The sequence below is a fragment of the Misgurnus anguillicaudatus genome, chromosome 19, assembly GCF_027580225.2.
Source record: "Misgurnus anguillicaudatus chromosome 19, ASM2758022v2, whole genome shotgun sequence".
Classification (NCBI taxonomy): domain Eukaryota; kingdom Metazoa; phylum Chordata; class Actinopteri; order Cypriniformes; family Cobitidae; genus Misgurnus; species Misgurnus anguillicaudatus.
The window spans coordinates 11068714-11140802 of record NC_073355.2 but is presented as its reverse complement, the minus strand read 5'-3'; the positions used below and the strand labels follow the sequence as shown (position 1 = coordinate 11140802).

The window sequence follows — 72089 nt, the reverse complement described above, 5'->3', positions numbered from 1 at the left end:
GTGCCTGGCGCTGCTGAAGTTCCAGTAAAACACGACGTGGTGGCGCTTAAGCACAAAATGGTCTTGCGGAGCACGTTGAACAGGTAAACACACAAAGAAGATGCATCGAGGCTGTGGAGGTTTATGAAGGTGTCGGAGTTCCTCACATCATCGACTGAATTTCGAAGGTAACGTGATATACATTAGAACATTACAATACATAGCTGTGTGGGCTATATGATTAGATTCAACTTTATTGTCATTACACAAGAACAAGGCAACGAAATGCAGTTTAGGTGCCAATTGCAGTATAAAAAGTGCAGGATATCAATAATAATTGCATAGGTGCAGGATCATGTTATACGATGTAAACACTATGTGTGGTACTATGAACATAATATACAGAAATGTACAAATGGATATGTACATAATAAACTAAACAGAACAGTAGTGAAATTAATATTTAAGTAGTGCATAAATGCATTTGGATTGTAGTCAGTTAAGAGTGCAGTGGCTTAAGTTATTGTGAATAGTTATTCTAATATTCAGTACACAGGGGTGCAAACGATGCAATTCAAGTAGTCCAGCAGTGCAAATGAACAGGGAGTATGAAATAGACAGTCCAGTAGTGTATTGAACAGACCAAAAATTATTATTGGTGCATTACATTACGATATGTAATGCACTGACATTGAACATTTCATACCATGGCATGTTCCCTGTACACTGTCTGAAATCACATGTTTTGTTGTTTGCACCATAGTACTTCGTTGTGTGTAACTGGAACCTGTTGTACACAAACGTGGACAATTACACTGCTTCATGTTCAAAGAAATATATTTGGTTATTATATTCATTGCTTCTTCCTAACCCCAAATAGCTTGGAGAAATCTAAAATGCAAGCCAGGTCGGTTTTTAGGAGGTTAATTTGTGTTCTGTGTGTAGGTAACATCTGCTGCATTTGTTCAGCCAGATAAAATACCATGAATCTAAATTACATTTGTAATCAAATATTGACCTCATGGATATTGTGGCCCTCAGTGTGAAAGATTGTTTCTGATGAAAACTAAATTTATCTTTACAGTGTTCACAGCAATATTTCTGCTAAAAATGATGTGAGCAAAAGTGAGGAGGCCCCAGCAAGCACGTCTTCAGGATCATCCAGCACCAGCCGTGACAAGGTCAAATCTAAACAAAAGAAAACAGTCCGAGACGAACCTCTGGAGATGTAGCTCTTATCAAAAGATGCTAAAGGGAAAAAATTGAAAGCGAAGCACAGAAGAGAGAAAGTGGAGCACAGAAGGAGCGCTCTGCCAGTTTCTGGTCACACCTATAGATGTTTATTATATACCATTTTATTTAGTTTTTTTTATGTTTATACATTCAAGAAATACAGTTGAACATGTACATTTCATAGATATGTTTATTTGCACTACAGTTCACTTAGACTTCTATCATTGTGACTTATTTGCTCTACAGCTCTGACAGTTCTTGTTCACACAAATTAATGTTTATTATATACCATTTTACTTATGTATTTTAAGTGTTTATACATTTAATTCAATTCAATTCAATTTTATTTATATAGCGCTTTTCACAAGTGTTAATTGTTGCAAAGCAGCTTTACATGAGATGATGTAGAGGAGAACACAGAAAATCAATAGATAATATAAGAAGTAGAGAAAGCGGTTAAACCGTACAAGCGAGCATATTAATAATGTAACGTATACAGTAAAGTGCTAAGTTAAGCCAAAGTTGGCTGACTCTCCCTGGGACTAAAAACCCTCTAGGAAAAAAAACCCAATGGGAAAAAGTCCTAGAAGGACAAAAACCCTTGGGAGGAATTAATATATATTTATATATACTGTATATAGAAACGGTAGGGATAGGAGGCGGGTAAGCGAATTAAACTGGTTTAGCCGGTGGTCGTTGGCCGGGCATCGGCTGGTCATCACGTTGAAGGACAGCCAGTGGATCAGTGATGCAATGATCTTCACAGCAACCGGAACTGGGTCTGTTTGTCTCATGGTCCTCGTGGTCGAGGACGAGACAGGGAGAAAAACAGAATTCTATTAGCGTAGGGGCCGTTCACATGCAATGCAAGTGTCAAACATTATAGTGGTTCAAGTCAGCTCGGTTCCAGACAGGCTAACTATTGCGGCAATAGTATATTACCCATATGAGGTATGTGAGTGCTTTGTTCTAGACAAACTAACTACTGCGGGAAATGTACATTTACTGGACATGTTATGTGAATGCTTTGTTAAAGAAGAATGTCTTAAGTTTAGATTTAAATTGATCGACTGTGTCTGATACTCGAACATTATTTGGTAAATCATTCCAGAGCTTAGGGGCTAAGTAGGAAAAGGATCTACCACCTTTAGACACTTTTGATATTCTAGGGATAATTAAGTGACCAGAATTTTGTGAGCGCAGTTTACGTAATGGATTGTATTCTGATAGTACTTCTTTAATATACGAGGCTTTGTAGGTGATTAGTAATAGTTTAAATTGTATGCGATATTTAACTGGTAGCCAGTGTAAAGATGCCAGAATTGGACTGATGTGGTCATACTTTTTAGATCGAGTAAGCACTCTTGCGGCGGCGTTTTGAACCAGCTGTAGCTTGTTTACCTGATTTGCATGGCATCCCCCGAGTAACGAGTTACAATAGTCTATTCTAGAGGTCATAAAAGCATGTATAAGCTTTTCTGCGTCTGATGCAGACAGCATATGGCGTATTTTTTAGATATTTCTAAGATGGAAGAATGCTGTGCGGCAGATGTTGGCGATATGACTATCGAAAGATAGATTGCTGTCAAACATTACGCCTAAATTCTTAACCGTGGAAGATGGCACCACCGTGCAGCCATCTATGGGCAACTTGTAATCTGACATATTATGTTTGTAGCGATTCGGTTCAATAATAAGTATCTCTGTCTTATTGGAGTTTAGCATAAGAAAGTTTTGTGCCATCCAGTCCCTAATATCACTAATGCAGTCTGTTAGCTTAGAAAACTGGTGGGTTTCTCTAGGATGTGACGAGATGTAAAGCTGGGTATCATCCGCATAGCAGTGAAAACTTATGTTATGTTTCCTGATAATGTCTCCTAGAGGTAACATATATAACGAGAATAGGATAGGGCCTAGAACTGATCCCTGCGGTATGCCGTATTTAACGGGGGAGTGATATGACTCTTCCTCATTTACATAAACAAAGTGATATCGATTGGTTAGATACGATCTGAACCAGGCTAACGCCTGACCACTGATGCCAACATAGTTTTCTAGTCTATTGAGTAAGATTGTGTGATCTATTGTGTCAAAGGCTGCACTAAGGTCTAGTAATATAAGGATTGAGATTTCACCACGATCGGATGTTAATAGGAGGTCATTTGTAACTCTAAGCAGCGCTGTCTCTGTGCTATGGTGGGGCCTGAATCCTGATTGGAACTTTTCATATGTATTATTATTTTCTACGAATGTGCGTAGCTGGCTTGCCACTACTTTTTCTAATATTTTAGAAAGAAAAGGTAGATTTGAGATTGGTCTAAAGTTATTAAGATCTCCCTGGTCAAGGTTTTGCTTTTTAATGAGCGGTCTAATAACTGCTAGTTTGAAAGCTGTTGGAACGTATCCTAATTCTAGAGATGAGTTAAAGATATTAAGTACCGTGTCTGACACTACATGAAATACCTCTTTTAGTAATTTTGTGGGAACGGGGTCTAGTATACAGGACGATGATTTGGATCACGTTACTAGTTTAGAGAGCTCTTCTATTGTAGTAGGATTAAATGACTCAAGATGTTCGTTTGGTAATCTAGTGGAAAATGTACTATTGGGTAGAGTGGTGGCTGCTTGCGTGGTTTCTATGTTTTCCCTAATAAACATAATTTTGTTAGTAAAGAAGTTCATGAAGTCATCACTATTGTGTTGGAGTTTACTATTGGTTTCTGTTTGTTTAAGAAATACATTTGAAAATGTTTCATTTATAAATGTTGATTTGCACTACCGTTCAGTTGCACTACATTCATTGTGACTTTTCTGGAGTGGACCAACATTTCTGAATCCTGTTTTATTTGATTTAACTGTCATGTCTCTGATTGTTATTGCAAACTGCAGTTCATTCACAAAAATAAATGTTTGATTAAAAAAACGAATTGTAAATAACGTGACATTTTGGCACTATGCATATATTTGTACATCAGTATTGTTGACCTCTTATTGTAATAACTACATACCTAATTATTGCATCATTATATTTATAGGCAACACTTACCAATTTGGAGGAGTAATAACATTTTTGGGCACAACAAAAATGGTGGTTCCTTGTTCTACCCACCCACCCTCTATAAAACGAGTATATTGGTTAAAATGATCTTAAATCTTTAGCCAAATCACAAAATACAATACATTTGGCTGGAAATTTGAGAAAATTGTTAATAGAGAAAGTGCTTGTAAAAGATTTGTTAAAAGTACACACATCGGATCACCCATTACCTTATATTTTGTGAAAGAGTTTTAATTTTGATATAACGTGTTCTGTCAAAAATAGTTAATTTTATGTGGAGATGCTGATATATTAACTGATGATAAAAGAATCGAATCAAATAGATTTCATTTAAAAATGTATTCAAGTTCACGGAGATATTGTTTGTACAAAGATTATATATATATTCAAGAGCCATGTTTGTTTGTTTGCCCGTTAACTCGTATATTTATGAATGGTGACTACACGCGACTGTAAATACCGTCTCTCTTCTTCTGTATGACAAGTGAGTGTCAGAACAGACGCATAACATCTCGCAGCGCCCCCCTGTGAACCGGCATATATCTGTTTTGTATAAGGCGCCATCTAATGTCCAGGGAGTGAATTTGCACCTCACTCGGCTCAGCGCCAGTAAAAATCGTTTGGGTGTGAAAGCAGAAAAACGTCATGTTAAACGTTGACGATAAACGCGCACGAAAAACGTCCCGTGTGTAAAGACCTTTAATGTCGAGCCCTGCTCAAAAAATAATCCTTTTTTTAGCTTATTGTATGCCAGAGTTATTCTAATTCAACTGAAGGGTGGGGAAATACTTTTTTTGTTTGAATATCATAAAAGTACTTTGTTGCGTTTTGCACATACAATAAATAGCAAGGGATTATTCATGCACACAACCAAAGAAAAACGCTATAAATGGGCTAATTTTGTAGAGGACAACCTAAGGTAAAAGATGATGTAGCATTTGTGGCTATCTGCGCTATCTGAGGCAGCTCATGGTCAAGTTTTACTCATAAGTTTACCAAAAAAACATTTCTTACCTCATTATTCATTCAACGATTGTTGAATGATAATAGAACAAAAATAACAATATTAATCTTATATAACCTTATTCCTGGGAATGAGAGCTTTCATTTGATATAAGACTTCCCAAGTTTGATAAAATAATATCATTTTTTTGGGGGGGGGTAGTTTAAATTACATGTAAATAATTTTCTCACAGTAAAATATATGTCCAAGTGATGCATATCTGCAGAAATTAGAGATTCTAAGCTTTCAAACAGTATCACATATGGGGTACTGGGTCCATGACAGACCATTAAAAATTAAAGGAATATTTTATATTAAGCATAATAAGTAATTTTGGACCCGGTACAGGGTCCACCGTGTTGAGGAGGTTAACAGTACAGTGCAATATAATGTAGTATATTATACAACAGTTCTTTCTGGTTCTCGAATCTGATTGGCTAGCTATGCGATATTCTACTGATAACGGCACAGTAACCGCTTCACCTTTTGTATCATTCCGCCACCCACTGGTCATTTTAGTATTAGTGAATGGATGTCCTTTAACACTCTGGGGTCTAGCTCTTTATTTTTCATTCACTCTGCAAAGAGACTTAGATAACTCTGCTGATTTTGGACATACAGATATGATTTATACATAATTTAAAACGTTAAAGTGTCTAGTTCCCTTTCAATACGGTTCACTTCGCATTGCGTCAGTTAGCTGACGCTATGGGGGAAACTCCTGTTTACTCCGTGACTGAAGCCTATTGGTTAACGTCTGTAGAAAATACAGACCAATGACGTTTGAGCCCGCGCGGGGCGTGGCAAACACGTCCCTATATAAGACGGGGAAATACGTCAGGAGCTCATTACTTTTCTCCTTCAGCGCGAACCTTCTCGCTGCTCCGAAGAAGCCCTTACTCGCCGTCGATCTGAGCACTGCAGCGGATTACAACACGCCAGCGTGTTCCCCTGCCGCTTTCCGGCTGAGCATAAAGAGCGAATTTCATCTAAAAGAGCGAATTTCATCTAAAAGAGCAGAAGCGCGTTGTTATAATGTCGCTTCGGCATTGCGGCTCATGCCGAGCCCCTTTGCCTGTGGAGGATTTCCACAAAGAGTGCGTCATCTGTCTGGGTCCTGCCCACGCCGAGGCCGTACTCACCGAGGCGGGCTGCGCCCACTGCGAACGGCTTCCCATCGCGGTGCTGCGCTCCCGCCTCGATGTCTTCAAAAGGAAGGCTTCCCGTGCTCTCCCGCCTAAACAGCAGCGGAGCCGTGAAGCTGAAAAACGCCCCGAGACCGAGTCTACGCCGGCTCATCCCCCGCGTGCTCTGTCTCCCCGCCGTCATCCTGTCACCTTCGTCCATGAGGACCAACGCCCCATGCCGAGTGCTAGCGGCATGGTCTCCTTTGGGTCCGGTGACAACGTGGATATGATGTCATCCTCTGAGGAGCTGGAGGATTGGGAGGCTTCGGATGACGACGCCCACGCCGCCGCCGCTGAAGAACCAACCGAGTCGCGTCCTCACGACTCTGAGCTCATCCGCATTCTGACGAAAGCTACAGCGGAGCTCGACATTCAGTGGTCGCCGCCGTCAGAGCCTCAACTCAGCCTGCTGGATGAGTGGTATCTGCAGCCCGGGCGCCGTCAATCATCCCGCCAACGGCAGGCGCCGTTCTTTCCTGAGGTTCACCAGGAGCTCACTAAAGCATGGCGTGCTCCTCACTCCACCCGAGCGCAGAGCGCCGTCTCCCATGTCCTCTCCGTAGTGGACGGCGCCGACGAACACGGCTTCACGAAGATGCCGCCGCTCGAGGAATCTGTCGCCGCCCACCTCTGCCCGTCTTCGGCCGGCAGATGGAGGGCGAAGATGAGCCATCCGTCAAAGCCCTGCCGTCTGACATCAACTCTGGCGTCGAAGTCGTACACCGCCGACGGCAACGCCGCATCCGCTCTCCATACGATGGCGGTGCTGCAGGTTTACCAGGCAAAACTCCTCCGTGATATGGACGAGACAGGCCCGGACCCGGCAACCTTTAAAGATCTGCGCAGCGCGACTGCCTTGGCCCTCCGCGCTACTAAAGTCGCCACTCAAGCTGTAGGAAGAGCCATAGCCAGCCTGGTTGTTTTGGAGAGACATCTGTGGCTGAATCTGACGGAGATCAAGGACTCGGATCGGGTTGCCCTTCTTGACTCGCCCGTGTCACCGTCGGGGCTTTTCGGCTCTGCTGTGGAGGGGTTCACCCAGCGCTTCACTGAGGCACAGAAATCGTCGCAGGCTATGCGTCATTTCCTTCCGAAACGATCCGCCTCAGCGTCTGAGACCGGCCGCCCAAAACCGCCGCCAACTCAACGCCCTAAGCCAGCGCCAGCTCAACCCCAGCAGAGAGCTGAACCGGAGGTCAAGCGCCAGCGTCCTGCACGATCGGCTGGCCCGCCTCGACGCCGCGGTCCCCGCCCTCGGATCACGCTGGACCCGGCGCCGCCGCCGCCTCCCTGAAGAGAGTCTGAGGAGGAAAAGAGGCTCTGGTCCCGCTTCGGCCGGCCCGCCCTCAAAAGTTCTGCGTGTCTCAGTCCCCTCGGGCGCTGGACACACCCCCGCTGTAACAGCGAAAAACAAATTTTTACTTTTTCACAAAAAGAGCAAATTTCCTCCTCTGTACACACACACACACACGGCTTACCATCCATAAGCATATCGACGCTCGCCGTCAAACTTCACGTTTGGCAATCCACCCCCGGTATGCCGGGTTGGATTCTAAACGTGATCCAACACGGTTATTCACTTCAATTCGCTCGGAGACCACCCCGGTTTCGCGGCGTTCTCTACACCGCTGTCCCAGACGATCGCATGCAGATCCTCAGGGAAGAGGTGCGTTCTTTATTACAAAAAGACGCGATAGAGACGGTCCCGGCGGATCAAAGCGAATCAGGCTTTTACAGTCGTTATTTTCTCGTTCCAAAGAAAGACGGCGGCCTCAGACCGATATTGGATCTACGCGTTTTGAATCGCGCTCTTGCCAAACGGCCATTCAAAATGCTTACAGCCAGACGAATCATGGCGTTAATTCGACCGGGCGATTGGTTCATATCAGTGGATCTGAAAGACGCTTACTTTCACATTCGGATAGCACCACGTCACAGGCCGTTTCTAAGATTCGCGTTCGACGGGACAGCATACCAGTACAAAGTTCTGCCCTTCGGATTATCTCTGGCACCACGCACATTTACCAAATGTGCGGATGCGGCTCTCGCCCCTCTCAGACAGAGCGGCATCCGCATATTGAATTACCTCGACGATTGGCTTATTCTAGCCCAGTCAGAGAGGGAAATTATTGCGCACAAGACCGTTGTGCTCCAGCATTTGGAGAATTTAGGGTTCAAAATCAACCTCCAGAAGAGTTTGCTTACCCCCACCCAGCGAATCGCGTTCTTAGGCATGACGCTCGACTCGTTAAAGATGCGGGCATGGCTTACACAGGAACGCGCGCTCACGGTCAGACGCGAGGCGGCATCGTTCAAAGCGGGTTCACATCTCCCTCTCAAACGATACCAAAAAATGCTGGGTCTGATGGCAGCAGCATCCCCACTAATACCGTTGGGAATGCTGTTCATGAGACCGCTTCAGTTTTGGTTGAAAGCGAAAGTTCCGCCCCGTGCTTGGTTGTCGGGCCGCTTATTAATCAAAATCACGTACAGCTGCGTGAAAGCGCTTTCGATATGGACATCCCCTCACCTTTTCCTCTCGGGCACGGAGCTCGGCTCCGTGAGCAGGAGGAAAGTGGTGACTACGGATGCGTCTGCGACGGGTTGGGGCGCGCACTGCGACGGCGAACCCGCCTTCGGTGCGTGGAACAACCAGTTGTCTCAGCTACATATCAACCACCTCGAGATGTGGGCGGTTATCTTAGCGCTACGGCACTTTCGACCGAAACTCCAACATCAACACGTTCTAGTGCGGTCGGACAGTATGACGGTGGTCTCATTCATAAACCACCAAGGAGGGCTGAGATCTCGCTCCCTATCCAGGCTGGCGAAACGGCTTTTATTATGGGCTCACGCGAATGTACGCTCGTTAAAGGCGACTCACGTACCGGGTGTAGCCAATACGGGTGCAGACATTCTCTCACGCAGCGGTCCGCCGCCGGAGAATGGAGACTGCATCCTCAGACGGTCGAGAAAATATGGACCGTCTTCGGCCGAGCGGAGATCGATCTGTTTGCATCCGACAAGAACGCGCATTGCCCGATCTTCTTCTCGAAACACCACAATGCCCTGTCGCAAGCATGGCCGGCGTGTCTTCTATATGCTTTTCCTCCGGTGGCTCTGTTACCGCAGATCCTGCGGAGGATAAGAGAGACGAAATGCGCGATAATTCTGATCGCCCCGCTTTGGCACAATCAACCGTGGCTCCCCGACCTATGGCAGCTGAAAACATCAGCACCATGGCCAATACCGCTGAGGAAAGACCTCCTATCTCAGGCGAGAGGGACGATATGGCATCCACAGCCGGAGCTATGGAATCTACACGCTTGGTTTCTGAACGGCAACCGTCACGCCTTTCAGGACGAGTGCTAAATACTCTATCAGAAGCTAGGGCCCCATCTACCAGGCGCCTTTACGCTCAAAAGTGGTCTATTTTTTCTGATTGGTGCACGACGAAAAATTTAAACCCAAACACCTGTGAAGTGGAGCATATTCTCTCCTTTCTACAAGAAATGCTGGACAGCGGTCGCGCGCCCTCAATGCTTAAAGTGTATGTGGCGGCAATAACGGCGGATCACGCCCTTATCGCCGGTCACACCGTGGGAAAACATGACCTTGTCATTAAATTTCTTAGAGGCGCTCGCAGACTAAACCCACCGCAACCTAACACGGTCCCGTCCTGGGATCTGTCCACGGTTCTGAAAGCGCTGCGCGGTCCCCCTTTCGAGCCCCTCGAGAAGGCTGACCTGCGCGATCTCTCGTTTAGAACCGCTCTCCTCCTGGCGTTGGCATCGGTTAAACGAGTGGGCGATTTACACGCGTTTTCAATTGACCCGTCGTGTCTGGAATTCGGTCCTAACGATAGAAAAGTGAGCCTTAGAGAGCGGGATACATTCCTAAAGTTTTGACCACGCCATATAGAGTTCAGGTGGTTTCACTTCTCGCCCTCCCGCCGGCGGACGGCGAACAAACCCCGAACACGCTCTGCCCCGTCAGAGCGCTAAGAATATACGCGGACCGTTCTGCCTCATACCGCAAGTCAGATCAGCTGTTCGTAAGCTTCGCGCAACACTCTTTAGGTATGGCGCTCACCAGTGATGCCGGTAACGCGTTACTTAGTAACGCGTTACTCTAATTTTACCACTTTTTTTAGTAACGAGTAATCTAACGCGTTAATATTTCCAAACCAGTAATCAGATTAAAGTTACTTATCCAAGTCACTGTGCGTTACTATTTTTGAAATTTTCCTTAGTAAAATATATATTTTCTTGTATATTTCTTCTTGCGTCTCGGGAAGTGAAGTCAGGTGTGCGACAAGTCACGTTTTCAGCACGAGGACAATTCAGGTCACGTGTAAGCGACACAAACGTAAACAACGTACAATGAAGAGAGAAGAGAGTTGCAGCTACAAAAACACTACGTCAAATTAAAAAAAAAAAAAACATTTGGAGTCGCAGCACGGCGCAGACAGTCAAACTAAGAGCAAGTCCCACATAGTCCCACCCGGTGATGCGAAGCAGTGAGCAGGAGTTCATCCACTACCCAAACAACAAAAGCTGGACTTCAGTGCAAAACCAGTAAGTGTGGGAGAGTTGAAGAACGAAAGTAAAAAAGCGATTTTCTCCGAGCCCTGATAACATCTTAATCTCACTATGACAGCATATTAGCACATAACCTCTGAAAGAGTTGACAAATATCGCGTTATTTACTCACCGATTTCCACGTGTAGATCCAGAACTGTGTTTTCAACCATCATAAGTAAATTCCAAAAGCGGTCTTTTTTTCTTACAACGCGTTGTGTTTCTCGTTTCATGTGTTACAATACTGATAAATCTACAAGGTATTTAGTATATAACATCCTGAAGACTTCTCCGTTTTTCAAAATAAAAGTAAGTCGAGTTTATAGAGTAAGTAGATCCTGTCGGGTCAAAAGTAACACTTGTTAGTTTTGTCCAGCTGCTAATACTGTGTATAATATGGTAAAAAATTGATATTATTCTAATTTTATTTAATTTTATTTTCATAGTGTTTAAACTATTGATTTTTTTTTAGTCTCAGCAATTTAAGTTTGTACTGTTGGTTGCTTTTGAAACATTTGATAAAACTGAAATTTAAAATAAAAATGTAATTTAATTATTTTTTACAAAGATAAATGACAAAATAAGTTTGCAGTTACATATTAAAGAGGTCATAGTAATATATATTTAATAAAAACAAGTGTAACACAAAAATCTATCATGTTTTGTTGTGTTACTTTTGACCCACATGTGTGTTACTTTCGTTCCTGCTGTCAAGGTCAAAAGTAACAATTCAGTACTCTTGTTTAAAGTGAAATTATACAGAAGTCATTTTACATTTGTTCAAAATTCCATCTGGTTTTGATAGACCACACTTGTGAGTTATTGACCACAACAAAAATATATCTCTGTCTAAAACATTAACTTTTAAAATTAAGTTTTTCTGAAAATGGCCCCTGCTCACCCCTATTTATGTTAAGTGAAGTCAAGAAAGACTCATATATATATATTTTAGTTTTTTAAAACACAACAGTTCAACTTAAAATGTCAGGAGATACATTGTTGACGTTACTGTTAAAAATGCACTTCCAATAAAGTGAGTGTTGGCAAAACCGGTTGTCATTTTTAATGTTGAGGCAGTGGGGGTGTTGGCAGCTACTGGAATGTAACTAACAAAGTAACTTGTAATCTAACTTAGTTACTTTTAAAATCAAGTAATCTGTAAAGTAACTTAGTTACTTTTTAAAGGAGTAATCAGTAATCAGTAATCAGATTACTTTTTCAAAGTAACTGTGGCATCACTGCCGCTCACTAAACAGAGGCTATCTAAATGGATCGTCGAAGCCATTGCTTTAGCTTACGCCTCCCTGAATGAACATTGTCCCGTCGGTTTGAAAGCGCACTCCACGCGTGGGATTGCATCATCGTGGGCTTGATCTACGGGGATTTCTATTTTTGACATTTGTAATGCGGCCGGCTGGTCCTCGCCGTCTACGTTTGTCAGATTTTATAGCCTGGATGTCCCTGCCTTACAAGCACAGGTCTTATCGGCTTAATGTTCACGCGACTGCGTTTCTGTATGCCTTCACGGTGCGCTGCGAGCTCACCGTCATGGCTACCTATTAATAAATCATGCACAAGCTCGCGGCGCGCTCGGGGAACCCGCCGCCTCGTGCTTTATTATATATGCATCATGGTGCGTTTAGAAACTTCACTGTATGCGTATTAACTGTCTCATATATGGTGCTTTCACTTACGCTCGCTAGAGCTATGTACACGCTGGGTATAGGGCCACATGCAGTGTCTCTCCGGTAAGGGCACCTCAGCCCGTTGTGTATGCACGGCGGGATGGGATTACGTTCCCCCATAGCGTCAGCTAACTGACGCAATGCGAAGTGAACCGTATTGAAAGGGAACGCTTAGGTTACTCACATAACCCCGGTTCCCTGAAATAACGGGAACGAAGCATTGCGTCGCTGGCCGTGCTACAAACGTCTACGCAGCGAGTGTTATTCGGCTGCGCGCTTCAGTCGAATAATAATGAGCTCCTGACGTATTTCCCCGTCTTATATAGGGACGTGTTTGCCACGCCCCGCGCGGGCTCAAACGTCATTGGTCTGTATTTTCTACAGACGTTAACCAATAGGCTTCAGTCACGGAGTAAACAGGAGTTTCCCCCATAGCGTCAGCTAACTGACGCAATGCTTCGTTCCCGTTATTTCAGGGAACCGGGGTTACGTGAGTAACCTAAGCGTTTTTTTCTGTCCACTCCCAATAAAAACAGAATGTTGTGCTTTTCGCAAAATAAGAAAATAAACATGATGCGCGTTTTGTTCTCTCTCCCTCAGTGAAGTTCTTTCAGAAACCCGTCAGAAAACTTAACTGTAACTTAACGAATACTTGTCATAGAAACAAAAGATAAATGTCTACATAATGCTTGGAATGTCAGCTTTTAAATTATGTAAGTGAGATCGAAAACATATATTGTCATTCGGTGTAAACTGTATGAGAAGGAGGAGAAGTACCCTCTCTCTCTTGTTACATGATTATCTGTAATGAGATGAGATCGCCACACCCCCGCGCCATTGAAGTGAACGAGCAGAAACATCCATATGCATAACTCGTGCCTCCTGCAGTCAATAAATACGCAATTCACAATCCAGTCTCTCCATTCCTTGTTGTTTCATCCAAATGCACCAAACACGACATCTAAATCCTTATTTAATTGCGTATGTGTGTCAGTATCTCCAGACGCGAGTGTTTTCGTTGTTCTTCCGTCAAACATTTCACGTGATGGGAACACACATACACAAACACACGAGTCAGGAAACTCAACGCACTTTTTGGTATTTTTATAAAATACGCGATTGCAAACAATACAATCCTTATTTAGTTGCGTCTAAGCGCATATCTCCGCACAGCAAGTTTATTAAACACAGGATCACTCGCATGTGCACATACTGCTTTCATGATCAACACGTGAGGTAATGGCGGCGGCTGTAAACAAACATTTATAAGTTTTTACACGATTGTCCCTTGTTGTGTTTCTACTATAATGATTACAAAAACACAAATAAGAGTCCAGACAACGATAGGCAGTTGTTCTTTTGAGCTTTTTACTGCACAAAAGTAAACCTCTCGCTGGCCAACCAAACACTGCCCTGTGTTCATTTTTACGATGGCCAAAACTGTACCTTTACTATGATTACTATGGTTTTTAAAGGTATACTTGTGAAATTAATAGAAAATATTTCTATATATATACACATATTATATATATAATTTTTTGTTATAAATTCCCAAGTAAACCTTATCATGGTTTTACTACAGAGAAAGTTACATTCCTGTTGAACATCCCCACATGGCTCATTATGTGGCTCATTATTCAACTCTTTTGTTCCTCAGCTGTCAATCACTGATTATTCAGGAGCTTTCCCGCCTCAACGCATACGACCTTTCCCAAGCAAATGTGTCTTAGAAATTGTAAATCAATATATTGGTTTATGTGAATGAGCAGGCCGGATGATTTTCACATCATTTTAAAGAAAAAACTCTAGACTACTAGATCATATTTTGAAAAGTCTTGGGAAAACATGTTTAGAATGAGTTTTGTGGACTTGTATCAGCAGGGGCGTCATGCACCCATTTTTTTTAAGGGGGCACAGTGTGCAAAGCTCATAGAAATTTGTGCATACACATACATCAAACGAATTATATTATAGAGCTTTCAGTCTTTTCCATGGCACTTACATTTCTAACATTCTAAATGCCCCTGCCATAGTGCAAAAACCTCCAAAATAAAAGTGTTGACTAACTTTCATATTAAATACTATTCGATCGGATTAATGACATATTGGCATCATATTTACATCTGAAACGGCATGTGTTCTATTTACGTTTTGTTTAATGACTTGTTTAATTCTGTCATTAATGCATTTTGCACAACAACTGGCAAAAATTATTCGTACAAGAAGGCCATTCTCAAATAACGAATCTATAACCACATATGTGTACATTCTCCACCAATCTGTACAAATTCATACTACGATTGCATGGATGTACACTTACTGACAACAATACGGAAGCAATGCAAATGAAAAACAACAACAATAGAACAATAGAAATCATGGTTATTTAAAATGCTTTTCAAATAATTCTTAAAGGTAGATTTCCGTTTTCCGGGTGGATCATCAAGACTATTGGTCATCCCAGATGTCAATCATTCTGATTATATGTTGTTGATGTATAACCGTCGTACGTGCTCGCCTCTAGGTTCGCTTGCTGCACATGCGCACTTTCACGTGTATGTGTGTTGTGCTACGGTTTCAACCATTCATTGAAGCTCGCGTTCTCGCTGTGTTTTTTTTCAAAATGTCTGAGGGTCGCAATCGAAAAAGTGTCTATGAATTGTATGACAAGAAGAAAAAGGACTATAAAGAAAGAAACAAGACCAGAATGTTTATAGGAGACTATTTCACACGCTGGCGTGAGCTAAAAGGACAGGTTGAGCTTCCCACGCGAAGTTTCTACTGGAAAGGTACATTTTGTCATGCTATTTGGAGAATCCATTTAAAATCACTGCTAGTAAAAGTTGATGTAACCTATGATTAGCGATGCTAGCCCTGGCACAAGTCACGAACCGCACAGACACGGTAAACATGCCACAGAAACTTGTAAACATAGCGAAGAGAAGAACTGAGCTCCTGCATGCTCTCTCTCTCTCTGTCTCTGTCTCGTGCACGCGTTTAACAGGCGTTCCCTCTCGGGAGGAGGGAGGGAGAGTGTTGCGTGTATAAAGGGGGCGGTTCTTTTAAATAATTCGGGAAAATCTTCCGCTATACCTTTAACTAAGTACAACTCCAGCAACACATAAACTAAAACAAGATAATATCAAAACAAAACATACTATGACATCCCTTCACAAATCTTGTCACGACAAACGCCAAAACCACTAAACACACAATAAATACTTTTAAATGATGTGATAGAGCACACATATCCAACTAAAACACTAAATAAAACTCAGTATAACAGAGCTAAATGCAAAAACAAGTCTTACCTTTTGTCGTCGTGCAGTTTTTATTCCACAAGTGGACATATTCAAAAATGCGCGCAACAATTCCCAGTGGAAAATAACATGTTTATTTATCCACAGAGCAAATCATATTACTTCTGGAATAATGTATGCAAAGCGCGAGTGTGGGGGAGAACCATGAGTCTGTTTAAATGTTAAAACAAAAACAAAAAGGATTTTACTTGCGAAAATAAAGATTATAAAAGCAGCGGTCATCAAGAGACCTCCTGCAGCGCGAACCCCACTATAGATTGTGTTCGACTTCAAGCTGCGCTGCAAAAACGACGGGCTGATGACGTCAAAGTACCGCGAGGGCGAGTCGAGGAATCATCGGAAGAGTTTGACTTCAAACCGCTCTCGCGGCACGTTGACGCCATCCGCTTGTCGGTTCCAGTGTTATAGCATGAAGTCGAACACACGTGTGAATGATCCTTATTAGTGATGTACCAATGTTTAGATATGTTCTACTGAAAATATTTTAAATTATCTTTAATGAGAATCATTATAGCCTGTTGATTTCTGGTGTTTTGTCTGAATGCTAGGGTATGGCAACTGCTAAGCTCGTGAGCGCGCGCAGATGCTGGCGGCTGCGCCGACTGCAGCGCCTGCCGCCAGAATAAAGTAATGTACACGATCAAAACACTATCAAAACTCTGAAAAGTGACACGGATGCAGCACAAAGTTGACAATTTGGGCATTTTAAACAGATTAAAAGATTAATGGACGCTTTTTTTTATTAAAAATCAGTTTCAATGGGCATGGCGCCTCTGTGTATCAGTGACTTAAAAATGTAGCTTTTTCAAAAACCACGCATAAACATTTTTCTCTCAAAAATACAAACATGTACATACATGTTGATCATGTAATATTGTAGCCCAGTTTGTGCTGAATGCAGTGTTATGAGAATTTTGCCATTTATATGTTTTTAAGCAACTGAAAAAAGCACAAATGTCAGTGCATGTCAAAACTTCCCCAGGGCCCTAAAAACCCCTTAGACCCCAGAGGATTAAACAGGCTCCTGTCTGACTGGAAAAACTGCACGCACACACGGATACACACACGCACAGACGCGATGTTTTTAAACACTCTCCGTGTGTCTCATTAGTTCACTAGCTCGTGAATCAGTCTGTGAAGTGATTATCCCGTCGAAGATCAGCGCTCTTGGATGTAACGTTAAACTTAAGTGGAGTAATGTCACATCATGTGGACTATTAACAACTGGAAAAAGGAATGAAAACAATCATTCTTTGGAGCGATCTCTCTCCTCAGAACGCGAAAACACTGCAAGGTAAGCACTGCAGCTTTTAAATTGGACAATTGATAATTTATTTTATTGTGACTAGGGCCGGGACTCGATTAAAAATTAATCTAATTAATTAGAGGCTTTGTAATTAATTAATCTAAATTAATCGCATTTTAATCTCATATAAATATTTGACCTGAGAACATTAAGAAGTATTTTTACATGGATTTTTATGAATAATGACTGAATACATAAGCTTAACAAAATATTGTTTATTTTTGTTCAACCAAGTCGTTGTACCCGGAGTCGGGCTAATGTCCACGCTAGCTGCTGTATGTTTTGCATTGAGATTATACGTGAGGCTCGATGTGCTGATATGTGAATTCCTTGTTGCATATCTTACACACAACCATGCTCTTATCGACGCTTACCAGTGATGCGCGGGTCAATGTATAAACAACCCGCCCGAAACTCGGACCGCAAAGAAAAAAAATATATATATTATACCCGACCCGCTTCCTGGCCCGCATTTCTTAAAGTAGTTTGTTTAATACTGCAGGGTTCGGGACTTCTCAGGTTTTGACTGTCTGTGTTCTGGTACCTATGTGCGCGGATGCCCCACCTCGCGTATAAAAACAACAAAACATAATATACTATATAGCCTATATTAAAATTAAAATATATAAAAATGTGCATAATATATTTTTTAAGTTGCACATCGTTTATAGGTTTCTTAAGTGGGATTCGGATGTGAAAGCGCTGCATAATGTACGCGCCTTTAGTGTTACCATTGAAACTCAACTAAATTAAAAAAAAATAAGAGGTGATATATAGCTTTAGCCTACATAAATGCTTATTGCTTTAATGTTGCGAGTTCCTCTTCAGCTTTTCTTGCTGTTATGTTTATAATAGTTCATTGTTCAGAGTTCATATTGATGATCTTATAGTCAATTTAAAAATGTTCTTACAAACTGACTCTATTCGTTTAACTTTTTTCCTTTACCTGCCGTCGCTGTTCTCTGTGCGTGTCCTCCGTCAAAGTAGCCTATTAAAATTAATATGAAGTTGATTTTTAAAAGTCTTAAGCACACCGCGAATCAAACGTGCTGCTACAGTATGCTCTAAATGCGCGTGTAAATTTAACTTCTGGGCACTGCCAGGCTGATTTTTTGAAAAGTAAGTGATATAGGCTACTCACTGCATGTTTCGGCATTCGGTAGCATATGCATCAATGAGATGCACGGTGTTGCTTTTAATGTTCTTTTTAATTTATATTCACAAAACCTAACAACAAAACATTGTTTATAATTACGAGACAAATTATTTGAAACGAAATTCGTTTTAAAGTAGCAAACAAAACTTAAATTAAACTCGTAATAAACTAATTAAATTGAAACGAAACAACATTACAACAATATTTAAACCCAACAATACTCAAACATTAACATATAACAGACATTAGGATACATGTTAAAATAATCTGTAGTTTGTTGGTAGATGTTTATTGGGCAAAACCTCCGTTGCAAACCTCCATTTACCAGAATAAATCATTTTTACTTTGAAATTGATGCGTTGTCACGTTAAAATCAGCTGTTCGTTTAGGTTCCGTCTACTTTTATTTACACTGCATCACAATCCCGGAGTTCTCGAACTAAAACAGGGTCTGCAGCATTTACGAATGACTCTATTAATAAGTGCGATTAAAATGCGTTAAAATGTTTAACGCGTTATTTTTTGTGTAATTAATTAATCTTAATTAACGCGTTAAAGTCCCGGCCCTAATTGTGACGTGACTATTAAACACGTTATGAGAAATCGCCACTGATATATTTATAAACAGCATGCAAAAAACATGTCTCTGACCCTAATAAAAAACTGTTTTATATAGTACTGACAAGAACAAAGTCTAATAATAATCGAGTGCTCGTATCGCGTTAAGATTAAATGGGAAAGCAATAGTAACATTATATAAGTATAGTTTTATTAACTTTTACCTCCTGCCAAAACAATAACAACACAAAATACACTAAATATTTATAAGAAAACAAATCATAGTTTCATCATGACACCAAATACTGCTGATTCAATCTCATTTTTGACCATCAAACACATACAGGGCCAATATCAAAGCCAGGGAAACCCTGTCAGAGATGTAGCCCAGGTAGGGTGGTGGTCAGCGAGGCGAGTGAACACTGACATCCGCTCATTGCTCTGGATCTCGTGTTCCGAATCTTGCTAAGCAAACGTTCAAACAGGCGCTATCTTTACTAATCGACTCCGGATTTAAAGGTGCAATTTGTAAGATATTTGCAGTATAATCTCCAAAAACCACTAGGCCAGTGTTATATATTTTGTCCAGCTGATTACTATCAATATCTGTAATGTTTTCTACTACCTGTAAATCGTGAGAAAATTTCCATTCAAAACATTGACACGGGGCAGTGCAGTCTCCTGTCAATGACTTTAATATCCATGTGACCCTTTGTCACCGCCTTTACTGACGTAACCCACATGAGAACACTGGTCGAGCTCGAAAAAATAAAATGGCGGCCAAGGAAGCGGCTGGATCACAAATTTAGTGAAAATAAACGTATATTTTCACTTTTTAAGCATTTTAATTTCATTTCTAGCGAGAAATTTGTATTTTAGTTTTCAAATATGTGATTAGTTATCACAAAGGCGCTCTCTGTTTTTATTTCAAACACGCTGCCTTTGAAGTGCGTCGGAAAGCCTTTCTCTGTGCTGCCTTCAGGCCTCCGAGTCCGAAGTCATGTCCTCATGAGGCAGCGAGGCCACAAGTCCTCACAGTCCTCACTGCCTTGAGTTTTCGGACGCAGCCAGTGTTGTGGACAAATGCGGAACTATGCGCTTGCTTATGGACTTATGGATATCTCTGTACCGTCTGCCGCTGGTTGTGTCAGCTCCTGTTAGCGTACGGGCCAACCAAACGACCCAAGAAGAGTTTGGAACAAAACGAGGGAGGATCAATTTGGTGTTGCATTATCTGGATAGAGAGAGCTTCACGACAACATTTAACTAGACCGAGATTCTGATCCTGCTTGTGTTGTACGCGATGGGTAAGTTGTTTTGATTCGTAACCCTTCAAAAAACGTATGCTATTATATTGATGACAACATTACTGTAATCAGCGCGTCTTCCCGCGGACGATATGCACATCAAAGGTATTGTGAGATTCTGATCCTGCTTGTGTTTTACGCGATGGGTGAGTTGTTTTGATTCGTAACCCTTCAAAAAACGTATGCTATTATATTGATCACAACATTAGTGTGTAGACTGTAATCAGCGCGTCTTCCCGCGGACGATATGCACATAAAAAGGTATTGTACAGCAATATAAATGGTCATTTTAAGACACTTCACAATAAGATTTGTACTGTCAATACATTATGTGAAAAATCATTGTAAGTTGAAAACTTAATTCTGAGCTGTGTTTACCATCGAATTTGGACTAATACTGTAATATCAATATGACTAACACTTTCGTTTTGAACATCACATATAAACTTACATAATGAAATAAACGATGTCATCAAACGCAACATTTATAAGACTTGATTACCTTATCCATCAACGTGATTTCTCGTTCTCGTCTGATAGATGGCTAAAGTTAAAGACTACAAATCCCATAATTCCCCGCTGCTCCAGAGCGTCAGGAAAACAACATCATTGTTTTTGTTTGATCTGGCGCCATCTTTCGGCGCATTTTACAAATTGTATCTTTAAATGTTATACATATATATTCTCGACTGAACTAATCTTAAATCTACACTTTGTGACCAAGAAACGGTAATATTAAGAAACGGCTACTCCGTCTATTGAGTTATTATGAGATTCAAAACAGCCAAAAGTGTTACCTGTTATTCTGGCCTTCAAATCCGTGGCGGAAGAAAGTAGTTCCCAAACAAAGAGGCTTTTTAAAAAACTCTGTTGTTGTTTTCTAGTTTTCTTTTTTCAAACCTGCGCCGTCGAACTGTTGTATAAAAGCAATATCGCTCTTGGAGTCGTGTGATATAGCTCTATATCATCACGGCTGTGATAAGGCCAGAGGCACAAGGCCGTAGGCTATATCACACTCCTACTCGAGCGATATTGCTTAAATATAGTACAATACAGTAAAGTGATAATAAGTGACAAACAATAACAAATCACATACACTCACCTAAAGAATTATTAGGAACACCTGTTCAATTTCTCATTAATGCAGTAATCTAATCAACCAATCACATGGCAGTTGCTTCAATGCATTTAGGAGTGTGGTCCTGGCCAAGACAATCTCCTGAACTCCAAACTGAATGTCAGAATGGGAAAGAAAGGCGATTTAAGCAATTTTGAGCGTGGCATGGTTGTTGGTGCCAGACGGGCCGGTCTGAGTATTTCACAATCTGCTCAGTTACTGGAATTTTCTTGCACAACCATTTCTAGGGTTTACAAAGAATGGTGTGAAAAGGAAAAAACATTCAGTATGGGGCAGTCCTGTGGGCAAAAATGCTTTGTTGATGCTAAGGGTCAGAGAAGAATGGTCCGACTGATAGAAGAGCAACTTTGACTGAAATAAGTTACAACCAAGGTATGCAGCAAAGCATTTGTAAAGCCACAACATGCACAACCTTGAGGCAGATGGGCTACAACAGCAGAAGACCCCACCGGGTACCACTCATCTCCACTACAAATAGGAAAAATTTACACAAGCTCACCAAAATTGGACAGTTGAAGACTGGAAAAATGTTGCCTGGTCTGATGAGTCTCGATTTCTGTTGAGACATTCAGATGGTAGAGTCAGAATTTGGCGTAAACAGAATGAGAACATGGATCCATTATGCCTTGTTACCACTGTGCAGGCATGTGGTGGTGGTGGTGGTGTGATGGTGTGGGGGATGTTTTCTTGGCACAATTTAGGCCCCTTAGTTCAATTAAATTAAATTCAATTTTATTTATATAGCGCTTTTCACAATGTGGTAATTGTATCAAAGCAGCTTTACATAATAAATGCAGTGAACAGCACAGAAAATCGACAGATAGCACAACATAATACACGATAGCATAAGCAGCTAAATTTGCTGCGGCTATAAATCAACATTAAAGCGAATTTATTACTAATGTAACGTATAGAAGTTAAGCCCAAGAAGGGTGCCTCCCCGGGTTGAAAAACGCTGAACTTTTTAGCCGGGGAAGTAAAAAAAGTCCTAGGAGGGAAAAACCCTTGGGAGATATATATATATATATTAGCTGCTTATATATATACATATATATATATATATATATATATATATATATATATATATATATATATATATATATATATATATATATATATATATATATATATATATATATATGTATATATATGTATATATATATATATATATATATATATATATATACACATTGAAACGGATAAGGGGGTTAAGCGGAGATTAAGCGGGTTCTCCCAGTGGTCATTGGTCACGCATCAGCTGGGCATCACGTTGAAGAACAGCCAGTAGATCTGAGGTTTTCCCGACTTTCACATTTACCGGAACTGGATCTGTTTGTCTCATTGTCCTCGGGATCGAGGACGAGACAGGGAGAGAGAAACAAAATCTTATTAGCGTAGGGGCCGTTCACATGTAAAGCAAGTGTCACACAGTGATGTGGTTTAAGTCAGCTCGGTTCCGGACAGGCTTACTATTGCTGGTTAAGTGTATTACATATAGTTTATGATTTTAGAAAATTTGTGGGCCCAGGGTGAGTCTATGTATGGGGCCCCCCATATGATCTTTAAAACAGAAACTCGTTTGACTAAGGCCAGAGGCCCCACTGCCGTCGTTAATACTAACGTACAGTGGCAAACGGTTCTATATGACATACTATTCTCAAGATAATGGGAAAAAGCCAGAATCGCAACCCGACCATATGTGGAAATTAAGACTCAACCGACAACTAATTCAAAGTTTCAACATATTACTAAAGAGTATTAATGACATTTACCATGCTTTCGGGTGTTGACGAAAATAAGGTTTTAATTTATTTATTTATTAGCTTGTACAAGCTAGCTATTGTGAGATAAGTACCATTACTAAAACAAATTATGTGAATGCCTTGTTAAAGAGAAACGTTTTAAGTCTAGATTTAAAGGTATCTAATGTCTATGATTTTCATGCATCGGTTGGTTAATCATTCCATAGCTTAGGGGCTAAGTAGGAAAAGGATCTGCTACCTTTAGACACTTTTGATATTTTAGGGATAATTAAGAGACCAGAATTTTGCGACCGCAATGCACGTGATGGATTGTGTTCTGATAATAATTCTCTAAGATATGAGGGTGCTAGGCCATTTAAGGGTTTGTAGGTGATTAGTAATATTTTAAATTGTATGCGATATTTAACTGGTAGCCAGTGTAAAGATGCCAGAATTGGGCTTATGCGGTCATACTTCTTAGGGCGGGTAAGCACTCTTGCAGAAGCGTTTTGAACTAGCTGAAGCTTGTTCACCTGATTTGCATGGCATCCTCCGAGTAACGAGTTACAATAGTCTATTCTAGAGGTCATAAAAGCGTGGATAACCTTCTCTGCATCTGATGCAGACAACATATGGCATATTTTTGAGATATTTCTAAGATGGAAGAATGCTGTGCGGCAGACATTGGAGATATGGCTATCGAAGGATAAATTGCTGTCGAACATCACACCTAAATTCTTAACCGTGGAGGTTGGCACCACAGTGCAGCCATCTATGGGCAACTTGTAATCTGTCATATTATGTTTGTAGCGATTCGGTTCGATAACACGTATCTCTGTCTTAGCAGCTGTTTAGCATAAGAAAGTTATGTGCCATCCAGTCACTAATATCGCTGATGCAGTCTGTTAGCGTAGAAAACTGGTGTGTTTCGCTGGGATGTGAGGAGATGTATAGCTGGGTATCATCTGCATAGCAGTGAAACCGTATGTTATGTTTCCTGATAATATCTCCTAGAGGTAACATATATAACGAGAACAGGATAGGACCTAAAACTGATCCCTGCGGTACGCCGTATTTAACCAGGGAGTGATATGACTCCTCCTCATTTACATAAACAAAGTGATAGCGATTGGTTAGATACAATAGTTAGCCTATTGAGTAAGATTGTGTGATCTATTGTGTCAAAGGCTGCACTAAGGTCTAATAATATCAGGAGTGAGATTTCGGCACGATCAGATGTTAGGAGAAGGTCATTTGTAACTCTAAGCAGTGCTGTCTCTGTGCTATGGTGGGGCCTGAATCCTGATTGGAACTTTTCATACGTACTATTATTTGCTAAGAATGTGCGTAGCTGGCTTGCCACTACTTTTTCTAATATTTTAGAAAGAAAAGGGAGATTTAAGATTGGTCTAAAGTTATTAAGATCTCCCTGGTAAAGGTGTGGTTTTTTAATGAGCGGTCTAATAACTGCTAGTTTGAAAGCTGTTGGAACGTAGCCTAATTCTAGTGATGAGTTAAAGATATTTAGTACTGCAGTGGCGGCTCCAGAGATTTTCTGATGCAGGTGCTATGGGGATGCTCAACACTTAAGAGAAGGTGCTTTAAATTTTGGGGCGTTTCATTAAGGAGGTCGCATCGGACCACCCTTCATACACGCGTTCACGCCCGCATTAACTAGCCTATACTCGTTCCACGACTATGTAAAAGTATTCAACACAAGGGCTATAGATACAACATACATAAGCCTGCCAATGTAAACCTCTGAAAATAATATTTCACAGATCTGTCACAGTCTAGCCCTGAATACAACGGAGCAGCAAAGGCAGCAACAGACACTGTGCACGCTTCGGCTTAAAATGCTCAGATCACGAAATCACACAGCCAGATACCAACACTAGTGATGAATCAGCATTGTTTCTATTGTTGGAGCATCATAGGGTGACCATACGTGCCGTTCTTACCGGACCCGGACGCGTCCTGTCCAGGATTTCGGGTGCAACCTCCGGAACTCGTACTTGTCTGTCACATACGTCATAGAGGATTATTATTATTATTACAGAAAAGCAACCTTTAGATTTGAAGGTAAGAATGAAACTACGATTGTATATCTTATGTTTTAAACTGAATGGCGTATGCAGTAAATTAATACGACTTCCGGAAGACGCACCAAAATCCTGGACAGGACGCATCCGGGAAGAATGACACGCATGGGCATCCTATAGATGTAACAATGCAGAGCCAAGATTTGTTCTTTAACCACCAAATTAATTCAATTTGTAATAGCCAACAGAGGGGAAAATCAAGCACTTATAGACGTCTTCACAACAAAACAGCATCATCAATGATGTTGACGCAGTCAAGGGTCCTCGTTCTCTCCGTATTTATAGCCAAAAGTGCCAGATTAATGGTCCTAGTGTGTCCACTGCTGTTCCTCGCGTAGTTTTTGGTGTATCCATTTTGGTGTATTTTACTTGGCTAAATTTCCAAACTCGCTATCAAAAACAAACTGCCGTGCGTTAAGGTCAAAAGTTCACCGGGCGCTGCACCCATTGGCCAAAGAAGATCACATGTTTGGGCGTCATGATATTTTAGCAAAATATATATTTTTAAATTATTATTTAACTCCCTTTTTTAACAACATGAAAACACTATTCAAACATGACATTAAAATATAAATATAAAAATTACAGACATTTCTTGGGGGTGCTGGGCGGGTGCTATGGATTTTACAGCCGGAGCTACAGCACCACCTAGCTCCTCCCTGGCGCCGCCACTGACTGGGTGTGACACTACAGGGAAAACCTCTTTGAGTAATTTTGTGGGAACGGGGTCTAATATACATGACGATGATTTGGATGACTTACTAATTTAGATAGCTCTTCTATTGTAGTAGGTTTAAATGACTCAAGATGTTCGTATGGTAAGCTAGCCTTAAATTTATTATTGGGTAGAGTGGTGGCTGCTTGCGTACCTACAATGTTTTCCCTAATAATCGTAATTTTCTTAGTAAAGAAGTTCATGAAGTTGTTACTTTTGTGTGGAAGTTTATTAGTGGGTTCTGTTTGTTCTTTATTTCTAGTCAGTTTCGCAACTGTGCTAAAGAGGAAACGAGGGTTATTATGATTTTCTTTAATAAGATTGCTGAGATACGTAGGTCTGGCGATTTTTATAGCCTGTCTGTAGTGTTGAACACTCTCTTTCCATGCTGCACGCCATACCTCTAGCTTTGTGCTTCTATAATTTCTTTCCATTTTTCTAGCTACTTTTTTAAGGGCTGCAGTATGATGGTCATACCATGGAGCTGGCGTTTTTTCTTTGATTATCTTTTTTCGAATGGGAGCAACGGCATCCAATGTGTTAGAACAAATACTGTTCAGGTTTTCTATTACAATATCTAGATCTTCACGGTTATCTGCTACATGTTTCATTTGGGACAGGTCTGGAAGAGTGCTAATAAAGTTATCTTTAGTGGTGGAAATTAGTGTTCTGGCTAGTCGGTAGCATATTGTGGATCGAGTGATCCTATCTAGAAGTACCGTGTATGAGACAAGGCAATGGTCTGAAACTGCATCGCTCTGAGGTGATATTTCAATGTCATTAATATTGAGCCCGAGTGACAAAATTAAGTCTAATGTGTGTCTACGGGTATGCGTGGGCCCTGTCACGTTTTGTCTAATATCGAGAGATTTTAGAATATCCATAAACGCTAATCCTAATGTATCTGTTGGGTTATCAACGTGTATGTTAAAGTCACCAACGATAAGAGCTTTATCTACAGTGCCTACAAGCTCAAACAGGAAATTTGATATTTCTTTAAGAAAATCTGTGTGATGGCCCGGAGGTCTATAGACTCTGTAGCAAGGACAAAAGAAAGCTGTTTGTGGTTACAATCAGTTATTTCCATATTTAACAACATTATTTCAAATGAATTAAATTTTAGTTCGGATTTATGGTTTACTTTAAAAATGTTGTTGTATATTGTAGCTACACCACCCCCTCTCCCTTTTAAACGAGGTTCGTGTTTATTATAGTAGTCTTGTGGGGTGGATTTGTTTAAACTAATGTAATCGTCTGCTTTAAGCCAGGTTTCTGTTAAACAGAGTGCATCTAAGTTTTGGTCAGTAATTATTTAATTGACAATAGGTTCTTTATTTGTAAGCGATCTAATGTTAAGAAGGCCGAATTTTAACATTCGAGGTTCATCTGTAAGTGTATTGTTTTCTAATTTTATGTTAATAAGATTTGTACGAGACGAGGTAAACGCTGCTCTGTATTTGTTTGTTCGAGGAACGAACATAGTTGAAATAATAATAATAATAATGATGCATTTTATTTATGGGCCCCTTTCTCAACACTCAAGGTCACCTTACAAAATCAACAATAAAACACACATTCCAACAAACAATATGTAAAAAACAGTCAATAAAAATAACATATTAGTACTATTGATTATAAAAACAGTTTTGAACTAGTTGTAATTTATGAATGGATTTGTCAGGTAAACCATAGAGAAGAGAATTGCAATAATCTAAACGGGAAGTGACCAGAGTATTGTGAACCAGAATTTCGGCACTGTTTGGGGAGAGAGATGGGCGTAGACGAGAAATGTTACATAAATGGAAATATGCTGACCTAGTAATATTATTAATATGAGATTGGAATACTATTAACTAAATGTGTTGATACTCTGGTAAGATAGACTCTAAGTGCTGGGATATATGTGATCTTGACATGTCAAGGCAGCTAACAGACGGACGGGTAAGCCGATCTATCTGTTTCCTGACCTGGGCCTTGGGTAGTCAGACTGTATTAGAAGTAAGAGTATTGGTCAGATTTCTAGAGAATATAGCATTTCCTTCCGATGACGGATGAAGGCCATCTCTCTTTAGCAGGTCAGGTCTCCCCCTGAAATGCTTCCAATTGTTAATAAACCCTACGTTATGCTGAGGGCACCATTTTGACATCCAGTCATGAAGAGACACTAATCTGCTATAAGTTTCATCACCCCGGTAGGCAGGGAGGGGACCAGAGCATATAACATTATCCGACATTGTTTTTGCAATTACACACACCTCTTTAATAGTATCTTTGGTGATCTCCGACTGGCGGAGTCTGGTGTCATTTGTGCCGGCATGAATAACAATTTTAGAAAACTTACGCTTAGCATTGGCCAGCACTTTAAGTTTGGATCTAATGTCTGACGATCTGGCTCCCGGTATACAGTCAACTATGGTGGCTGGTGCCTCAATGTTCACATTCTTGAGTATATAACTCAATAACCAAGGCACTTTTAACAGACGTTTCAGCCGGTGTATTGCTTAGAATGTCGAATCTGTTCGAAATTACTAGGGGGGTCTTCGATGGGCATCGGATATGACTATGCCGAGCTATGTGTATTACGCGTTACAGTAGGCACACCCGAAACAGTGTTTGAAACATTAACATTAGCATTAGCGGCCTTACTGTCCTCAACTAGCATTCGGATGCGCGCTTCTAGTTCTGCAACCTTCTCCGTCAGCCTTACTACTTTAATACACTTAGCACATGTAAACCCCTCTATGCTGATGGAAGAAGCTAAACTGTACATGTGGCAGGTAGTGCAGGTTACAATAACAAGCGGAGTCTTACCGATTTCATGCTGGGCGATGGCGTCTCCGTGAAGCTGCATTGCGAAGGGTGCTCGCTTGCAGTACGCCTTGGTCGCCTGCGAACGTCTGGAGCCAGGGTGATATGAGGCACGCTGTACCGCAAATTGGATCTGCCAAGGCCGGGCAGCAGCTCCTCCACAGCTTCCCGATCTGGTGTGGATAGGTCAGAAAAGCATACATCGGATGAATCCGCCATTAGATCGGCAATGAGGGCAGGTTTACGGTGCCAATTGGGCATCGTTTAAATGCCACGGACTACCTGAGCATTGTTTCTGACCATGTCCATCCCTTTATGACCACCATGTACCCATCCTCTGATGGCTACTTCCAGCAGGATAATGCACCATGTCACAAAGCTTGAATCATTTCAAATTGGTTTCTTGAACATGACAATGAGTTCACTGTACTAAAACGGCCCCCACAGTCACCAGATCTCAACCCAATAGAGCATCTTTGGGATGTGGTGGAACGGGAGCTTCGTGCCCTGGATGTGCATCCCACAAATCTCCATCAACTGCAAGATGCTATCCTATCAATATGGGCCAACATTTCTAAATAATGCTTTCAGCACCTTGTTGAATCAATGCCACGTAGAATTAAGGCAGTTATGAAGACGAAAGGGGGTCAAACACAGTATTAGTATGGTGTTCCTCATAATCCTTTAGGTGAGTGAATAATGAGAAATAGCTTAAAAGATGGCCAGACTGAACTGTAGGCTTAACTTTTTACCATAGATAATAAATGATCTATGGTTTTCAGAATTGGTTTTCCGTAACTTTATTGGCAGTAGAGCATGCCCAGACAGCCATTGAGGGGGCTGTCTACAAGCAATGTGAAGTTCTCCCTCTGAAGACACTCCGCTAACTGGCAGCATTGTTTGATGAGCTAGCTGCTGAGGCAGTGTTACATCTCCGATTATGGGGTTTGCAGATGAAATTAGCTGAGGGACTCGAGACGGCTTCTCTCTCCCAGAGCGGGAGCCTAATGCAATATTCTAGCTCCGAGGAGCTAGGTGTCATGAGTATTGATGCGTGGGGGTCAGGGGAAATGCCATTTCTCTCCCCGGATTAGGAGGAGTTCTTAGAGGTTGTGAATCATGCAGGAGAGAGATTAACCCTGGCGAACCCACGGGTCAAATTTGGCCAATGTTAATTGCTGCTAATTAAAGGGTTCTTGGGTTCTCCAGGGATAAGTATTGAATGGCCGGTTGAGAAACCTCAAAGAAAAACAAGTTTTTTAAAGAAACCTCAGCGTCAAGGACTTCCTTTATTCCCCTGATTTGCATGCTGAAGTGACAAAATCATGGAACAAACATATTCTGCAGGTACTACAAGCACTACATTTAGCTTTTCCACCATAATAGGTTTTAAAGAAACTGGTTAGGGAACGATGCAGCAAGTTGAACGAAATCTTGCCACTAAATGTCCCCTACGCTGGCATCATCCCTAAAGTCCCCGACATTACCCTCTTCACCATGCTGCCCTACATCTAGTAAAGTGGGTAAAGCGTACATGGTGGCAGGTCAGGCTAGTGCATGCCTGCATATCATGAGTATCCTTTAGGCATACCAGGTCAACTGCTGGGGTAAATTAAAGAGAATTAACAAATCAACCCTGAATTAGTAGATGAAATAAGAAGGAAAGCAGATTCTCAGGGAACCTAGGATTCAGTCGTAACAGGAATGTTCTTACTGTTTATGTTTTTATATTGCAGATCACCATCAAAAGGAGACCTCTGCTGTATATCATCAACTTAATTTTTCCAGTATTTGGTTTCCTTGTGCTGGACGTGGCCTCATTCTTCATAAAGGCATCTGCTGCAGAAAAGCTGGGCTTTAAAGTGACTTTACTGCTCTCCATTTCTGTGTTACTGCTGATACTAAATGACAAGCTGCCATCTACAGCCAGTAAAATCCCATTGATTGGTAAGTCAACATGATGGTCAACATAAAATAAATAAATATTTAAATAATACATTTAACCCTCAAACGCTCCTCGTTTTCTGTTTACACTACTGGCCCTTGGGGTCTATATGACCCCAAAATTGAAAGCATAATTGTAAGAGAAAATAGTAGGGTAGGAAGGGGGGGTTCACCTGCACCCGAAAGGTATATTTTTTTAAACTAGTTTTTTGTAATTCTTAAGGTGTCTAGAAAAGGAATTTTGATGTTCCCCATGCAAATTATTGTCCCATGTGTGATTTTTTGTATCATCTTTTGTGTCCGTGCTTGATTTTCGGCTGTGAAAAAGGAAAACTTTAAATCAACATAGAATCTGTACAATACATTCTACAGACACAATCCACCCCATTTCCTCTTCGTCTTTGCACGAGGAATTGATAGATATGAGGATTGTCATGATTAGATGATGTATAATGCATAAAAACTCAAATAAACACAAAAAAATGTAAATAAAATTGTGACATTGGATCACTGGAACTCCTCCCCTATGGACCCTATTGATATATGTCTCCTAACTTTTGTATTTTTACAGTCTGTAAGATGTCTAATAAACAAACATTGATGATCCACACCTGAAATATTGTCACGTGTATGTATTTTCTGGCTATATTGGTTGCCTCCCTGGATTTCCAAAAAAAGCAAAAAAGAACATTTACATAATGTCTTTTTCAAACTGGTATATATTTGTAATGCTTCAGGTGTCTGATAAACATATTCCACATTAAAATATTGTGCCAAGTTTTTTATTTAGACTGGAATCAATTTGAAACTTAGAGCAATAAGTGTGGTCGAAAGTTAATAACTCTGAAGGCCTTCAGAAAGTCCAGACTTAGCAAGCCCAAAATACAAAAAAAGCTGTTTGGAGTAATCCAGTGCCACACTGTATCAGTGCTGGCCCATCTTCCCAGCTTCTCGTTTTTTGCAATTGATGCATGCTAATCATCCTCAAAAAAGAGAAGAGTGATATCGATGGTGAGTCTGAAAAATATACCAAGTTTGAAGCTGCCTTGAAGACATTAAGGAAAAATAAAGTCAATACTGTTATACTATAATAGCTAATTGGCTAGTTGGTGATCATTGCTAATCATGCCCAAGTCAAAGAAACACAAGGAAGAAAATGATAGTGAGTCTGAACAGTTTAATCCTGCTACAAAGAAATCCAAGAGAGATGATGGTGTCAAATAATAATAATAATAATAATTAGTTACAATTATATAGCGCTTTCCGGCAGCACTGCGATTTACATATGAAAGGGGGATTCTCCTCAACCACCACCAATGTGCAGCATCCACCTGGATGATGTGACGGCAGCCATATTGCACCAGAAAGCCCACCACACACCAGCTTATTATTGGAGAGGAGACAAGAGTGATATAGCCAATTAGTATGGGGGGATGATTAGTAGGCCAACGGGCAAGTTTGGCCAGGATGCCGGGGCACACCCCTACTCTTTTTCGGAAGACATCCTGGGATTTTTAATGACCACAGAGAGTCAGGACCTTGGTTTAACGTCTCATCCGAAGGACCACACTGATGGCCATGTGAGAAGGACTATGTGAGATACCCAGAGGTGTAAAGTACTCGAGTAAATGTACTTCGTTACTGTACTTAAGTATTTTTTGGGCTACTTTGTACTTGTACTGAGTATCAAAAATATAGGCAACTTTTACTCTCTACTCAATTACATTTTTGATTGGGTATTTGTACTCTTTACTCCACTACATTTGAAATGACACTTAACGTTACTCGCTACATTGTTTATTCGTCAAATAAAAACAAGACGAAAGTGTCAGAGGGTGATGATGGATAGAATCTGTGGTCGCGAGGTTACACGCACACACACAACTGAGGGACTTCATTTGGCGCTGCCCAGAGCAATCATATGAAATCAAAGTACTGCGAGACCGAATCAAATGCATATGGAGAAGTCTGGTCTCGCGGTACTTGGATGTCAAACGCTGAATGGCTTGCGTTGAGCCACCGTAGCGGGACATCTGCGTGCTGCGTATGTCATAAACTGTAGAGAAAAGTTCGCGTCTGGTCTGAGAGAAGAGATAAAGAGCAAACATATGGATGCATATCACATTTGCTTCAGTCAAGGGACCCTTTGTTAAACATGTGATGCTACAATCAAAACAAAACTGAAGCGCAATCGCAGGATCGGGTCATCCCGCAAATCAAAGGCAAGCACAAATGTTTATATACTCTGATGCTATTTTATCAGCTAACCTGAGCTGGTAAGTTACATAACTTGATATAACTTACTATATAAGCCAAAGTAAACCAGCGAGGTCCTGTACTGATTGTCCGAGTAACTTAAGTACATTAGAAGATTGATAATAAGTGTACAATTTCACTGTCCTCACATTTAATCAAGTATGCTGTTATGTATTTACTGTAAAGAGGGATGCATGACGAAAGAAATGTAGTGCACTTAATGTGAGATAGTGGTGTTACGTACTACATGTATTTACAATTAATCTTTCAAATGAACAACTTCACGTTTTTAATATGCATTATCATATTTCTGTTAGTGTTATGACCTAGTTTCTTTCTCTCTCTTTCTCTTCATTCTTTTACACACACACATTCACTCACTCATTAGCCGCTCTCATTACCTACAGCCGCAGCTGTTTCCACTCTCTCCACCTGTCTCTCATCTTCTCTCATTAACTTTGGCTTTATCTATCGTGCTCTGCCTTTGTCTCATTGTCAGATTGTTAATTCAGTGTGAACTTGTATTACAAGCTGAGCTGTTACGCTAAATATTGTTTTCAGTCCTGTCCTGTCGTGTCGTGTCGTGTCGTGTCGTGTCCTGTCCTATCTAAAGTTTATCGTCATCTGTGCTGTCTGTTGCTTCATTGGAATTACCCTGCATCCTTTATCGTGTGCTATTACAGAACTCTGGCGAGTGTGGTGCTAAAGAAGTACCTGTGAGGGGTGTACGTTTGCCTCTGGTCTCGCCTTCACCTGTACCGGCAGCCCTGAGAAGCCTTGCTGCCACTTTTGTTTCACGTTGCCACGGAGGACTTTGAGTTAACCCTTTGCCAGCCATCTGGAAGTTTTTCTGTTCATCTGTGTTTGTGTTGATGCCGTTATTTTGCCTGTGGTCAGCTTCATTAAATTGAGAACATTTTTCTGCTAGTTCCTGCATTTGAGTCCTTCATTTCCACAACAGTTAGTGTAATTTTAGTTTACTGGAATTTTTTAAATATTAAAATTATATCTTTTTTAGGATAGGCCTATATAAGAATATTTGGTAACACAATGACACAATGACACTAGACTAAAATTAAATGGGTTTAAATTAAAATTAATGTAGATTTCTAGACTAAAATCTCATGGCATTTAGTTGAATGAAATTAGACTTAAACTAAATCAATTCAGATGACAAAAATATGACTAAAACTTAATTAAATTTTAGTCAAAAGACTATGACAATGTTTAATCTGTGTTTGTTCTGCCAGGTCAAAATTTTGAGGTGTTTGATTTCTTTTCTATATTAGGAAATAAAACCTCATAAATAAACTTTCTTGTTTTTCACTGACCTACAACGTCTCTTTGTGATGAGGACTAGTGCATCTTTGAGCCAACATTCAGTACGAGTAAAAATACTTGAGTACTTTTAAATTGGGTTACTTTAATACTTTTACTCAAGTCGTATTTAAATTGGTGACTTGTAACTTGTAGTGGAGTAATTTTTACAGTAAGGAATTTGTACTTTTACTCAAGTATGGCTTTCAGCTACTCTATACACCTCTGGAGATACCTCAGTTGGATTCAACCCAGGAAGAGACTGACAACCGGGTTGTTCTGTACTTGCTGTATGCCGCTCAACTGGGCACAAGGTGGCTGTGGTGAGGACTGCAGACACAGACATTTTCTTCATCCTCCTTTCACCACGCCCAATCCGTCCCGCTGACCATCTACGTCGACATTGGGATCGGAAAGCACAGGCAGATCCTAAATGTCAGCGAACTGGCAGAATGTAAGGGGGCAGACTACTGCACAATACTCGGCCTCTACATCTTCACAGGGAAAGCTTTACAAGTACCTTTAGAGGCAAAGGGAAGGTTGGATCTCTGAAAAAGCTGAAGAGTAATCCAAGTACCATGCAGCCTTCAAGTTAGTTTTTTCAAGGCAGATATTCTGTAGCATGTAATGGCAATAACAGTTTTTTACAGATGCTAGGACACATTTCTCAATACATAGGTCACTTTTGCAAAACTCTTCACACAGTTCTCCTAACCAACTTTCAGCTTGGCAAAGCAGTTCATTTCACATTCAAAATCATGCTGAAAAGAATGATTGGAGAGGATGAGACGCTTACCACCAGATCCAAGGTGGATCTGTCCGGGCTCCCGCCCTGCAGAGACAACCTGGTCCCACACATCAACTGTGTCAACCACCGTCTGGCCATCTACAAGAGAGCAGCCACACCAATATTCTGGTGTCCCAAGCCCCATGATCCTGGCCAAGGCTGGGAAAAGACTGAAGAGGGTACTCTGGAACCAGTGTGGTCTTGTGGACCTATCCTCCCCACTTCACTCACTGGCTTGCTGGAGGAAACAGTCGAGGAGATGGATGGAGATGGTGAAGACGACGAGGAGCAAGAGATCGATTATGAAGACCTGGGCTGTTTCTCAATTCCAAGAACGCAAAGAACGGACTTGCGTCCTTGTGGAGATTGAACTTGCCAGGCGACCTTGGAAGAACGAACTTAGAAGGTCGCGAGAACACAGAACACACTTATGAGAATTGAGATGTGTGCAATCTTCCTGTTGGTCACCTGACCTCCGCCATTGTTTTGCCTCAATGACTTCTGGGGCATAAAGCGATTTCAGCACGCAAGTCTGCACTCGATGCATCCTCGATATCAAGAACACATCCGGGTATTTTCATGCGTCCTCTGTACTTGCGTTCTTGAGAATTGGAATGAACTTCGACTGTTAATGATGACGTAGAGCGAGGACACGAGAACGCAAGATCACTGAAGAACGCATATTGAGAAACAGCCCTGCTGTATGATGAATAGACTTCATTGCCCTTGACCTTTTGACCTTTGATTAGAATCACTTTTTTCTATTTCAGTTTATTCTAATGGGGATTTGTTATACCCTATATATACACATATTTGACTATATGAGTGGTTTTCTCTTTTGTTTCTATAAATATAATACCAAAATAACGGTTTGAATAGTAACTCCTTATTATGGAAGATGTTCAGTTGGACCAACATGTGACAATGTTTTAAGTAGGGATCATCAACATTTGCTTCTTGGACATCCTAAGGACTGTAAAAATACAAAAGTTAGAAAACATATATCAATAGGGTCCATAGGGGAGAGGTTCCACTGATCCAAGGTCACAGATTTTTTTTAATTATTTGTGTTTATTTGAGTTTTGATGCACCATACATCGTCTAATCATGACAATCCTCATATCTATCAGTTCCTTATGCAAGGATTAAGAGAAAATGGGGTGGATTGTGTCTGTAGGATGTATTGTTCAGATTCTATGTAGATTTAAAGTTTACATTTTTCACAGCCGAATATCAAGCACGGTCACAAAAGATGATACAAAAAATCACACATGGGACAATAATTTGCATGGGGAACATCAAAATTCCTTTTCTAGACACCTTAAGGATTACAAAAAACTAGGTTAAAAAAATATACCTTTCGGGTGCAGGTGAACCCCCCCTTCCTACCAGACTAAAAATATAAATTTTCAATAATACAAATAATATATAATTTTTTTGTTTACTTCTCATCTATACAATAAAGCTGTGTTTTGAGAGATTTGAAATACTTTTGTACCTGTTTACCACTAAATTCCTCAACTACACCATTAGCTTGAATGAAAAATATAAAAAAATTCACATAAATTATTATCTAAATTTGATTTAAATTGTTTTTAGATATTGATATAGGTGTTAGGTGTTGAATTCAGCCATCTGTTTTTAGAAAAAAAACATAAAAGAATTACAGTTTAGGAATTAAATAATTTAGACCAGCAGATGCCCATAGAGACCCATTCATTTTACTGGATATGGACAACTGCTCAAATCACTACTTTAGTGATACATTTTCTGAATTTATGTTTATATAAACATTAGAAAGGACATTAAAAATAACTATTTCAAATAGTAATTTTTTTAAGTTTTTGATGCATTTTGAAATGTCTATTTTTACAAAATGCCACAGAAATTTGACTGAGTGTAAGTGTGTGTGTGTGTCTGTGTGCGTGCGTGCGCATGTGCGTGTGTGTGTGTGTGTAAGAGAGAGAGAGAGCGAGAGAGCATGTGTGTGTGAGAGAGTGTGTGTGAGAGGCAGAGAGAGAGAGCATATGTGTGTGTCTGTGTTTGTGAGTGTACATGTGCGTGCATTAGGTCACACCCCTTAAATCTTTTTTCTGCATTTGTGGCTGATTTCATTTGCCAAATTCTATAAAAATGCTCTCTGTGGCAGTCATACCTGTGTGTGTGTGTGTGTGTGTGTGTGTGCGTGTGTGTGTGTGTGTGTGTGAGTGTTTGTGTGTATCTACATGTGTGAGTTTTTGTGTGTGGGTGTGTGTGTGTTTGTGTGTGTTTGTGTGTGTGTGTGTGTGTGTGTGTGTGTGTGTGTGTGTGTGTGTGTGTGTGTGTGTGTGTGTGTGTGTGTGTGCACAGGGGCGATTTCAGGATTTTATAAATGGGGGGCACAGAGGGGACTAAGAACCAGTCAGGGGGGCCAATCAGAAAATTCAACTGAAAATAAATACTGGTTTAGAAAATATTAAGCATGATTTCCAAAATCTTGTGCAATGCCACATGCTCTAATATAGATGGTATTATTTATTTTGTGTTTTCAATGGATTAGACAACACAGTTCTGTTCCAGAATAGTTTACTTTAAATAAATTGTCATAATTTACTCATCCTAAAGTTATTCCAAACCTGTATGAGTTTTTCTTCTGCTGAACAAAAAATCAAATATTTTGAATAATTTTAGTAACCAGAAAGTTGATGAACCCCATTGACTTCCATGTTATTTTGTTTCTACAATGGAAGTCAATGGGGTCCATCAACTGATTTTGGTTACCGACATTCTTAACTCTTTTCTTTTTTTGTGTTCAGCAGAAGAAATAAACTCATAGTCAGAGCATAGTGTCGGTTTCAGTGAATATGATCAAAAAATCTTGCCGACTGCAGCTTTAACTGTAAGCACAAGTCATCTCTCTTACAGTCTATTTGACTTATCAATCATTTCATTGATCTAAATTAGATCATTTACTCACATTACATGCTTTTACCTTAAAGAGGCACACTCTTACTTTGAAGCGGATAGAGCATGACGCGAAGTGATGACGTCACATAAAGCGTCTTAGGTTAACTTCTGCGGAAAATCCGCTGCAAGTTTTAAAAACTGCAAGATGCAATTCAAGATGAAAAAGTCAAACGCAACCTCTGCTCAACACAATGGCAAAAGGAAAAATTATTAACAAAGTGCATGAGCTCATTTAACACCGGGTTTGGGAATTTTACTCTGTAAATGAGTCAAAAAGTCTTTATTCTGGTGCATTGGTGTGTGAGCCAGATCCCAGGCATATACTGAGCAGGAAACTAACAAGTTGTGGCCCACAAGTGACAGATATATTTAAGAATGCTACAGAGTTTAAAACATTAGTAATGCAACAGTTCCTCATGCTTTGCTGTTTTTCAGGAATTTTCTGTTCCGGGATTTTCAGCCTTATTGGCATAAGCATTCTGGAGACCATCTTTGTGAATTTTCTGATTACTAACGGAGAAGAAATCAAATCAGAAGAACCAGAGGAAACCACAGCTGCTGCAACTGCTCATTGTGGTAAGTGTCTAACCAAAATTTAAACGTGAATGGCAACTTCTTACAACTTTATTTTACTTATCAGTAGCACTTTACAACTTTAAAACTATATCAGCTGTCAGTGTCAAAATATTGACCAATCAATTAAAAGAAGGCAGTAGTTTCTGTTCACAGAGGCCGAGCACGAATGTCAACCAATCACATTACAGAGCCATGCAGGATTTCAACCAATCAAATCAATGAAGGCGGCAGTTTCTACTGTGTGTTCAAATTCATGCCGGGCCTCAAGAACCGACAGATAGATGACATCAGAGTATTGCGAGAGCGATTCGAAAGCAGACTCCGTATGCGAGTCACTCATGTGGTATTTCAATATCATCTGCTTGTCAGTTCTTGCATCGCTGCATGAAGTTGAACAAGCCTTTTTTTTAACAGAAGCTGTTTTATGATAAACAGTTAAATTGTTTTATGTTATGATTATAAGTTGTCATTGGCAAATAGTTCAAATGCACAATTTCATAATAAATTTAATTTCTTTAGAAGTTTGAACAGCATTTTTTGTTTCTGAATTGTGTTAAAAATAGCCTGTTCATCAATGAGCCAGTATGCTATGTTGTGAGCAGGGTGTGGTGGGCCACTCTGGGTGAGTCCAGGGCCACTTTTTAGTCCCAGTCTGCTTCTGAATGTAGCACAGAACCTACTAAGCATGTCTGAGCTTAATTTACCTTCCAATTTTAAGTACATTGTTTCAATGCTTATATTTAAGCTTAGAGAAAGCTCTAGGGCATTAGCTTGTAACAGTTTCCCTGTTACTTATTTAGCTATGTACATAAGCTATGTTATTAGTTACCTGAGCAGTAGGGGGCGATCTGTCCAGGTGAACCCTATTTAAGATTGAGCAGCTTACCTCATGGGCCCTGTCCCAAATGGCGCACTTCATGTGGACTTTCGGTCTCGTGGCCTTAAATTGCGCGTGCTCGCTTAGTCCACGAGTCCGTAGGGTGTCCCATCTGTCATTTTTACCCTTTGAAGTGTGCTCATCAGCGCCTCCTTTGCCCCCTTGATGCGGTCTTCAGCGAAGCCCGCACTGCAGCAGGCTTCGCGCACTTTACCAACCCAGAAGTCCTTGCGAAAGAGCAATCAGACCAATCAGACGACGGAAGGGAGGAGCTCACACTGACGGGCAACTTCTCTACCTATTTCCGGTGTGACGCTCGAGTCTGTCCCAAAATACGACTCCGTTGCACCCACGTGGACTCGCATTAAGGGTCCCTAAAGTCTGGACTACGTGATGTCATCAAAGTGTGGACTCTGAGGAGGACCACAAGTCCGGAGTGTGCCATTTGGGACAGGACCATGGTCGTTTGGCTCTTTGTGTTATGGTCCTTCTTCTTCTTCTTCTTGTATGATTTGCGGCAGTTTAGACACTGCTATGGTGTATTACTGCCCTCCACAGTTCATCTGAAGAACTTTGCCTCACAGTTTATATCCTTGAGTAAAGACCGGTGTGGAGTAAAAAATTTATTAAAGCCTTTGCTGTTACATAATCCATATTTCCAAGAATCGTTTTTAAAGATAAAGATGATATTCCTGAATCCATCAGCTCAGAAAACATGCGAGTTCTTGCATCATGAAGATTTTCACATTCCATTACTACATGTTTCACGCAGAGATGTTTACAAGTCTCTGAGCTTGAGTCCAAGTCAAGTCTGAAGTCTTTGAGCTTGAGTCCAAGTCAAGTCTGAAGTCTTTGAGCTCGAGTCCAAGTCAAGTCTCAAGTCTCGTTGTAACAAATAAAACTCTAATAACAAATAAAGAAATTATAAACATTTATAAAAAAGAACATGGTTGCACATTAAGTAAGGTCTAAAATTAGCATTATGTACAGAAATTAAATTAAATGGATAATAACACTGTCTTTATTGTACAAATTAAATATTATTATTATTATTATTATTATTGAGCAATAGAAGTGATTTTCTGTTTGTCTTGGGTTGTTTGATTAACATAAATGACACAGACTTAAGTAGGTTAATTGAGGTTACTGTCTCTTTAATAAGAACAAATAAGCCCAGACTGGTTTCTGACTGGTTTCTTAAGACATAAACAAAAATGTTTTATTAGAAAAAGAATACTGTGAGATCATTTTGCGTGTATGTATGTGCCTTGTCCAGAAAAGAAAGATTTTATGTTGGCTTAACTTTTGAAACACTTCTCTCTGTACACTACTGAGGGTACTGAAACGCGTGCTCAAACACAGGCAGAGGGCGAATTCCAAACAGCGCTTCTCAAAGAAGATGCAGCAGTCGCTTCACATAAAAACGTTACGTTGTTTTTCATTGCTCTATTCAGCAAATGTATGTTACAGTTTTTCTCAGTCGCTTTGGTACATTTCTCGAATCATACTCACAATTTGCAAAACAGTAAGTGCATTTCTCAAAACAATTCGTACAAATAGCAAAACACCATGGATAACCTGCAAAAGCCACTCTCTTACTCAAAATCCTTAGTTCATCGCTCAAAATTAAATATCTGTGTCAATGAACATGTCAGTGCCATCAGAATGAAAAGTCCTTGTGTCATTGTGTACGGATAAGACAATCAAATTGTTTTAGTCATGTTGTCATTATAACAGTTTACTCTGGAGGGATGTTCTGATGTAAACTATCGCTAAAGTTTTGAAGACAAGTATTGTAAATTGTAAGTTACACCTTAGTCTAAGTTATGTGGGAGTTTGATTGCAAGAGACTGGACAAAATTTACATTTACGCTTTTACTGTTTGTACTGTAATTGGTTGACAGACCATGTCATAGTGATACAGAAAGGAAAAGACAGCCCTGCATAACATAAAAGTAGAAATGTGAACATGGGACAATATCTTTAGGGAAAACTGTACATGCAGTGCTGTAGGAATTGCACTGAAGTCTTCCTATACCTCCTGACCAAGCAAGCATGTTTGGCTAAAACAAGACAAAATTTTGGCTGCCAGTAAAAGTCTAATAGACTTCTAACCATGACCCAAGAATAGACGATGTGTATAGTTTTAGAACATGTAAAAGAAATGAAAGCAAACACCTTGAACACTTGTTGACTTTGCTTACATGCTGGAATATCTTCAAGTTATTTTGGCAAAAATGGCATGTAACCAAATTCAAGGTTATTTACAGTTTTTCTCAGTTGCTTTGGTACATTTCTCAGATCAGAATTGAAATTCTCAAAACTACTTGTTCAATTCTCACATCATCGTGTCACTTGTGCACATCAAAAAAGCAGTTTCTCATTTCTTTGAACAAGTTGCAAATGCTTTGGTACATCCATGCAAATGATTATGTACAATTCTCTACTTTTTCCTACATTATCAGTTGCTTATGTCATGTTGATCAAAATTAATTATAATGGGTCTCTGTTGAATAGTCTCACTCCACACAACATTTTGGCATTAGTTCATAGTATAAGTCTTTACATGCAAAATGGTTGAACATGTTGTCAAAATACAGGGTTTGGCCAAACATATTTCTATACATTTCCATTAGACATTTTTTTCTAAATATGTCCTGAATTGGTCAATTGCTCCCAGGTGAATCTTGACTTTCTCTAACAGACAGAAACATCCCCAGCAAGCAAAAACCGAGACGTTGAAATGACTGCTAACTATAGACCCAATATAGTCCGGCTATGAGTAACCCACTTCTACACTAAATAACCTTGAATTTGGTTACATGCCATTTTTGCCAAAATAACTTGAAGATGTATGATATTCCAACATGTAAGCAAAGTGTGTTCAAGGTGTTTGCTTTCATTTCTTTTACATGTTCTAAAAGTATATGCATCATCTATTCTTGGGCTATGGTTAGACATCTTTTAGACATCTATCATGTTCACATTTCTACTTTTTTTTCTCTTTATGCTATGCAGTGCTTGCAGTGCTGTCTTTATCTTTCTTTATGGCAATGACATGGTCTTTCAACGAATTACAGTACAAACAGTAAAAGCGTAAATGTAAATTTTGTCGTCTCTTGCAATCAAACTCACACATAACTTATACTAAGTGTAACTTACAATTTACAATATTTGTCTTCAAAACTTTAGCCATAGTTTACATCAGAACATCACTTCAGAGTAAACTGTTATAATGACAACATGACTAAACAATTTGACTGTCTTATCCGTACACAATGACACAATGACTTGTTATTCTGATGGCACTGACATGTTCATTGACACAGATATTTAATTTTGAGAGATGAACTAAGTATTTTGAGTAAAAGAGTGGCTTTTGCAGGTTATCCATGATGTTTTGCTATTTGTACAAATTGTTTTGAGAAATGCACTTACTGTTTTGCAAATTGTGAGTATGATTCGAGAAATGTACCAAAGCGACTGAGAAAAACTGTAGGGTAGGAGTGGGTTACTATTGGGTCTATAGTTAGCCATCATTTCAACGTCTTGGTTTTTGCTTGCTGGGGGACGTTTCTGTCTGTTAGAGAAAGTCAAGATTCGCCTGGGAGCATTTTACCAATTCAGGACAGATTTAGATAAAAACGTCTAATGGAAATGTATGGAAATATGTTTGACCAAACCCTGTATTATGAGAACTTGTTCAACCATTTTGCAAGTAAAGACTTATACTATGAACCAATGCCTAAATGTTGTGTGGAGTGAGACTATTCAACAGAGACCCATTATGATACATTTTGATCAACATGACATAAGCAACTGATAATGTAGGAAAAAGCAGAGAATTGTACATAATCATTTGCATGGATGTACCAAAGCATTTGCAACTTGTTCAAAGAAATGAGAAACTGCTTTTTTGATGTGCACAAGTGACACAATGATGTGAGAATCGAACAAGCAGTTTTGAGAATTTCAATTCTGATCTGAGAATTGTACCAAAGCGACTGAGAAAAACTGTAATGGACTACACTACAGTATGACACAAAGTAGCGCAACTCTGGACCTGACTGGAGCTGGACCGGACACACTTAACCGCATGTGCGTACAGAAATCTGCTCACTTGAGCACCTTTTTGCGGTTAAATTGTTTAACCATTTAAACAATTGCAAGCCTTAGAAACAATGATAAACTTACCCTATTTAAATTGCATATTAATCTGCAAATCGCATGCGAGGCGAACCGCGGATCCGTCACAGCACTACCCAAAGCTTCAGATGAATGCCACAGCAGCGGCTGCCTGCAGGTGCAGTCGACATGTATGTTCGCGGCCGCGCGTGCGGAGCAGATACGTCACGTGTTACGTCGTGGGCAGGTTGTAGGTTACGGAGGGAGCTATGACAGCGAGCTCATCAGACGTTTCCTAAAAATAAACATTGTTCACGAGTCGCGCAGCTCGAGTCCGAGTCGAGTCTGAAGTCTTTGAGGGTCGAGTCTCAAGTCGAGTCTGAAGTCACTGTGTGTGCGACTTAAGTCGCACTCGAGTCCGAGTCTCAAACTCGAGTCCCCATCTCTGGTTTCACAGTTTCTAATTCTCCACACTCACATCTACCATCAGGATGTTTGTCTACTCTTGCCAGCCCAAAATTCAGTGCACAATGTCCCAGTCTTAATCTAGTGATTACCACACAATCCCTCCTGTGTCATGGTCCTGTCAGCCCTGTATGTCTTTTATGTGTTTCATGTGACAGGGTCATGGCAGCCCCCACTGTTGTCTTGTTTTGTGTGGAGAGTCATGTGGTCTGTGTATGTTTTGTGTACCGCATGCTCTCCTGTCCTTAGTCGTAACCTTACCCTCCTGTTTCCTAATTATGTATGATTAGTTTCCTCACCTGTTGGTTATTGTCCCCTAATTAGTTCCCCTATTTAAATGCCATTGTGTCTCTTGTCTTTGTGGTATCATTGTATGTACAGTACGTGTGTCATGGTCAGGAGTCTGTCTCGGTTTGCCCTGTTTGTTATTATTTAATTTCTTGCCTTGTTTACCCCCTCGAGGGTGTTTTTGTTATAAAATAAAAGTCTTTTGAGTTGAGAGCTGTCTGCACTTGGGTTCATCCACCACCATTCCTGACAGAATGATACCACCATTCTTGAACCCAGCAGACAGCTCTGTTTTGGTTTGTTACCATGTTTAGTTTGTCTCCGTCTAGTGTTCCTGTCCGTCCAGTCCTGCCTCGTCCTGATGTCTGTCCAGTCCTGCCCCATCCTGCTGTTGTCCGTGGAGTTGTGTTCCTGTGGCCGTGCAGTGAGCCCCGCGGGTGTGTTCCTGATCGGTGGCGTCTTCGGTAGGGCTACTGGTCGACGAGCTTCGTGGGAGTGTTCCTGTTCGGGGAGCTCCGCGGGACAGATCCGGATCGACAAGCCCCACGGGAGTGTGCTGGTCGGTAAGCCCCGCGGATAAGTGCCGGGATGGTGAGATTCGCGGGAAGTTCCTGATCGGCGGATCCCGTGGGAGTGTTTGTACGTCGGACTGTCGCCGCGATGGAGCTCTGTTTAGCGAGCCCCGCGACAGAGGATCGGCCAGCAAGCTCCGAGATTCTCACTGGTCAGTGAGCCCCGCGAGCGTTCCTGTACGGCGTGTCCTGTGACCTGTTCGAGATCGGTGGGCCGAGCGGTGCTGGTTACTGGACCCTTTTCATGTGCGGTGACCGTCCGTCCCGCTTTTCGTCGTGGGGGTCCTTTTCTCCAGTACTGTCGGCCATTCTGGACTTCGTCTTTGTTTTGTCGTGTTTGTTATGTTTAGATGTTGCCTGGGGACGCCTGGAGGCGTCCGTTAAGGGGGGAGTACTGTCATGGTCCTGTCAGCCCTGTATGTCTTTTATGTGTTTCATGTGACAGGGTCATGGCAGCCCTCACTGTTGTCTTGTTTTGTGTGGAGAGTCATGTGGTCTGTGTATGTTTTGTGTACCGCATGCTCTCCTGTCCTTAGTCGTAACCTTACCCTCCTGTTTCCTAATTATGTATGATTAGTTTCCTCACCTGTTGGTTATTGTCCCCTAATTAGTTCCCCTATTTAAATGCCATTGTGTCTCTTGTCTTTGTGGTATCATTGTATGTACGTGTGTCATGGTCAGGAGTCTGTCTCGTTTTGCCCTGTTTGTTATTATTTTATTCTTGCCTTGTTTACCCCCTCGAGGGTGTTTTTGTTATAAAATAAAAGTCTTTTGAGTTGAGAGCTGTCTGCACTTGGGTTCATCCACCACCATTCCTGACATTTTGTACCCTGGTTGAGGAAGTTAATAGTTCTAGACTGTATATACTGTGTATATATATATATATATACAGGGGGATGCTGGTTAACTCTTTTACTCTCTGTTACAAGCTTATCATGTAATGGAGTGGACAATGCAAAGATATAGTTTTAGGATTTAGTGACATTTACAGAGAACAGACTACACTGCAAAAAATTACTTTCTTAGTATTTTTGTCTTGTTTTCAGTTAAAATATCTAAAAATTATTAAATCAAGGTGAATTGTCTTCATGAGCAAATTACCTAAGAAAACTCTCTCTAGTTTTTAGACAAAACATTTCAAATTTAAGCAAATTTGTGCTTAAAACAAGCAAAAAAATCTGCTAATGGAATAAGACATTTTTTTGCTGAATTTTTCTTGTATTAAGTTAAAAAAAATGTCTTATTCCATTAGCAGATTTTTTTCACTATTGTTTCAGGAGCTCATCTTTCAATACAGGGTAAGGAGCGTCATATTTCGGTTTACGTAATTAAGGTATTCAGCCAATTACAATGCACTGTATAGCTGGCCAATCAAGTTACGTTTGTTCCACGAAAGCCATTTGTTTATGTTGTTACTGCTGAAACGTTTATAAAACCAGATAAATCAAGCTTTTATCCAAAGCCATTGTTTGTCATTCTTTTTACAGACGTAGAGACAGTTACCAGTAGAATTGAAGAGCCGACATGTACTGTCAACACTCAAAAGAAGGCATCAATATACTGGAACAGAGCGGCAAGAATCATAAATGTGGCCTTTATTCTTCTTTACATCATCACTGTTTTTGTGTTTCTGTCTGTTCTTGGCAAGAAATGGTTTCTGTTTGAATAACCTCTTATACATGCAGGGCTTTTTAACCTTTTAGTGTCCCCCACATTAATTACACTCTAAACATTTTCCTTGGTTTTTACTAGATTGAACTGTGTGTTTTTTTTAACCTGGACCATCTGTTGTCATATTATAGCAAATGAAAAGTTGTTTTTGTTAAAAATAAAATAAAATACATATATATATATAGATATATATATATATATAGAGAGAGATAGATAGAGAGATAGATAGAGAGAGAGATAGATAGATAGATAGATAGATAGATAGATAGATAGATAGATAGATAGATAGATAGATAGATAGATAGATAGATAGATAGATAGATAGATAGATAGATAGATAGATAGATAGATAGATCGATAGATAGATCGATAGAGAGAGATAGATCGATAGATAGATCGATAGAGAGAGATAGATCGATAGATAGATAGATAGAGAGAGAGATAGAGAGAGAGATATAGAGATATATATAGATAGTTATATATATATATATATAGATAGTTATATATATATATATATATATATATATAGAGAGAGAGAGAGAGAGAGAGAGAGAGAGATAGAGATATAGAGAGATAGATAGATATAGATATATAGAGATAGAGATATATAGAGATAGAGATATATAGAGATAGAGATATATATAGATAGAGATATAGATAGATAGAGATATATAGATAGATATATAGATATATATATATATATAGAAATTTGAATAAACATATGGGGGTTAGTTTCAGATGTCTAGGATATTTGTATACGTATTTATGCATGTATGTATAAGGTGTTCTTATAAAATGTAACGTATTAGCTCAGTGTGATTTAAAATGGTAGGCCCTTAGTAATATTATATGTATCCTACTGTATTTCTGTATTAATAATAGTGAATGTTGGTTGATAGACTATAGCAAATACTGTATTCTTTAATATAATAAGATTCAAAAACTCTTTTACCATAGTTTACTATAGTGAATACTATATTATATTTTACTACAGTATATTTTCATGTGGGCATGTATTGCAAATAACTACATATATTATAAAAATTAGGGTCACACTTTATTTTACGGCATCACTGTTACAGTGTAAATATACTGTAAAATAAAGTGTTACCAAAATTAGTTATGTTATGATCATATAATCATGTTGGTAATAGGTGAAAGGGTTTATTGATTGCGTTTCTGTAATATTAGCAGTTAAAAATAAAGCTGTTGGTGGATTCTTTTGTGTTCTTTTAAATCAATATAATTTTAGAAAAATAATGTGTACAGACATTTTCACAGACATTGTTAATATAACTGTTACATCTACTAACTTGTATAGAAAAAGCAACTTTCTGCCAACAGGTGGTGTGCTTTAGTCATATATTATAAAGGTTCATATCCAATGTATTTTGAAATTCCTTATATTTATCTACTTATGCTAGAGTTATCCTTTATCGTTTTAGATATTTTAGCAAGAGGGTTTTGTTTGTTTTTAAGCAGACACTGCAAGCAGGCTAAGCATTTATAGCTTGACATGGCTGGAGTCAATACCTCACCAAAATTACAACCAATGTTTGGCTCAATGCTTGCCTAATGGGAGTGTTTTTCACTAAAAAAAATTATTTTTGTAGGCCCATTAGAGTGATTTCCTGAGTTCTCTCACATATGGTAAGAGTGAATTTTTGCCAGTTGATATATGTGACAAGTGTTGTTAATTATTACTTAGTTTATACTTGTATTTTTATTAAAGGTCAGCGAATGGATGATCTAGTCACGGTACATAATGAAAGGCAAATGGCAAGTAATTAAGGAATGTACAAATGTATAAACTGAAGTGCATTCACTAGCTAATCTCTATCATATTACCTCTATCACTCTCTAAAAGATTTGCCAGAGTTGGAAGAAGCTGAGTGATTCTTCAGAGGGTAAATGTTATGGCAATGTAAATTGTAAGTTTTTATATTGTAGGTATATATTATATATAACAGGATGTAATTTTAACCGTTTTATGTTTAAAGGGGTTTTGCACCTTAATGGTGTTTTTCTATTGCATAGTACTCCATGGGTCAGGTCGGGTCAGTTCAGTTCACTTTGACTTGGTTAGCTTTTCCATCGAGTTTAGTAACACTTCAGAGTGGGAGGGATTAAAGGCGTGACGTTATATTTGCGCTGCCTACTGCTGTGACATCATACAACTGAGAGTGTTGTTGGAATGCTATACGGACTACCGGCACATCCGGGAACTTGACTGTAAATTTCGTCACCGCCCCTTTTCGGGGGATAAAAAAGCAGCGCTTCCATTGTGGCGGAACAAAGCAACGTTTTTACACAGCCAGCAGGCGTAAATAACTTATGAAATCACTCAGATTAAACATGTTGAGTATTTATCTGTCCATCCTGCCTGCCATAGAGCGTGAAAGATACATTAACACATTTAATTTGGTCAATATAAAAACATGTCCCTTTCATTCTCACAGCATCAAACTTTGTGTAACAACGCCATCCAGTGATTGCTGGAAATATCGCTAAGCCAGTTAGTTGTATGGCTGGACGGAAAAGTGCACTCATTACTCTAAATATAAAGACATAATAAATAAATACGAAGTAACTTTCAAATACGAAGTAAAATCATTCACTTGCTTCCCTGTTGACTCGATGAGGTACGAGTAAATGTCCGGGTAAGACACCTCTGGCCAATAGGGAGCGTTGTTACACAAATTTGATGCCGTGAGAATGAAAGAGACATGCCTCTACATTGACCAAATCAAATGTGTTGATGTATCTTTCATGCTCTAATGGCAGGCAGGGTGGACAGATAAATACTCAACATGTTTAATCTGAGTGATTTCATAAGTTATTTACGCCTGCCGGCTGTGTACGAAGGTTGCTTTGTTCCGCTATTTTGAATGGAAGCCAATGGAACTTCTAGTGCGATTTCCCCCAAAAGTGGGCGTGAACCTGTTCAGAGACATTCTATGACGTTGCGCCGGTTGTGCGTATACGTGTCACGAAAACACAAGCGGAAGCAAATGCAAGTAATGATAGTTTATTGATAAATGAGTAAATGAAACTGACAGTCAGAAAATGGCCGGTGGTGCAGTGGCTTCGATGGGCAGAGTGAAGGTGAGATGATGACAGCCAGTCGGTGAATAATCCACAGGACATAGAACCAGATCATGAAACAGGAATCCAAAACACCGAACGGGAAACACGACCTCAACACACATGGTAGACGCCAACAACGATCTGACAATGGAGATGAGAAATGAGTGAGCTTATAAAGGGATATATGATTAACTTCAGCTGGTGGATGATGAGTGGAATCAGCTGTGGCTGACACACACGCCCACAAACACACACGCACATGTCACAACACAAACACTAGACGACAGTGGTGAAGTGGTACATGGAGAAGTGGGTGTACACTCACTTTACACCCCCATGATTTTAAAGTAGAAGTGGGTATACCCCATGCCATCAAATAAAGAAGTGGATATACTCCATATACCTGCGTATACCCTGCACTACACCACTGCTAGACGAGAAGGAAACAATGCATTTATAAACCGTGACAATACGTTCCCATACATTAATTCATTTCTCAGTCCGCCACAAAATCAATGTTTGCACATCGTGTTTATCACTACCTCTGTCTCACATGAGATTTTTTGTACAAACACCCCTGGCATCAGTCTGCTGAGCCTGATTTAGGGGCTAATCACAACAAACGTGCTTTAAACGCTTGGAAACGCAAGGCATGTCGCACTGCCTTTTTTAAAAAAGAGCAGTGCGACACGGCCTTTTATATTGCTAAAAAGAGGGCGCTTGCTCTGACCTTGGTTGAGGGTGAGAGGTGCACAAACACGCAGGAGAGAGTGAGCGAGTGGAGTCTGGTTCTTCAAAGCAACTGTAAACTTCCCTCACCACAACTTAAGGCCCACCTCTTCCCTCTTTCGATTGGACAATGGAAAGACGCGAATGACGTCGGGCGCTTCTCCGCTCTCAGCGCTCCTTCAAAAGTGCGTGCTGTGGCTGGCGGCAAAAACCACAAGGCGCTCGGCGCGCATAAACAGCGCGCAAACACTCCCTGCCCATAGAATATCATTCAAAACTGGCAATTGGCATAAACGCTTTTGGTGTGATCAGCCCCTTAAGTTGCAATAATGCCATCATGGCGGACGTTCGTGTTATGAATGCCCCGCCTCAAACGGCAAGTGTGAAAAACACTGTTATTGTCACTGCATGAAAAGTGGGATTTTCGTCCCCGTAAGCGCCTGTAGGCTCCCGAAAATTTCCCTAATTTTCGGCAGCTTTCCTCAATTTACAGGCAGCGAGCGTCGCGTTCGTCTGTGTCACAAATTGTCGTAAACGAACCATGACGCAGGTGGAGAGCCCCGCGGGGGTACGATGCCTCTAATTAGCATATGAATAGCAGCGAAACCTCTGCCGGCCAGGTAGAGCGTCTCTAGTCTAATTAGCATGTGAATAGCAGCGAAACTAGAGTAACTGCCCACTTGAATGCACTCACTCAGTATTGGCTGAAGCCACTACTTTTAAACAAGTAAAATCTCCCGTGAATGGTTGGCAGATCACTTCAAACCAATCACAAGGGATTTTTCTTGTTTAAAAGAAGTAGCTTCAGCCAATACCGAGTGAGTAAATTCAATTCGGGCCGTTACTCTAAAGAGGGGGGTTATTGGGCACCCTGGCTCATTATAAATGTAAACCCCAATAATAATAATAATAAATATATAATTTATGTGATATAAATTTTTTATATAATAATGTCATTGTGCTATGTACTTCATTATTCACACCATCAAGAAATATAAGAGAAAACAAAGAGGTTTATTTATAAACACACAGCTGTTTATTCAAAGAAAGAGCTTTAATTAGAAACACACAACTATGTACAAAGCAGCATAATGTCTCTTATGTTGTCCTCCAAACACGTCAAAAAGTGCCCAAGACATTCGGGAAAGATCCCTAAAAATCTTTTTCAAAGTTATCAAGTGTTGAAAAAAGAAAAAGAAAAAAACTCAAAAACGTTGTAAAAAAAGTCGCTTTTGCAGGCATATATGGTGAGGTCCCCTGTACTTTGGTATCGCCTCTAATCTGAATTGCAGCGTGGCACAGAGTTCGGAGAGTTCCAGGCTGCGAGAGGGCGGTGGCCGCACAATCCATCCAGACACCCCGTCAACAATGCCGTCTTCATCAGACATGAGATCTATGGTGGCGCACTTTCAAATGTCCATCTCACCCTCAGCCAGCACACTTCGTCTCGCTTCCAGCAACTGTAATATAATCAATAAAGACAATAAGTGACCAGAAAAATACTCACATTGACAAAAAACTGATCTAATATAATACATCTTACCCTTTTTTTTCTGGATCGACTCCGAGCTAAACTTTTCGCATTTTCCGCCCGCGATGCGAGTTCAGGTTGTTTGTATCTGAAGCTCCGGCGAACCGACTCATAATACGTCTTACAGGCAGCTGGAAAACAATTAAATGAGACTGGTATTAATAAACAGAGTCACGGTACAATTAAACAAGAAATGAGGAAAAACATTAGAAGTTATACTTACAAACAATGTCGTCATTCTCAGCAGTTAAATGTGGACTTGCTAAAATAGCCCCAACCAAATAGGAGGTCACGGCTTCGTTATGAGGCGACGTTAGTCTGTGAAAACAAAATGTGCGGGTTTAAGATCGGATCTATTAACGTACCTATTTCCTTATACAAGAATAAAAGCATATTCTTTAAATCGTAACGTTACCTTTGCTCTGGTTCATAGCGCCTGCAGTGGGCCTCAGAGACGCCGTGCAGCCTCCTAAAAATTACAAGACAAAAACACCTCTAAGCAATAAAACACACAGCTTGGGCTACTTAAAAATATGCTTTTACATAAAATCATTCTTACCGCAATCTTGGGATTGTGCACCCGTCTTCTCTTCTTGGAGAGTTACAAACACCCAACCAAACATCGCTTAATGGTCCTCTTGTACTGCTGTGTGAGCCGTGGCCATGACCTCGCACGCGATTGGATGAAGGCGAGAAGCCTGTCGGGCTCCTCCAATCACACGCGAGGTTATTGATATAAGGAAAATCTTGTGAGACGTGCGCGCATGCGTATGATATAAACAACAAACGCGATGTGCCGGGAGCTCTGTGTGATATCAACACAGTGTGCTGTCAGTTGAAAGATGGAAGTCCCAAGACTGAAGAAACGACATTGGCGCTTCCATAGATATGTATATAAAGGCTAGATGGCTCGTCCGCACTGCTGGCCAATTGAGTGCAACGTCCGCATTTTGGCGGCCATCTTACGACAGGGCGCTCGCTCACTCGTAGCATTGAGTTTTAATGATGAAGGTACTTTTAAATGACCATAACTTGCTTAATTTTTTACCGATTTTCAAACGGTTTGGTTTGTTATAAACGTCAAAGATGTACCTATGACACTGCTTACCTATACTAAAAATAAAAAATAAATTCATGAAACATCTTAAAGCATCCATAATTATAGCCACGTTAATAACGTTTGTAAAAACCCAAACCGTTTGAAAATCGGTAGAAAATTGAGCAAGTTATGGTCATTTAAAAGTACCTGCACCATTAAACTCAATGCTACGAGTGAGCGAGCGCCCTGTCGTAAGATGGCCGCCAGGTGATGCCATAGGGACTCCGCCTTGAGCCATCTAGCCTTTATATACATATCTATGGGCGCTTCTGTGAACATTGCAACACTGAACTGTGTCATACGCAGTATTTTGACCACAGAAAGCGCTATTTCAAAAATGGAGTTTGGGAGAAAAAATCCAAAACTACGTCAGGTCAGATAACGTACAGAGCCTGCTGCTATCCAGTCATGAACCCGCTGTGAGTGATGTCCTGTCATGTGTAAAGACCCGGAGGATAACTTTACTGGAGTTAGAGAGATTGGTGAAAGTGAAATGAAATCCGAGGACCCAGAAAAAAAAGTGATTGAAGAATTTGAAGAAATGCACCCAGCGAATTGCAGTTCAGACAACGGTGAGCATAATTACATATTTTTATATAAGCTTGGCTTGCTTTACGTATGTTAACATTTTAAACAATACTAAAACATATCAACAAGTAAAATAAAATAAAATCAACAAGTTAAACAAAAACGTTTTGAGTATGCTATATCAAAAAGTAGCCATCCAGCATGTTTTATCCATTGTGGCAGCCCTTGCTCACAAAAAGGTTGGAGACCCCTGGTCTAGTTAAATGTGGTTGATTATCACTGTTGTTGTTATTTTAATAGTATAAATTAATTTATAATTAAATAGGAATATCGCGTTATAATGCATAACGGTATCTTCTGTTTGTTGTTTTTCAAACGAAACAGCAGATGACCAAAGCATTCATCTTTTCCTGGACATCTCCTGTTGTGTGGTAAGCATGAAATTACATTTGGATATACCAGTATAAAATTCAGTACATGCTAATCCAGAGCTAAAATGGGAAAACCTAACATGTTTCACCCACATTATTGTTTTCCACTCTCAAATTTCTGTTAGTTAACTAATGAAAGCAACTAAAGTATAAACACACTTTATAAAGTATAAAAAAAACTAAAATGAAGTTGAAGTGGATGAAGTTCCCGCAAAGTACTTAACTGGTTCATTGCACTAAGATAAAGCTAGCTGTTTGAGATGCACATGATCTTTTCCAACTAGAGTTTTCAAATCTTTTCATACTCAAATGGCCATATTGATGAGAAATGACCATATTAATTATGTTCTTTTTAAATCTCAAATGACCATATTAACGATGGGCTTTTCAATCTCAAATGGCCATATTCATGATGGACTTTTCAATCTCTAATGGTCTAATGGTGGTGCTGAGTATGTGCATTGCATGTGTTTTAAATATGTCCTTTAAATTTCCATAGGATGACTATGTGGATGAAGAGGGGGAAATCCTTGCTGAGGAGCAGAGTGAAGCCTATCCTTACATACAAGATGGGGAGGAGCATGGAAGTGATCAGTCCAGAAGTGAAAAAACAGAACACTGTTGATGAAACTTTTGGCCATGATGAAATTGACTGGTATCCTCCGTGACGACTTCTTACAGTATGTGGTTTGTCCAAAATGTATGACAGTGTACATGCTTACTGAAACCTATGAGCACAGACGGGATGGTACAAAGGTTTGCAGGACTTGTGGTCACATCCCGTTCTACAATCACCCACAGCAGAGGTCTGCATTAAGGAAGAAATATGGCTCTGCCTTGCTAAGATAGGCTACATATTCGAGCGGTGAAGAGTATGTCCATCCAATACGTTCTTACAAGAGTGTTGTGCAGTCTCTGGGAGGACTTGTTAAAAGACTTGGATTTGAAGAGAAATTAGATGAAAGGCGAAAGCGGGAACTGCCAAAGGGTGTGTTAGGAGATGTAAATGATGGACAAGTATGGCAGGATACCAGTATGTGAATTCAATAAACTGTAGTCATGCCACTATGCACAGTATTTGAGCTGTGATGTAATTGCACAAGTTACCTTGCTTCATTCCCATCCGGACAGATATTTTGTTGTTTGACATGTTGTTTGATGGTGTTTGCATAGAATGCACAAATTGAGCCTGATTAAAACTCTGTTAAAACAATTAAAATTGTTGAAATAAATAGTTTGGTGTATCTTTTTTACCTAACATTGGTTATTGCTAATTACATACAGAGTAATTAATATACACTGTTAGCCTGGAGAACTTGAATCTACTTAAAGGGATAGTTTAAAAATTATTAGGAAAAAATATTTTGAAAGTATTGTGATAAATGGTGAAGAAAAGTTTGATAAATGATTGTCATTCAACTTAAAGTTGATTTTGAATTACTCGGTCCAACATCTCCACTTAGTTAACTGAGTTGAAAAAAATTATATTTTTAATTAATGTATAATTATAATTCTCTTAGTGTTATAAATTATAACACAAAACTCATGACTTAGTCAGTCATTAAATAAACTAGATTCTCCACTGAAACACAATACAATACAATGTGTTGTTTATGTCAATAAACACTGATCACCTGAACGGGGACTTTCATTTACAAAAATGGTAATTTATCATTTTAAACTAAACAACATGAATAATATTAGAGCATAAACCTCTATGACATTTTAACAAATATTTAAGTAGTTAAAGTCCTTATTAGTTCTTAATTCTGTAAAAAAGCTTAAATAATCGTAATATTCTGAGACAAAGGATTATGGGTGTTCCTTACAACATGTACTGCTAAAATTCATTCACTTGAATGTTTTAGTTTGATTAATTTTATACACTTAAAAGTTAAATGAACTAAGATTTTTAAGTAAATGTCCATAACTCAAAATAGTAAGTGATGTTTACATCATGAAGACAATGTGTTAACAGTGTAGCATACTTTAAAAATAAATAAATTCAAACTAAAATTTAAGAGTCTGTAATTTGGCTTTACTGATACCAAAGATTTTCTTAAAATCAAAGATTAAAACCTCTCAGAATGTTACCTGAGTAAAACTCCCCCAGCTGCTACCCTGATTTGCATTTGTATAGCTCACAGCATGTTCATTTACATGTTAAAGCCTCCCCTAGAATTAGGGGAAGGGGGGACAACTTCCAAGCAAGACCCACGTCAACTTCTGACAACTTACGGCAGTTTTCGGTGTTGGCTACAAATTGTCGTGCGCAGTCGTAAACTTGGAGTTTCACAGCAATCTACAGTGCCACATTCTGACGAAAATTCCACTTTTCATGCAGTGTGTGTTCCTGATTCTGAACCTGTGGAACCTTGGAACCCCAACCAAGGTGGTACTAGTGCTGGGCAAAGATTAATCGCGATAAAATCGCATACATAATAAAAGTGTTTTTTTGCATAATATATATGTCTGTGTTGTGTGTAATTATTATGTATATACAAATACACACCCATTCATGTATGTATTTAAGAAACATTTACATGTGTATAAATATTTATTTCTAGTTTTATATATTCTATATTAAATATAAACAAAAATAAGGGATATATAAATAAAAATGTCCTGAAATGTATATATGTATGTGTCTGTGTTTAAATATACATAATAATTACACACAGCACAGACATATATATTATGCAAAAATACACTTTTATTTTGTATGCGATTAATCGCGATTAATCTTTGCCCAGCATTAGGTGGTACTAAGAAATTATTGTGTACTACGTACTGTAACCAGTGGAAAAGCAACCTTTAAGTTTTGACTTTTAATAAGTTGACATAAATTATAAAAACAAATTGAAATTGTTTAACTTAATTTGTTAAGTTAAAGTAATAAAAATATATGTTGATTTGATTTGACATAAAAGCTGTATTTTTACAATGCATGCAATACATGAATTATTGCACCTTTTCATTTATTTGGTCACTTAACAGCTATTTATTTACTTTATTGCATACAAATTCGAATTTCAATATTAAATCAACAAACAATCTTAAAAAGCCTAATAATCATGAATGACCTGTGTTATTTAACCTAATCTCAGGCGATTTGCTTCAATGAGCTAATGAAAAACATGAGGGTGCCGTGGAATTCAGTGACATAGGTGACATACCGGCCTACGAGGTATTAAACATTTGTTTAATAACTTAAATGCAACTTACACAAGCTAGTAATGCTGTCAATATCATGATCATCTGAAAAAAAAACTGTCAAGATAAATAAGACTTATAAAGAATCTGAACATCAGGAATAAACGTCTACAACTGCTATAAACTATTATTTCTTCAAGTATGCTTAAGTGTTTTTGAAGTGCTTTGTCCGTTTGTTAATGCCAAAGAGAAGACAATAAGAGTTTGCAGTGTTTGGATTTATGAAATATAATGTGAGATTAATATAAATGTTCAATAAATCAACAATTAAACAACCATCAACTACACTGTAAAAATAATTTGCTGCCTTAAAATTTTTTGTTGAACAACTCGGATTTACAAGTCATTTAAACTTATTATTATTTATATTGACTAGAGATATGTTGTTATAACTACAGGTGAGTTGTTTTAACTTATAAAATTAAGTTGACTTTTCTCAACTATATTTTATAAGTTGTGACAACTCATCTCTGTTAACATGACTTGCAAATCTGAGTTGATTTAACAAAAAATTTTAAGGCAGCAAAGTATTTTTTACAGTGTACACAGTGAAGTTTGTTAAAAGGGGGCCTGTTATATAACTTGAGATTTATTTTGGAGTGTGGTACTAATGCTTTTACTATTATGTTGTTATGATTAACTATTTTTAGAGTGATAGAAGTGAACATTTAAAAGAAACACTGAAGTCTGAAGCAAGGGGTGAATTACAATATTTTTTTTATTTACTTTTACTTGTGTAATTTTTGTTAAGTACAAATTTAGATGTGCCTCTCACATGTAAATGTCACGGAGTGACATTGAGGGCCGAACCGAAAATGGTGGAGAGAGGTTCCGCCCGGACTGTGTTTTTCAAACACCACTCACTTCCTGGATTCCCATGGCAACCCAAATGGGGTTTTATTAGAAACAGGTGCATTATTGAGCGTGGCGATTGTTGATTGGGCAATTCAGTGAAGAGGAGACATACAAATAGTGCATGAGAAACACAGGAAGAGGCGGTTGATGTCTGGGCGAACTTGTTTCCGCCAAAGGCGGACGAAAATACAGGCCTTCTAAAGAGTCGGAAGGCCCCGTTGATCCAGCAATCACATAGAAGCGAGCGGAGAGAGTACGGGGCTGAAGGAGACGATCAGAAGGCAGAAGTTGACTTCCAGCAGACACTGCGGGTAGAATGGAGCGATTGGGCGTTTGGAGAGGAAGTGAGACGGATGTGTTGGGCACTTGAAGACTCGCAAAGCGAACTCGAGGAGTGGGCAAACGAGAATATGTAGGTTTGAGAAACGGAAACCTTTGTTGAATGGAGAAACTTTGTAAATCTGTGTTACCTTTGTGAGGAGATCATTTTCCCGAAGAGCTGTGAGAGGAACAGGTGTCACATGGATATCGTCCCGCTGGCTGTGGTTGTGTGAATCGCTGAAGGAAAAGAGAGGAAGATAGCATCAACGGAGTTTGTGTGAGCGGCCCCACTGTGGGAAGGATTGGTGGGCGAGCCGAATAGCAGTTGGATTGGGAGGACGTTGTTTCGCTGTGGCTACGACGTTCACCCTGGGCATTTGCTGTGTCAGCAGTTTCGATTCTTCTCTGGACGAACCCTTGGTCCAAACATCGAGTGCCGACCTTAATTCACTAGAGTGTGTGAAGTGCAGTGAGTGAGTCTGTGTTTGACATGTGTACACCTAAAGATTGCAGTGCTGTGCCATGTCCCTGTTGTCTGCATTTACCCTTTAGGCCGAGAAGGAAATCTGGTCAAGAAGAAAGTACGCTGTGCTAGCAGTGGCCACCTATTGTATGTATGCCTGCTTATAACTCCTGACCCTTTTTCCCCACCCGGAGGTGGTGAGGCAACATCAACAAGTAAGGAACACTGAATAGTGTGGGAGAGGACGTTAGTGTTGGGAAGTATTAACTGCTGTACGAAGTAACAACTGTGTGACCTCTGTGTATGCTGACTTACTGTGGAGTCCTTCTAGAAATTCGCCCCGTCTAGATCTCTTGTCCCGTGGTTTGGAAGAGAGGAGAGGGAAGCGTTCGACTCCGGTACTGTCTTCATACGGGCCTGGTGTAAACAACTGACCTGAACCCACCCAGTGTGGTGGCGGCGGCCTGGCCGTGGTAGGTCCGACGAGCAGCATTGTTCGATTCACCCCCCCACCTACCCTTGTTCGAAGCCGAGAGGTGGTGTATCTTTTCTCTCTGAATTCACTGAAGTATATGCATTGTGAAGTAATGCTGTGAGTCTGTCTTCTGATAGCTTTGTAGTGTTGAGCTTAACCCCCAGGGGTCCAAAAACGCGGGGACGCGTTTTGACGTGTTTTCTCCTTATCATAGCAGAATCAACTTAAAATACTCCATCATTAATAATCAAACACTTACGTGTTTGACATCATTTGAAACTCTGAAGGGTCCTCTTAAATTAGTGTACATTCACAATAACAACAGATCTTTGTGTTTTTGTCAAATAAAGAAAATAAACAGGGTGCTCATTCAGACATTTCTGTCTCCGCCAGCTGTCTCTCAAATCACGTTACAAAAATTAGTTGAAACTCCGCGAATACTCGTCACACAAACATATTACACATATCCAAAGAAAGCCTGAAATGTCTACTTTTAAACAAGCTAATTATTATCAAAAACAAATATTTCCTGTTTATATAATCTGCGTTGAAGTAAAGAGAGTACTGTTTTTCCTGGCTGAGCTCATTATCTCTAATGCGGTCACGCCCACACGCTGTTGACATGGTAATGAAGAGCCGAGCTGTTCAAACCAGCAAAGCGTAATGTTTGATAAGATTTAAAGACTTTAGCGCATGTTTGAATTATAAACTTTATACACACACGTGAGGAATATCTTCATTTATGTCTGGACATTGAGGAAGAGAAGCGTTTATCTTTAACGTTACCTAAGAAGAAGAACAATGGAAGGCGCAATGGAGGCGGATATTTTCCTGAAGAAACTGTAAGTCATTTGTCTTCATTTATATTTGCTATCATGTAATATGTTATGGCTTGTGCAGTTCAGCCTACATAAGCAACCTCAACAGACTGCACGCCTCGGATTGAAAAACGTTCGCATTGTTTACAAACGAGTAACTTACGCGTGATCACCTAATGTCGGATTTCATTGTTTGCTGTACAGTGTTAGACACAGTTATTCACTTTCGTATCCTTCATGGCAACTTTGAGTAATGCTGCACTGCTGTGTCTTTTAAGTGTGTGCTGTAAGATTCCATGTTTACATTCTTATTTACAAACGAGTACGCGTGATCACGTAATGGCGGATTTCATTGTTACATGCTGTACAGTAGACACTTTCGTATCCTTCATGGCAACTTTGAGTAATGCTGCACTGGGGGGGTCTGCTGTAATATGATATTGTTTACATGCAACGCATTCCATACATTGCGTTTTACACGCGACACCGTTTTATTATGAGCTCCGCGTTGTTTACACGGCGTCTCGCCTTTTTTTTATTATAAATTTACCTTGGCCAGTCTACCTAGGTGTGTGAAAGACACAAATCACATGACCAAATGGTGGCGCAGCGGTAGTGCGTTAGGCCGCCATGTGGTAGACCCGGGTTCGAAACCTGCCTAGGCCAAGCTTTTTTTATACTGTATATTGAGTTTAGGCGACCACCGTTACAAGTGCTATCATTTACCCATCAGTTATGTATGTAAGGGTATTTCTGTGGACAATTTATGCTAACTGCTGTTAATAACTCTCTTACAGGTCTGCATCCCTCTCATCAGTAAACTATGAAGTGGAAAAACATATTCACACTGACCTTCATTTCTATTTTGATTATATTGTTAACTTCTTAATAAACCTCAAACAAACATGTTCATTTGTCCTCACATTCTTGACTGTAGTTCCCTCCTCCCTCATTATGCAGCTCATTATGCGAGCCTTTGTTTGCTAGCTGTCAATCAATCCTTCTCGCATACGGCCCCTCTAAACAAAAAGTGTCTTACAATTTCTAAATCAATATACTGGTTTATGTGAATGAGTAGACAGGATGATTTTCACATCATTTTAAAGAAAAAACTCTAGACTACTAGATTCTGTTTAGGAAAGTCTTGTTAAAACATGTTTAGTATGGGTTTTGTGGACTTATATCGGTGACTTAAAATTTTAGCTTTTTAAAAAAACACGCATAAACCTTTTTCTCTCAAAAATACAAACATGTACATACATGTAGCTCATATAATATTTTAGCCCAGTTTGTGCTGAACACAGTGATATGAGACACTTGCCATTATTATGTTTTAAAGCAACTGAAAAAAGACCAAATGTAAGAGCATGTCAGAACCTCTGACAGTGTCCCAAAATGGTCGGACCCCAGAGGGTTAAGTCATTTTTATCTTTTAACATCACGGCTGGATTACTGCAATTCACTCTATTTCGGGCTCTCTCAATCATCAATTAGACGTTTGCAGTTAGTACAGAAAGCAGCAGCGCTTCTTTTAACTGGCACTAGGAGGCGCGAGCACATAACCCCCATTTTGGCTTCCTTACATTGGCTCCCTGTACCTTTTAGAATTCAGTTTAAAATTTTACTGTTTGTTTTTAAGGCACTTAATGGGCTTGCCCCCACCTATATTATTGATCTTTTACAGCCATATTCAGTTCGAAGGTCACTAAGATCCTCAAATAAAGGGCTCCTGCTTGTGCCACATTCACGGCTTAAACAGAGAGGTGATAGAGCTTTTGCAGTTGCTGCTCCACGTTTGTGGAATCAGCTCCCCCAGGATATCAGATCTGCCCCCTCCATTGATGTATTCAAATCTAGGTTAAAAACTCATCTCTATTCTCTAGCCTTTCTTGTTCCTTAAATTATGATTTTTATTGGTTTTATCTGTGTTGTGTGCTTTGACATGGAAGACTTTAAATTTATTATGTTTTATATAATCATGCTTATTAGCTATGTGTTTTATTTTATTGTTTTAGTTACTTATTGTACAGCACTTTGGTCAGTTTTGCGCTGTGTGTAAATGTGCTTTATAAATTAAACTTTACTTACTTTACTTTACTTACTTACATATTAATGTTGGCATTTACTTATACATTTTTTTAAATCAAGGTTGAAACTGTTAACATTAGTTAATGCACCATGAACTAACATCAATTACTTTAAGGACATAAACATGAATTAATAAATGCTTATATACTCTATATTTTTCATTGTTTGTTCATGTTATATAATGCATTTAATAATGTGAACAAATAAAACTTTTTTTAAAAGTGGTACAGAAATGTTTATATCATTTTATTCAGTGCACATAAACAAACAATCCAGGGTCTGTTCTGCTCACACAACCGCTTACAGTCACAGCTCTAATACAGTAACGTTTAGTGATGCACCGAAATAAAAATTCTTGGCCGAAACCGAAAACCGAAAAAAGGAAACCAAGGCCGAAAAACCTAAACCGAAACACCGAAATAAATTATTATGCCAACTATTAGTACAATTGCATTTAAGGCTATCACTGTGTACTAACTTTACTAGGGATGTGTGACGGATAAAAAAACTCACAGTTCAGATCACATTATAGTTTTTGAGGCACAGATCAGATTATTTTTCGGATCAGCAAAAAGCAGGTTGGAAAAATCTTATAAACAATAAAGAAATTGCAAACATTTATAAAAGAGAACAAAGTTCTACATTAATAAGTCCTTTGCTTAACCCACTATTCTACAGTGCAAAAGATACATATATAGTAAGTAATCTTCATCATACCTACCTAATATTATTAACATGTGTGGAGGCATAAATGGCATAACATGTTTGGAAATAATGATAGTAATGATTAATAACTTTTTACAAGAATATTTTTACAATAATATTTTAAGAAACCAGTCATTTAATGGCTGCTATACTAAATAATATCAGTCATAGTTACTGCTAACTGTTTATGTAAGTTAGTGTCCTAGTTAAACATTAGTAAACTAAGTATTAATTTCATATCTGAAAATACAGAACAGTATAACACTATTCGTCGCTGGTGACCACCAGCTAAACCAGCATCAAACCAGCATAATTCCCATGCTGGTTTGATGCTATTTTTTCAGCAGGGTAACCTGTTAACAGAACCACATCTGCCTGGTTAATAAAAATATTTTTATCACATTTTACGGAGTGAGACATCATTGTTTTTACAAACAATCTGTTGTCTTTAGCCAATTTAAACTTGTCCATATTGTCTAAGGAAACATTTTTTATACAATCTCATATTTTACAATCTAATTTCTGAACGTGTAGGCTACTATTTTGACATGTGACCTTAGTCATATTTTGCTGAGGTAAATAAATAAATATAATGAATTATATAAATCCTTATTTATATCATTTGTTGTATGTGTATAACTCACATACTTATATTGTTTTATGTAAAACTTTTACAAGACATAAGTAACAGCACACATGATACAACGCATAATTTATAGCCTATGTAAGTTAAAATGCTAATTAAAAAATATATAATCCATTTAAACTGTACAGATCTTTTACTTTGGGAAATGTTTCAACAGTTTGTTCATGCTTGTTTATTGAAATAATTAATGTAGATTCACCTGTGGAACAACCCTGAAGACTGTTACGAGATGGTGGGCATGTGTTTTTCACTTAAAGTATTTTTATGATGACATGTCATTTATGCAGTGCTGAAAATCACTGGGGACTATTTGTAGCTATTTCATTAATAAAAGATAAAAAAATTGTAATGTGACCACCACTTTACGTCTTCCTGAGTTCCCCCATTTATACCCCTGATTAAGTCAATTTTTTTATGTCTTTATGTAATGTACAGGACTTTCTCTATGTCTATTTATTTTGCAGGACTAATTGCAAAGGTTTAAAGGTGATTTTAAGAAAAATGTAAGGCAAAAATAAAATGCAGTAGCAAATTATTATAATACTGTAAAAAAAAACTGTAGAAATTGCAGCTGTGTTGCCGGTAATTTACCGTAGATTTACATTTATGTTATTGACTGGCAAGAGTTTGTTCAAAGTTAAATGAACATTAAACATTTACAAGTCTTTGTCTTTACAGAGTAAAACTAAAAAAACAGCATCAAGCAAAACATTCTGGGAAACAAAATCTGAAGCAAAAACAGAAAAAGTTTGATGATGATTTCTGATTCCCAGAATGTTTTGCATGAGGCTGTTATTGTATAGTTTTATTCTGTAAAGATAAAGACTTGTTAATATTTAAAATTGATTTAACTTTGAACAAACTCTTGCCAGTAAATATCATAAATGTAAATCTACGCTAAATTACCGGCAACCCAGCTGCAATAACATTGAAATTTCTACGGAATTTTTTTACAGTTTGCAATATCAAGAAATCATCTTAATTCTAAAAAAATCTAAACTTTCACAATCTGTACATAGAGTAACATTTTTATTAATGTACTTGTGTTTGTGTAATTATTGTTTAATGCATTTAAACAATAAAAATAGAATCACAAGTTGAGTAGAACAACAATAAAAAAAAAATTAATCAGGATCATTGGATTGAACATTGCAGTTTGTGTTTTATGTGTCACATTAAAACTCTTAATGTGAGTAAACGTACATGGTGGGAACAATTTTTTTTATCATTATTGTCCCTTTTACTTCAATTTACAAACATATTTCATGACTTGTAATTTCATGTTCAGTCTGTGTGGGAATAGACTGGACTGTGTAGTTTAGAATCATGCCACTAGGTGTAGCTACTTTCAAATTACAGGTACTGTACGTGCATTTATAAATCTTAAGGTATCATCAATCATCACCATTAAAAGCAACATCGGTGGGTCGTAATGACCCTGAGGACTCGACTGGAAGCATTAAATACAAGATTCAATGCATTAATACAAAATCGTCTTAGACGTGATGACCTAGAAGAGGATAACACAATATCACATGGGAACACCATTGAGAGGTTTGTTGTCCATGCATGTTAATGTAATTTGTATTTCGCGCCAAATCTGAACAACTTCGTCTAAGTTGAATTGGTAAGCTAAATTAATTGGGTTTCAATATGTAGATTAGTGATAAAATGTATTCCACAGAACTTGCAGAAATGGATTACCATACGTATTTAAGACATTAAATACCTAAGTTATTGGGGTGGTTTCCTGAACAGAATTTACCCTAGTCCCAGAATTAAATGCATGTTTGAGCTGCCTTCATTTAAAAACACATTGCACTTACATATCTTAAAGGGATACTTCACCGATTTAGCATTCAGCTTTGTATCTGTAGAAACCCGGCAGTATTACTGAATGACCATGTTTCCCTCCATCATTTCCCCCTGAGAGGAGAGATATCTGCATTTTGGTTCTGCAAAAAAGTCCTCCGATGATGCAAAAATCGTCATATTACATCATCGGAGGACTTTTTTGCAGAACCAAAATGCAGATATCTCTCCTCTCAGGGGGAAATGAGAGAGGGAAACATGGTCATTCAGTAATACTGCCAGGTTTCTACAGATACAAAGCTGAATGCTAAATCGGTGAAGTATCCCTTTAACATAAACTAGGGTCATTGTTTTGTCTTAAGATGCACACCGGTACTACTTAAATGTCCTTTTATAACTAAGGCCTAGTCCTGGATTAATCTAAATCCCCTTCCTGCTGGAAAAACCAGCATACCAGCAAGACCAGCATATGTTGTGGTGCTGGTATGCTGGTGATGAATGGGAATTGTGCTGGTCTATGCTGTTTTTTTCAGTGGGGCTGGGAAACTGGGAAAGTAAATAATTAATGTCAATAGAAAAGATAAATGGGAATGCTGAGAATAAAATCATTAACCCGTTGGATTTTAAGCATACACTTTACTGTATAACATTTTTATTAGGGGTTCAAGCCCGTAGGGCTGAAACCCTATTGTATTTGTATGGATTTTTAGGGTTTCGAGCACGAAGTGCTGAAAACCTATTGTATTTGTCTGTTTTATTAGGGTTTCGAGCACGAAGTGCTGAAAACCTATTGTATTTGTCTGTTTTATTAGGGTTTCGAGCACGAAGTGCTGAAAACCTATTGTATTTGTCTGTTTTATTAGGGTTTCGAGCACGAAGTGCTGAAAACCTATTGTATTTGTCTGTTTTATTATTATTATTTTTCCGCCTTAAAACGCATCGCCCAGCCCAAACCGTAAGTCGTAGAAACTTGCCACTTGGTCAACTGGTTGTATATTAGCAGGCTACTCAGATACAGTGAATCAGCCAAATCGGCCCATAGGTGGCGCTATAGCAATGCCCGACGCGTTGGGCCTCATAACTTCTAAACCGGACATCATACACTCAAGTGTTTGGTATCAGTGTAATCCCTGGCTCCAAACTTAAAAAATGTATATCTCCGATTTCATTTCCGGTATGCAAATTTTTTCGCTAATTTGCATAATATGCATTTCAAGCCAAAATGAACTAGTCCTAGGTTTTTCGCCCGATCGGAATCGTTCCAATGCAGGAGAAATCTGTGGAGTGAGTAGGTAAATAATTATCGAACAGAATTTGAAATTCCGCTTCAGGGTTAATAGGGGGCGCCAAAACTTCATACAGGAAGTAGCCTATCCTCACTGAAATGGCTATAACTAGTGAACGGTTTGAGATATCTTAACGAGGTTTGGTACACATATGTACCAGCTCACTCCGGGATCACAGTAAAAAAGATGCGGATTTTGGCCACTAGGTGGCGCTATAACAGGCTTGAGATCGGGAATGGCTATTACTACACAACCGTTAGCTCGATACACTTAATATTTTGTATGGTGTGTCTTTGTACAATGTACCATGAGGGTTTAGAAGGACATTGGCGTATCTCCAAAAACATGGCCGTCATCGGCCAATGAAGGTTGAGGACTGATTTGACAGGGTTAACAAAGGTCGATCGGAACGAAACGCACTGTGCTTCTTCGTGTACTGCTCCTGAAGGCCTGTAAGAATTATGGTGTCATTTGGCCACTAGGGGGCGTAATACCGTATTTCGGTGCCTGTATCATGTGACGTTTGACATACACAAACAAACATGACATCATATGATAGATCGGCTCATGACGAAAAACTTTGCCTATTGAAGCGTTGCTGTCAATCAAACGGTTCGTGAGTTATTGGCGATAACCTTCAAAACCTACTTTTGCGAACTAGTCCTAGGTTTTTCACCCGATCCGAACCTAACCAAGGCTGATTGATTCTGTGGAGTGTGAATATGAATAATTATCAAAAAAAAGTTGACATTTGTATTCAAACACGCAAGGAGTGGCCAAGAACCGAACGGGGCGGAGCTTAAAACATTTAAACGGCCATAACTCGAGAGGCGTTTGAGATATCATCATGGGGCTTGAATCATATGTGTAGGCCATCGGTCTAAGGTCGTGATATAAAAAGCTCGCCGATCAGACACTAGATGGCGCTATAACTGGGAAAATGGCACTAAATACTGTGATTATGCAATGGTTACAACTTTCATGCCTATAACTTGATCTGTGGTGAAGAGATTTTCATGGGAGTTGTTTTTTTAGCATCCTGAATTGTTTCCGAGTCCTACGATACCATTCATGCCAGATTTCGCCTTACCGTTAGTTCTGCACAGCAAAAATAGCGCTTACAAAACACGCGCGAATAACTCCGCGAGGGTTATTCCGATCGACTCGAAACGACCATAGGAAGAAATTAACTTTACCTTCTGAACAAAAAACTCTATTGGCGTTATGTTAAAATTTCCATCAGATATGGCCAAAAATTGCAAAAAACGAAAAATTATCTCCAATTATATGTTTTTTACACAAAAATGGTTATAACTGTGCAACGAAATGACATTTTTTTTACCAGATTTGATACGCTGATGTCTGAGCAGAGTCTGAGGCAATAAAAAAAATTGTTTGCCTACACCACTAGTTGGCCTCATAATTGAACAAAACCTTTGACATTGAGTGAGCCCAATGGTCATACAATTGTTTCTTCACTAAAATAAAGTGAATAGCCTTGATTCTAGCTACATGTAACACAGTCATGACCCGAGGTTGCATGCACGAGTTTGTCATAGCGCCACCTAGTGGTTATTTGTTATTTTCACTTAAAAATAGTGCAACCTTACATCTAAAATCATGAGTCATCATAGATTGTGCCTTTCATGGGTTTTGAGTATAATCATTGGTGGATTGCAGTTCACTCCCTAGCAACCAATGAGAATACCCTAGCAACCATTTAGCAAGAGCTGTATCTCTGTATCAGAACATCTTAGAGACATGGGGTTCGGCTATTTTGACTCATTAACACTATTTTAACATTTTGTGACCCGAGTTTTGCCACTGCAAGCACCACAAACATTTCCTTCAGTGTTCTGTTTGTCAATGTTCCGTGAGAAGAGAGGGAGACATTTCACTGAATGATAGCACCTTTTTTGCTGACAGCTATGAACACGTGTGTCTGGTAGCTTACTTTTCATCATTTATTTTGTACAATGCAGCAAATCTACTCAGGCATGCCCTTAAAGGTCATAAGATCCCAAATCCCTTGAACCCAAGCGAATGACTTCACATTAAGCACGTGACATGTTTGTCCTATAGGTGCACGTGTGTTTAAGCATACACAGTCTGTATGAACTGTTTCTGACCATCTCTTTCGTTTTTGTGGATGCTGGATCAGCCTGGTCGACGACGTCTGACATCTTTAATGTGCTGTCCACTGTAAGTCTTTGCGGTCTGCTGCGCTGCTGTTTGTGTCGTATATGCACGTCCGCAGTCTGTTTGAACCATTGATGAGCATACCACGACTCAATGGCCTTTTAGTTAAACTAAACACAGCCATTTCTGAATTGTATGTTTCCGTATAAATCTGAATAACTTATTCTTGTTAACAAATTATCCTTATAACTTCACATTAAGGACATTACATGTTTGTCTTATAGGTGCACATGTGTGTAAGCATAAATAGTCTGTATGATCCGTTTTTGACCATCTCTTTCGTTTTTCTGGAGCGAGGTGGTCTATCATTCATTGTGTCTGTATTTGGGTGCAACTCCTCAGCCTGGTAATCGATGTCTGACGTTTTTGACGTGCTTTAATGCTCGAAACCCGGCAATTGCTGCTTGCAGCTATATTTATTATTATTTTTCCGCCTTAAAACGCATCGCCCAGCCCAAACCGTAAGTCGTAGAAACTTGCCACTTGGTCAACTGGTTGTATATTAGCAGGCTACTCAGATACAGTGAATCAGCCAAATCGGCCCATAGGTGGCGCTATAGCAATGCCCGACGCGTTTGGGCTCATAACTCCTAAACCGGACATCATACACTCAAGTGTTTGGTATCATTGTAATCCCTGGCTCCAAACTTAAAAAATGTATATCTCCGATTTCATTTCCGGTATGCAAATTTTTTCGCTAATTTGCATAATATGCATTTCAAGCCAAAATGAACTAGTCCTAGGTTTTTCGCCCGATCGGAATCGTTCCAATGCAGGAGAAATCTGTGGAGTGAGTAGGTAAATAATTATCGAACAGAATTTGAAATTCCGCTTCAGGGTCACTAGGGGGCACCAAAATTCCATACAGGAAGTAGCCTATCGTCACTGAAATGGCTATAACTCGTGAACGGTTTGAGATATCTTAACGAGGTTTGGTACACATATGTACCAGCTCACTCCGGGATCACAGTAAAAAAGATGCGGATTTTGGCCACTAGGTGGCGCTGTAACAGGCTTGAGCTCGGGAATGGCTATTACTACACAACCCTCAGCCCGATACACTTAATATTTTGTATTGTATGTCTTTGTGCAATGTACCATGAGGGTCTAGAAGGACATTGGCGTATCTTCAAAAACATGGCCGTCGTCGGCCAATGAAGGTTGAGGACTGATTTGACAGGGTTAACAAAGGTCGATCGGAACGAAACGCACTGTGCTTCTTCGTGTACTGCTCCTGAAGGCCTGTAAGAATTTTGGTGTCATTTGGCCACTAGGGGGCGTAATACCGTATTTCGGTGCCTGTATCACGTGACGTTTGACGTACACAAACAAACATGACATCATATGATAGATCGGCTCATGACGAAAAACTTTGTCTCTGGAAGCGTTGCTGTCAATCAAACGGTTTGTGAGTTATTAGCGATAACGTTCAAACGTACTTTTGCGAACTAGTCCTTGGTTTTTTGCCCGATCTGAACCTAACCAAGGCTGATTGATTCTGTGGAGTGTGACTATAAATAATTATCAAAAAAAAATTTAAATTTGCATTCAATCACGCAAGGAGTGGCCAAAAACCAAACTGGGCGGAGCTTAAAACATTAAAACGGCCATAACTCGAGAGTCGTTTGAGATATCATCACGGGGCTTGAATCAAATTTGTATGCCATCGGTCTAAGGCCGTGATATAAAAAGCTCGCCGATCGGACACTAGATGGCGCTATAACGGGGAAAATGGCACTAAATACTGTGATTATGCAATGGTTACAACTTTCACGCCTATAATTTTATCTGTGGTAAAGAGATTTTCATGGGAGTTGTTATTTTTATCATCCTGAATTGTTTCCAAGTCCTACGATACCAAACATACCAGGTTTTGCCTTACGGTTAGTTCTGCACTGCAAAAACTGTGCTTACAAAACATGCGTGAATAACTCCGCGAGGGTTATTCCGATCGACTCGAAAACACCACAGGAAGAAATTAACTTTACCTTCTGAACAAAAAACTCTATTGGCGTTATGTTAAAATTTCCATCAGAAATGGCCGAAAATTGCAAAAAACGAAAAATTACATTCATTTTTGTGTTTTCTACACATAAATGGTTATAACTCCGCTATGAAATGACATTTTTCTACCAGATTTGATATGCTGATGTCTGAGCAGAGTCTGAGGCAATACAAAGAAAATTGTTTGCCTACACCAGTAGTTGGCCTCATAATTGAACAAAACCTTTGACATTGAGTAAGCCTAGTGGTCATACAATTGTTTCTTCACTAAACTAAAGTGAATAGCCGTGATACTAGCTACATGTAACACAGTCATGACCCGAGGTTACATGCACGAGTTTGACATAGCGCCACCTAGTGGTTATTTGTTATTTTCACTTAAAAATACTGCAACCTTACATCTAAAATCATGAGTCATCATAGATTGTGCCTTTCATGGCTTTGAGTATAATCATTGGTGGATTGCAGTTCAATCCCTAGCAACCAATGAGAATACCCTAGCAACCATTTAGCAAGAGCTGTATCTCAGTATCAGAACATCTTAGAGACACGGGGTTCGGCTATGACGACAACTATGAACAAGTGTCTCTGGTAGCTTACTTTTCATCATTTATTTTGTACAATGCAGCAAATCTACTCAGGCATGCCCTTAAAGGTCATAAGATCCCAAATCGCTTGAACCCAAGCGAATGACTTCACATTAAGCACGTGACATGGTTGTCCTATAGGTGCACGTGTGTTTAAGCATACATAGTCTGTATGAACTGTTTCTGACCATCTCTTTCGTTTTTGTGGATGCTGGATCAGCCTGGTCGACGACGTCTGACATCTTTGATGTGGTGTCCACTGTAAGTCTTTGCGGTCTGCCGCGCTGCTGTTTGTGTCGTATATGCACGTCCGCAGTCTGTTTGAACCATTGATGACCATACCACGACTCAATGGCCTTTTAGTTAAACTAAACACAGCCATTTCTGAATTGTATGTTTCCGTATAAATCTGAATAACTTATTCTCATTAACAAATTATCCTTATAACTTCACATTAAGGACATTACATGTTTGTCTTATAGGTGCACATGTGTGTAAGCATAAATAGTCTG

The 72089-nt window shown here is 39.5% G+C and overlaps 2 long non-coding RNA genes across 2 annotated transcripts; one reads left to right on the top strand and one right to left on the bottom strand.

Moving 5' to 3' along the window:
- Positions 1-30273: 30273 nt before the first annotated feature.
- LOC129424456 (uncharacterized) lies at positions 30274-46793 on the top strand. Its single transcript, XR_012358958.1, has 3 exons — positions 30274-30823; positions 38562-38702; positions 46517-46793. It is a non-coding gene; the product is annotated as an uncharacterized lncRNA (long non-coding RNA).
- Positions 46794-51409: 4616 nt separating this feature from the next.
- Positions 51410-52411, bottom strand: LOC129435400 (uncharacterized). Its single transcript, XR_012358957.1, has 3 exons — positions 52271-52411; positions 52060-52178; positions 51410-51976 (listed from the first exon to the last, which is right to left on the bottom strand). It is a non-coding gene; the product is annotated as an uncharacterized lncRNA (long non-coding RNA).
- Positions 52412-72089: the final 19678 nt, after the last annotated feature.